This window comes from Pseudophryne corroboree, chromosome 5 (genome assembly GCF_028390025.1).
Source record: "Pseudophryne corroboree isolate aPseCor3 chromosome 5, aPseCor3.hap2, whole genome shotgun sequence".
Classification (NCBI taxonomy): Eukaryota; Metazoa; Chordata; class Amphibia; order Anura; family Myobatrachidae; genus Pseudophryne; species Pseudophryne corroboree.
In genome coordinates this window covers 636,546,207-636,618,295 of record NC_086448.1, presented here as the reverse complement: position 1 = coordinate 636,618,295, position 72,089 = coordinate 636,546,207, and the positions used below count along the sequence as shown (strand labels likewise).

Below are 72,089 nucleotides of genomic sequence, written 5' to 3'. Positions count from 1 at the left end.
ACCACCAAGAAACGCCCCTTTCCTGTCAATCACTCACCGATCAGCAGTGCGACTGAAAAGCGCCGCATGAACAACAGCAAAACTGGTAAGTTTTTAGTTAAATAACTAAGCGCATGCGCGCTGCGTACCATGCGCATGCGCATTTAGCAACAAATCGCAGCATAGCGAAAATCGGCAACGAGCGAACAACTCGGAATGACCACCCAAATACATATAACTTGTAGCAAATAATGGTTACTTCTTATATCCTTTACCACCTGAAAGATATGTGTCTTTCTGCTCCGAGGGACCTCAGAGTGCTGATTTTGGACACAGAAAAATGGAAAAGATCAATAGTGCAGAGATCCTGTTAGCATTTCACAATTTTTAATAAATATAAAATGCACTCACAAGGTTAAAATATATACAAGCATATAAAACAACATGGCTGCTCAATCTATTACTGTGGCACAGGTTTCTCCTTCTGTATGCTGAGATGATATACCAGCAGGGTAAGAGAGATTCCGGAAGTCAATCTTACCAACAGGGGGATACCAAGGATGGATGCAATCACAGTGCCTGGTAGATACAGTCCCCAGCACATTTCGGATGTGGATCCTTTTACAAAAGCAGGCATGGCTGGTTTAAAACATAATGTCCTTATATACCCCTACAAACCCAGAACGCCGCCTCCTCATCATTAGATTAAGGGTGCACAGGTGTTTCTGTGCACGTCCTCATGATCCGGAACTGAGGTAACCATCGCTTATGCGTTCCACGTTCACAGACTGGATCCAGTATGGCCACCACTACTTCCGGTCTTACGTTTGCGTTCCACTACGGGGACAGGGGGTGTAATTCAGACCTGATCGTAGCAGCAAATTTGTTAGCAGTTGGGCAAAACCATGTGCACTGCAGATGTGGCAGATATAACATTTGCAGAGATTTGGATGGGTTATTCTGGGTTATTCTGTTTCTGTGCAGGGTAAATACTGGCTGCTTTATTTTTACACTGCAATTTAGATTTCAGTTTGAACACACCCCACCCAAATCTAACATTCTCTCAGAGCCGGCCCTAACCAATATGATGCCCTAGGCAAGATTTTGGCTGGTGCCCCCTAGCACCACCGCTGGTTCCGCCTCTGACCTTGCACCTCTTTCCCAGCACCATCACCCCTCACCCATAGCAGTTCTTATTTTGGTGTCTGTATCCCTTATATTTTAAATAGGAACAGTTTGCACATTTGGCACACAGCCCAAAAAGGGGTGTGTTTTTGCTGGGAAGGGGCATGGCCACACAATAGTAACCCCAATTCCAATTACGCCACACAGCACTGCAACTTTATTCACATTTGATCATGCGATAGTGTCCATAATTTATATTACATCCCACAGTAGTATCACTTTACCTTATAAACGTTACTCCTCACAGTAGAGCCCCTTTTTTACATTACATCATTGAATTGCTCCTTATTCACATTACACCACACCCTATCGCTCTTTATTCAATTAGAAGACACAGTCGTGCCCTTTCTATACGCAACGCCACATAGTAGAGCACCTTATACACATAATGCCACACATGAGTAATGCATTTATACACATAATTCCACACATGTAATGCCCCTTACACATGAGACACATTATTAATGTCCTTGTAAAAATAATGCGCCTTACACATTATGACAACCTTTATTAATGCCCTTATACACATAATGTCCCTTACACATATGCCACACATTATTAATGCCTTTATACACATAATGACACACATAGTGCCCCCTACACATATGCTGCACATTATTAGTGCCTCTATACACATAATGGCACACAATATACAGTAGACCCTGTTACACATATGCCGCACATTATTAATGCTCTTATACACATAATGACACACATAGTGCCCCTTACACATGTTGCACATTATTAATGCATTTTTACATGACACACATAATGCTCCTTACACATATTCCGAACACTATAGCACAACCAACCCACTCACATGCACACAGCACTCACACTGCCACTAACATTGTGACCTCTGCCTCTGCTTGGATACAGATGTGTCCTCATAAATCTTGCCTCAATGCGAACGTCGGGCACTTTTTTTTAATGAAAATGCATCTTATTTGCATTGCTATGTGGCTAGGATGCACATGCAGCTTCTGCTGATTAAAATAATATGCAGCATGCCTATATACTGTGTGAGACTGCGGCTGTATCTGCATATGAAATGCTACATACAGGATATAGGCATGCCGCATATCATTTTAATCAGCAGAAGCTACTGATGCCCCTAGGCATATCAAATGCCCTAGGCAATTGCCTAGTTTGCCTATGCCTATGGCCGGCTCTGCATTCTCTGCACGTGTTATATCTGCCCCCACCCCTGCAGTGCACATGGTTTTGCCCAACTGCTAACAAACTTGCTGCTACGATCAACTCTGAATTAGGCCCAGGATGTAGTGTTAGCGATTCAAATTAGTTCCAAACAAGCCGCGGACCCGGAAGTTCCACATACAGTAGTACAATGTTATTTCTCCGGAATACAGAGAGTGGTTTTCTCAGGTTATATTTTTGCATTGGTGGAGTAAAAAAGAAGATAAAGCAATATCAAATTCTTAATCAGACCAAAACACATTTTTTTATGTATACAAGAACATACACTGAATAAAAACATTATACAAAAAATACAAAAATAAATTAGTTTAAAAACCATTTAGTTCGAAGTCACTATTAAGTCCATTAGGGACCAAGCTATTTAATGTAAAGATCCAGCACATTTCAGTTCTCGCTAGCTTACTTTTAATATTCTTCTGTTTCCTCATATGGGGGATCTGCTCTAAACCCTAGAAGTCTTTTATTTCATGTTCTTTACAATTGTGGCACTGTTTAAAATGAGATAAGAGTGCATGGGTATCTAATCCCTTTCGGATATTACATATATATGTTTGGAAATATGTACTTTTAACATTCTTGTCTTCTTACCGACATACAACAATTGTATACAATTTGCATACAACAAACTAAACTGCATAGATTTCATTTTTCGATGTACAAGTAATAAATTGGTTAATTTTATACCGTGTACTATTTATTACAATCTCCCTATATTTGGTGCTATTCATTTTAACAATTCTGCAAACAAGACATGTACCGCATCTGTGGAAACTTCTAATGCGGTTGCTACTACTTTTATCTATTTATTTTGGTGCTAAACCCCAGTGTACAGTACTATACTATTATTTTACTGTAACTCTGCTGGTCAGACCGCAGTGTATAATTAATCCTACACATATTGATTTTGCGACACTGTTGGTGAAATTAAACCGCAGTGTTAGATTACTATTTCTGACTCATACAAGTATTGTGTGACACTGTGGCTGAAAGTGGTACCACAGTAATATATATTTTATTTCATACTCATACACATATTGTGTGACACTGTTGGTGGTTAATTTTTTGTATAAATGTTGTTGTGTGCTGTACCCCACTTGGTTCATTTTATTATCATTATTATTATTATGGGTTAAATTAAATAATGTAAAAACAGACAATAGGCCCAAAAAAATACACTGTTCCACTATTTCTTTTATACAATAAGTGTAACCAGGGGCATAGCCCTATAGCAACTTTTTGAAGGGACTCTGGTCCCAATGCTTTTAGAAAAACAACTATCCATAGCAGTTAATATTTTGCCCCATAATAGTGCCCTAGTTTATTTATGAACCATAGTAGTTACTTAGTTAATGTTATGCCCCATAGTAGTGCCCTAGTTTATTTTATGAACCACAGTAGCGCTCTAGTTCATGTTATGTCACATTGCAGGGCTGCCTGTACATATTATGTAGCACAAGATGTTCCTAATTATTTCTCCCACCACTAGACAACACACTTTGAAAACGTATTATATTGTACCATTTTCCAGAAAAAGAAACATATTTGACAACAAGGGTATCCAATTAGCTGCGGCAAGACGGATTTTATCCCTGACGGCCTTATCGGGGATTATGATAGGGCACACAAAGCATAATCCGTGATAAGTGCCCCATAGACCCGCGATAAGTGCCGCGAAAATACATGGGTCTGCAGCTTTTAGCGGGACCCATGTATTTTCACACAGCTGCAAAGCTTCATGGGTAGACTTATACTCACATTGCTTATGTGTGATTTCAGAGCGATGTCAACATTTCAATTCACATGCATTCCGGACCTTTAGATTGCCCGTGTTTACTACAAGTAAGCATGATGACCATATATAAGGGCAGGATCTACAAATTGGATACAGTTGCCATCCACAGAAGTAATGCCTAATTTAGCCCGATATTCTTGTGTTTATTACTATGAAAACTTTTTGCCTACCAGCAAATGCTTGGTTATCCAGGAAGCCTTCTTACATGATACATTAGATCTAGTATAAATGTAGCCACTAGCAAACATATAAGGCTGGGGCCACACATAGCGGCCAAGCAGGTCCCGTTCTGCGGGACCCGCTTAGCCGCAAGGAGACTGCACATGTAGGCGCACACACATGTGCAGCAGTCCTGCCACCGCTGGATCCAACCGCAACATGCTGCGGTTGGACCGGACGGCAGGATGACAGGATTTCAGTGTGAACACATACATTTCATGCGCATGCGCAGAACTGACCCGTTCGCACCGCTGCGAAAAACAGCAGCGTGCAAACAGGTGGGAATGACCCCCCATGTGCACTGCAGGGGGGACAGATATAACATTTGCAGAGATAGTTAGATTTGGGTGGGCTATATTGTTTCTGTGCAGGATAAATACTGGCTGCTTTATTTTTACACTGCAAATTAGATTTCAGTTTGAACACACCCCACCCAATCTAACTCTCTCTGCACATGTTATATCAGCCCCCCCTGCAGTGCACATGGGCCCACATTCCGAGTTGATCGCACCAAGCAACTTTTTGCTGCTGGTGCAATCAACTAATCTCCGCCTATGGGGGAGTGTATTTTATATGTTAGCAGGGAAAGGGATACTATTGCACTAGCATATTATAAAAAAGTTCCAAATTAGAACAAAGGAAACCCCTAGTTATATTCTATATCAGATATTTGAATTATATAAGGGGTGCTGCCACTGAATATATTGTTGCCAATATATAGTTATGCACAAAAAGAAACAGAGAAGGATTGGACTTGAAGTGGCGCACTTAAGCATTAAATTGATACATAAATTATAACTTTTATTAGAGTATATTTGTTAAAAAGACCTGTAGCTGTGAAATATTAAAACCAAAAACATATAAATTGACAAAACAAAGTGTGATATGTGTGAATAAAAACATACACTGTGCTAACTGTGTAGTGCTACACATATATAATATATTATAGGTACTATGACCCTTGAATCAAATTATATGTGTTGTTAGGCTGAGTGCCCAATGGCGCTTTGAAGTCACTGATCAGTTGTACTAGATAGGCTTACTGAGGGCTTACTGAGGGTACTGTAAAGTGCAATATTCCAATAGAAAGCTCCCCCTCGGTTTGGGCGCTGTGACCCCTCACTTATGTGCAATCATATGCTTGTACAGCTATGAGTCAGTGTTTATCCTCACTAGTGATCTCAATGTAATTAGCTGTTCTCAATCAATTTACAGCAGGTAATATCTGAAGTCAGTATCACTTTAAGTGAATAATCTGTTTGGGTGCTATGACCCCTCACTTATATGCATTCATATGCTTATACAGCTATGAATCCGTGTTTAAATTGATTAATGAACAGCCAATTACATTGAGATCAGTAGTGAGGAGAAACACGGATTCATAGCTGTATAAGCATATGAATGCATATAAGTGAGGGGTCATAGCGCCCAAACAGATTATTCACTTAAAGTGTGATAATGTCGATATTATCTTAAACCATAAAGCTATACCTCTAGATACACTTTTACCTGAATACACGCGCTACGCACTTTGTACGCTATTTGCGTACAGAGTCCCGTACGTTGTACGTACTTGGCGTACACACGCTACGCTGAGTGTACAGAGTACGCACAGCGCGCGCACACACAATTGATAACCTTTAAACCTTATTAGTAATACAATGTAATAATATGGTTACACATTGAACCTTTATGCAGCAAAGCACTGCAATGATGTCACACCTTAAACCTTATGCAGCAATGCAGTGTGATGCTATTACACTTTAAACCTTATGCAGCAATGCGGTGTGATGCTATTACACTTTAAACCTTATCAATACTTATAAACCTTATACCGTTAAATACGCTTTAAACCCTAGCAGGGAAATGAGGACACAACACCGATATGTAGTTGAACCACAGGGTTCTAAGGCCACAGTGGATTATTTCAAAAGGTAAAACAGTACAAATTATACACTACAGGCTAACAAGATAAATCTACAACAGAATAATGGCTACAGTCAATGTACATACGTGAGAATGTTCGCTTGCGCAACCCGGCCGGTCCTCCGCTTGTCAGGTAGAAAGCGTTCAGAGTCTTCTGTGACCAAGCCTGCTGCAAGCTTTATTCACTTCATCCAAAACATAACACAATGGATACTGTAATCTCTTTTTTCATTGGACACAGGGATGGTCATTTACATTACAGGAGAGGTCATAGGTTGATTTGAAAAGGTGGGCTATGTCTTTCTCAACTGCTCTTGTGGGTGGTCTCCTCTGGATTCCCCCTGCATACATAATATACAGTAAATACAGTTTAAACCTATATTCTGCTTCTGCATCTAACTATCCTCAGGAACATGCGATCTTCCTCAAACCAACACCAGAATGTTTCCCTTAAAATACCCTATAGCTGGATACCAAACACCACCTTGTAACCTTGTTCTGTCCCCTCCTATCCTGTAAAGGTGAATCCCTTTGTTCTGTTACCATTTTAAACAGCTATTTCTTTCTGATGTGGTGCAGGGGGCTATGTGTACAATGTGCACTATTTGGGTTAAATATGTAATGTTCTGATAACCCTCTATGCGCTCACAAACTCCGCCGTAAAAACCCATACCACGTGCATGATCGCAGGAGCGATCCTACGCAAATTGCGGATATGTGCACGCACGGCGGAATAAGTGCACACGCAGCGGGCATGTGTATGGGGTTAGTACATGGTGTATGCATTACAATATTTTTCGACTTTGACAGTCCACCCTTTGGCAGTCAACAATAACTGCCACCATCTAAACATTAAACAGAAAAATATACAATACATATCTACAAATGATTGGATGGTAGGAGGAGAGGTGTAGGTGGGAAATGTATGACCTAGTGAGATAGTGAAAGCATGTATGTATGAATCCATGTCTGAGGGGCATGTATCATCGTGCCGTATATGTTTTAGATAAGCTTCGAGGTATTGCGAAGTATACATTAAATCCTTCTTATCCCGTATTAAGGGTCTGTAAGTGGGGCAACAAACACTACCGAGCTCTTTTCGGCTTCTTGTTCCAACAAATGTGGTGCACATTTAGATGATGATACATGGAGGGGGAACATATGTGAATGCTAATATATGTGGATATCACCTGTCGACTATGTGTGTCACTACCTGAAGGTTGTAGAGATGAAGATAAGACACATATGTACAATACATTCACATAACATTTGCGTAATCATTCTTGGGTGTTGATCGAAGTCTCTTCCGGATGGGTGTATTTTTGCTGAGGGAGAAACACAGGAAAAACGGGTAAAAGAAACGGGCCGTGGAATTCATTTGCAATCCTTATCACAACATCGTTTCTATAGATGGGTCATAAATTAAATCTGCTGCTGTACCAATGCTCCTGCTCCTTAAACTCATCACTTTTGTACTGCGCTTGCGCCGGGTTGAAATTCGAACACACCTAAATATCAAGCCAATAATTATGACGACTCCCAGGATACAAAGGAGAAACTTTCCTACACTCATAATGACATTTTGAGCCCATTCTCCTAAACCTGAGAACCAATTGCGTGGGTTCAACCATGAGACCCAGCCGGTCAGTTCATTACTCACAGCAGTCAGGGTAAGGTTGTGTCTCCTTCGGAACTCCCACTTCAACTGCAAGATATCGTCCATCTTTTGATCAATGATCTCAGTTGGGTCGTCCGTGCTGTTTGTAATATACGTGCAGCACTTCACACCATATTGAGTAGCCAATGTGACACAGTACCCCCCTCCGTCACTGCTGTGATATAATTGAGGACCATCCTGTGCTGGATCAGTTCCGTTTTGTAAGCTTGCAGCTCCCTTCCTGTATACCTGAAGGTGTCGTCATACATCTCAGTGATATTATCTATCAGGTTCGCTAGCGCATGGATGTACCTATAATTTATAATTCCTCTGGCAGTACGGGTGATGTCTAATGCAAGAAGGAATTGAATCCCGGTGGATTCGTGGATCAAATCAGAGGCTACGTGCTCTGTCCTATCTATGAGGTGTCTCTTAACGATGTGTTCATAATGAGTATGAGTATAAGGAGCTTGAGTACTGCGGTGAACGTCTTTCATCTTATCATGGGTTATGGTCATAACCTCTGGCAACACTCTTCCAATGTAACACAATCCCTCTGAGTTTGGGGCAAGCCACTTATACGCCATTCTCCCACATATGAAACAAGCATCATCAGGGAGAACATATGGGACAGAATATGACATTACCATATTGCAAACCTTCCAAGTGAAAAATCCTATCTCTAACTCTCTCATCTGTTCAGTACACGTATCAGGCTGTATGATATGCGCACAGTACCCTGGTGATACTTCTCCAACCCGCATGGTCTTACTTCCTTGAGTATACCTATACCGAAAATACCTTCCACTGTTGGCTATTTGGCGTATAAGTTCAGAGTCTACGGGTATCCTATCAGCTCTGTGTGAAAATGCCGTGGTTTGGTTATTCCATGTCACTTCCCAATTTCCCGGCTTTCGGGAATTGGAAATGTTGAAATATACTAAGGATCTATCTACATGGTACTGGTGGAGCTTCAAACTAGGGGGCATAGAAATATTAAATTTCTTGTCCACCGGTCTCCCACCCCGTAATTCGAGTACCTCATCTATTGCTAAAGGGTACGGTACTAATCCTGACTTGCTCTGACCTTGAGGTACTTGTGAGCACACCCAGCATTCTGTCTGGTTTAAGACCTTACCCACTAGTGAGTGGTAATCACTCAATGGATGACGGTCCATGTTGATATTAAGGCTGGACTGACAACTCTGGATGCACCCATCCTCAACTATGTTTTCACAATTCCTACAAATGCAATCTTCCTCAGCCAATAACCCTTCACAGTGCCTCCTAGCTTCTAGACTACCAGATCGTTTTCTGATACTCGCCTTTGCTCGATGGATGTGTTGCTCTTGGAATTCTACAAATCCGTCCTTGCCATCAAAACCCATTCCAGATCCTTTCTCGACCTCTCTGGTACTCTCACCGAAACAGACTGTTCTCGTCAACAACAGGATTAACAGGAAAACCCGGAATAAAGTCTCTTGGGGTAAGTCCATCTTGTTAAGGGGAGAGAAAGGGAACAAGAAGGGGGAGGAAAGGAAGGTAATGGGAGATGGAGAAAATAATAAAAAAGGAAAAAGAAAACTAGTGCGACAACCGCCTCTGATCTTGTTGTTCTCCGCGCTCAGGTGCCGTGACAGCAGTCCTGCCTCTCAGCCTTCCCGGAACAGACACTCCAGTGATACGATGTTCTCTCCGAGTCAGCGACCTTTCTATAGGGAACATAAATCTTGCATTACAATGTGTTTAACTGTTGTGTATTATCAGTTGTGTGAAGTAAACCATCCGTGGAAAGTGAAAAAGAGAGAGAGAATAATAAAAAGAAAATTTGTCAGATTTACGTTCACCATCAGGCTGTCACATCATCATGTCTATCGGTATCTATGCACAGTCTCCCTTCACCAGTATTTCCACTCTCCACCCTTTGTGCATGGCCAGGCACAGTGATGCTGGTGAGATATACTGGGTTTGGGCAGACCTCTGAAAAGACCGAGTAGACATGTGACGTTTGAGCTGTAATTCTGTCGGTGAACGTCAGAGATGAAGAGGAAACTTTGAAGGCAACTCAGAGTTTAGTAACAAAGAAGATTTTACAAAGTTTGACATCTGGATTGGGCACTACGGGGAATGATTCCCTAATTGGTCTGTTCCCCTAAAAAAAAATTCTATGTGTGTTATATCTCTACTGGGACTATCCCAGCCCTCAATCCAGTGTCTTGTCCATTCTAAGTTCATAGGGAACCCGGTATCTTTGAGATAATTTCCTCTACCTGTGATGGACATGCTTCTAAAACAGTGAAATGCAATATTAGTCTTCGTGGGTATTTTAACATATTTTGTGCTTCCTGGGTGGGAGCACTCTATATGTATACCATCTCTAACAAAACTCCTGTTAAAGTACTTAGAGGTCACTTCTGCTAGAGAGAGAGAAGTTTAGAATCCTCCTCCTAATCTCCGTAAATTCTGTCAAAAGGGTAAAGTTGCATTTATTCTGTTCTTCCCATTAACCGAATCTGTGTTTTTCTATACTGCTCGTGATTCCTTACTATATGTCCCTTGATCCTGTCTATGTGTTTAATACCGTGGCTTGTTTATTCTGTCTAGGGGTCTATATTGGCTATGTGCTCTACTACTCCTACAATTTCTAGCAAAATGTCCTTTATTTTTACAAATGTAACATATCTTCGGTCTTTTGTTACTACTAGGGTTTTGGCTGATGAGACTTTGGTGTAAGAGCCTGCATACTTTCAATCCTCAGTCTCTCCTCTTGCAGTTTTCTACGCCTAGCAATATTCCTATGGTGTTCAATTGCGCACTCTCTAAGGCAAGCTACTGTGACCCCTCTCCAACCAGGCAAAGAGGTTTGTACTTTGTCCCTCACTGTCTGATCGAGTCCGTCCATTAGCACAGACACAGCTACCTTTCTGTAATTTTCATCGTTCCCTGCATCTAATACCCCCATGTATCTATCCATTTCCTGTAGTGCTCGGTGAAAATATTCAGATGTCATTTCATTTTTCCTCTGTTTTATGGAGAGAATTCTTCTCCACTCAGTGGGAAAACACAACTCTAGTTGTTTGTTAATTTGTTCTATATTTTCCTGATTGTTTCTGTCAGTCATAGGACTGTCCATCTCTAATCTACAATCAGTGATGAATTTTTGGGTGTCAATATTAGGGGGTAGACATGCTTTCAAAAATGTCCGCCAATGTTGATTGTTGGTTCATACACATTACCCAGATCTCTGATAAATTTCTGACATCTGGCTAAATGCTTCCGAGGGTCGGGGAATTCTGAAATGATTGATTGCAGCTCATCTCTGGGCCACGGGCTATACATTGCATTGTTCCTGGTGAGGACTACTTCCTGTCTATCGGTTTTCCCATTGGGAGTTACTATTCCCAAGACAGGGTGTAATCCTACCATTCTGTTCCTAATCTGTTTACTGTGTGGTTTGGTGGTTCTGTGCAATGAACTGTCTCATACTTACCGGTAGCTGTGACCTCACCCGTTCTTTCATTGGGGAATATTGTTACTGCACTACCTGGTTGAACAAGTCCCACCTGAGTTTCCTGCAAAGTGACTGCTTGGAGGAGAGCTGCGATTTGGCTGACTCCTTCATCTTCCTGTGACCTAAAACCTTGGAGAGACTTCAAAACAGGATACATTTTGCAAAAGTTAGGGTTAATACATTGCTCTTTCATATTACTATCATTTACGGATGTATCATTGACTGTAGCCTTCTGTTCCCCTTCGACCTGTGTTGACAATGGTGTGTTTGTGTTCTCATTCCCGCTAGGTTTGGAACCGGTTGCATATGTTAATTTCTCTTGCATATCGCCCTCTTGCTGCCATAAATTTAAACAGTTTGTGTGTCTGACCCTTTTCTTTTGGGATTTTATCAGACATATCCTAAACCTTAAATTCTGCAACACCTCTGGTTCAAAACTGCCTACCTTAGGGAATGGTTTCCTATCTTCCGCAGTCATACGTTCCCATTCATTGCATAAAACCTTGCGTTTGATCCATACTTCTCACACATTATGTACCTCGCTGACCCTCTGGGCAGCGGAACATCAACCTGAACCCTGGTTGAACATCCCTTACTTGAGCAACTGGCCCCCATATTTTGCAGGTATTCCTACAAAAAAAACAAAATACTCAATATAAGGCAACGGTGAAAGTTCAGCGAGTGCTTTCACCCACTCACGCCCACGTTGGCCAATACACCTAAACACTGTCGTCAGCGCCGGTACGTACCCAACCTAGGGCCCCTGTGTAACCTCTATTTACTGGAAGTATATGGGAGTGACTTACCCTTCCCAGTAAATATTGGTTGTTGGAGATTTCCTGAGTGACCAGCGAAACTCCCTTAAAACAAAAAAACATTTTTTACACAAATCACGCTTCGTATGCTACACCCAGAGCTAATGATCCCGCAATTTTACGCAAAGCTCGTAAAAAGGGGATCACGTTGCGCTAAGTATTGCACTCACAAACGTGCGGTACAATCGCACAGCGTATAAGTAACTGTTACTTATCCGCCGTGCGACCAATGGAATCGTTTTTCAGGCTGCGAAACCTCAGCCGGAGCGTATCAATCAAATGGCCTATATGGGTTTCTTCGCAAACCACCTGGGCTGCGCTCTCTAATCAAAAACCTCGCTGACCTTTGGTCTGCGGTATCTACTACTTTGCTCCTTTGTACTTTAATCAATGTTAACGTGAGCAAGCCAGTCTCACGCCACCAAGTGTCCACTCACCTGGTGTGGTCTCCTACGGGATCCCGAATTCCCTGGGTCCACAAAACCTTTATTGTTTGCACACTCACGTTCGTTCACTCAAATACACTTTGGTTTTTCTGTACAGAAAATTAACTTTCATTCAGATAAAACAGCCTTAGTGCCAGAGGTAATACAGTAAAAAAGGTTTTTAAACTAAATATTGGAAACTGAGCAATTTGTGCTATTATTGCGTGGCTACCGTTTCGCGCCTAAACTAAACAATGCTTATTGTGTAATTTGTACTTAACGGCCGTATCCTTACGCACGTTGCGTAAGCACGCGATCGTGCGTACGTCTTTACGTTGCGTACGCAGTCCCGTCCTTTGTCCGAGACACGTGTACAAAAGACCGTACGTCTGCAATAGTACAAATCCCACACTTCTATCAATGTGAGCAATGTTAACTATAATCGCTCACTTAACACAGCACACAGTTCCTTCTGTATAAACCTTTACAACTAGGCCAGGCTGCATGTGCGTCTTACACTTATTTCTTAAATATTAACTCTATATTTAAACTAAATAGCAACAAATTTTTCAGTACAGGTCAAAATGAATCTAATAATCATCAATAATTCAAGTGGTATGATTCAGATTGGATAGCTATCTTGCAGAACATACACTGATATAAATATACACATAATTATAATATTATATATATGTACCATTCACTGGTCTCCTGAGACTCATTTACCCATTAAGTGCTTCTAATTTGCATATGAATGCTATGTGCAATTGGCTGCCTGTAAAGGTGTTTTTTTCACTGCTAGGAAAAAGCAGTTACACAGGTTAATTTGCATTTCAATGGCTATCTTATAGCAAGCAGAGTTAACTGAATCTTAGAGAGAAAAAAAACGTTTTTCTTTTTTTTCTGTGTGTACTTCTTACATCAAATACATCAAATAATAAGAATTTACTCACCGGTAATTCTATTTCTCGTAATCTGTAGTGGATGCTGGGTACTCCGTAAGGACCATGGGGAATAGACGGGCTCCGCAGGAGACTGGGCACTCTTAAAAGAAAGATTAGGTACTATATCTGGTGTGCACTGGCTCCTCCCTCTATGCCCCTCCTCCAGACCTCAGTTAGGGAAACTGTGCCCGGAAGAGCTGACATTACTAGGAAAGAATTTAGAATCCAGGGTAAGACTCATACCAGCCACACCAATCACACTGTACAACTTGTGATAACTATACCCAGTTAACAGTATGAACAACAACTGAGCCTCAGTCAACAGATGGCTCATAACAATAACCCTTTAGTTAAGCAATAACTATATACATGTATTGCAGAGAGTCCGCACTTTGGGACGGGCTCCCAGCATCCACTACGGACTATGAGAAATAGAATTACCGGTGAGTAAATGCAGCACCGAATGAGCAAACTCAAGGTCCTCCTCAGCCAGGGTATCAAACATGTAGAATTTTGCAAAAGTGTTTGAACCCGACCAAGTAGCAGCTCGGCAAAGTTGTAAAGCCGAGACCCCTCGGGCAGCCGCCCAAGAAGAGCCCACCGTCCTCGTGGAATGGGCTTTTACTGATTTAGGATGCGGCAGTCCAGCCGCAGAATGCGCAAGCTGAATCGTGCTACAGATCCAGCGAGCAATAGTCTGCTTTGAAGCAGGAGCACCCAGTTTGTTGGGTGCATGCAGGATAAATAGCGAGTCAGTTTTTCTGACTCTAGCCGTCCTGGAAACGTAGATTTTCAGGGCCCGGACTACGTCCAGCAACTTGGAATCCTCCAAGTCCCGAGTAGCCGCAGGCACCACAATAGGTTGGTTCAAATGAAACGCTGACACCACCTTTGGGAGAAATTGTGGACGAGTCCTCAATTCTGCCCTGTCCATATGGAAAATCAGATATGGGCTTTTACATGACAAAGCCGCCAATTCTGACACACGCCTAGCTGAGGCCAAGGCCAACAGCATGACTACCTTCCATGTGAGATACTTCAACTCCACGGTCTTAAGTGGCTCAAACCAATGTGATTTCAGGAAATTCAACACAACGTTGAGATCCCAAGGTGCCACTGGAGGCACAAAAGGGGGCTGAATATGCAGCACTCCCTTAACAAACGTCTGAACTTCAGGCAGTGAAGCCAGTTCTTTTTGAAAGAAAATAGACAGGGCCGAAATCTGGACTTTAATGGATCCCAATTTTAGGCCCATAGTCACTCCTGACTGACTGACTAGGAAGTGCAGAAATCGACCCAGCTGGAATTCCTCTGTTGGGGCCTTCCTGGCCTCACACCAAGCAACATATTTTCGCCATATGCGGTGATAATGTTTTGCTGTCACATCCTTCCGAGCTTTTATCAGCATAGGAATCACTTCATCTGGAATGCCCTTTTCCGTTAGGATCCGGCGTTCAACCGCCATGCTGTCAAACGCAGCCGCTGTAAGTCTTGGAACAGACAGGGCCCCTGCTGCAGCAGGTCGTGTCGGAGCGGCAGAGGCCATGGGTCCTCTGAGATCACTCCTTGTAGTTCTGGGTATCAAGTTCTTCTTGGCCAATCCGGAACGATGAGTATAGTTCTTACTCCTCTCTTTCTTATTATCCTCAGTACCTTGGGTATGAGAGGAAGAGGAGGGAACACATAAACCGACTGGTACACCCACGGTGTCACCAGGGCATCCACAGCTATCGCCTGAGGGTCCCTTGACCTGGCGCAATATCTTTTTAGCTTTTTGTTGAGGCGGGACGCCATCATGTCTACCTGTGGCCGTTCCCAACGATTTACAATCAGCGTGAAGACTTCTGGATGAAGTCCCCACTCTCCCGGGTGGAGGTCGTGCCTGCTGAGGAGGTCTGCTTCCCAGTTGTCCACACTGCTGACAGTGCTAGCACGTGATTCTCTGCCCATCGAAGAATCCTTGTGGCTTCTGTCATTGCCATCCTGCTTCTTGTGCCGCCCTGGCGGTTTACATGGGCGACCATCGTGATGTTGTCTGACTGAATCAGCACCGGTTGGTTTTGAAGCAGGGGTTCTGCTTGACTCAGGGCGTTGTAAATGGCCCTTAGTTCCAGAATATTTATGTGAAGGGAAGTCTCCTGACTTGACCACTGTCCTTGGAAGTTCCTTCCCTGAGTGACTGCCCCCCAACCTCGGAGGCTTGCATCCGTGGTCACCAGGACCCAGTCCTGTATGCCGAATCTGCGGCCCTCGAGAAGATAAGCACTCTGCAGCCACCACAGCAGAGACACCCTGGCCCTCGGGGACAGGGTGATCAGCCGATGCATCTGAAGATGCAATCCGGACCACTTGTCTAACAGATCCCACTGAAAGATCCTTGCATGGAACCTGCCGAAGGGAATTGCTTCGTAAGAAGCTACCATCTTTCCCAGGACTCGCGTGCAGTGATGCACCGACACCTGTTTTGGTTTCAGGAGGTCCCTGACCAGAGATGACAATTCCTGGGCCTTCTCCACCGGGAGAAACACCTTCTTCTGTTCTGTGTCCAGAATCATGCCCAAGAACAGCAGACGTGTCGCAGGAATCAGCTGCGACTTTGGGATATTCAGAATCCAGCCGTGCTGTTGCAGCACTTCCCGAGATAGTGTTACGTTGACTAACAACTGCTCCTTGGACCTCGCCTTTATAAGGAGATCGTCCAAGTACGGGATAATTATAACTCCCTTCTTCCGAAGGAGTATCATCATTTCGGCCATTACCTTGGTAAATACCCTCGGTGCCGTGGACAGACCAAACGGCAACGTCTGGAATTGGTAATGACAGTCCTGTACCACAAACCTGAGGTACTCCTGGTGAGGTGGGTAAATGGGGACATGCAGATAAGCGTCCTTGATGTCCAGCGACACCATAAAATCCCCCTCTTCCAGGCTTGCAATAACCGCCCTGAGCGATTCCATTTTATACTTGAACTTCCTTACATAAGTGTTCAAGGATTTTAAATTTAGAATGGGTCTCACCGAACCGTCTGGTTTCGGTACCACAAACATTGTGGAATAGTAACCCCGTCCCTGTTGAAGGAGGGGAACCTTGATTATCACCTGCTGAAGGTACAGCTTGTGAATAGCCACCAGTACTACCTCCCTTTCCCTGGGAGCCGCTGGCAAGGCTGATTTGAGGTAACGGCGAGGGGGAGTCGCCTTGAACTCCAGCTTGTATCCCTGAGATACCACTTGTAGAACCCAGAGATCCACCTGTGAGCGAACTCACTGGTCGCTGAAGTTCCGGAGACGCGCCCCCACCGCACCTGGCTCCACCTGTGGAGCCCCAGCGTCATGCGGTGGACTTAGTGGAAGCAGGGGAGGATTTTTGTTCCTGGGAACTGGCTGTCTGGTGCAGCTTTTTTCCTCTACCCCTGCCTCTGGGCAGAAAGGATGCACCTCTGACCTGCTTGCCTTTCTGAGGCCGAAAGGACTGTACTTGATAATACAGTGCTTTCTTAGGCTGTGAGGGAACCTGAGGTAAAAAAGTCGACTTCCCAGCTGTTGCTGTGGATACGAGGTCCGAGAGACCGTCCCCAAACAATTCCTCACCCTTATAAGGCAAAACCTCCATGTGCCTTTTAGAATCAGCATCACCTGTCCACTGCCGAGTCCATAATACTCTCCTGGCAGAAATGGACATTGCATTAATTCTAGATGCCAGCCGGCAAATGTCCCTCTGTGCATCCCTCATATACAAGACGACGTCCTTTATATGCTCTATGGTTAGCAAAATAGCATCCCTGTCGAGGGTATCAATGTTGTCTGACAGGGTATCAGACCATGCTGCTGCAGCACTACACATCCATGCTGAAGCAATAGCAGGTCTCAGTATAGTACCTGAGTGTGTATATACAGACTTCAGGATAGCCTCCTGCTTTCTATCTGCAGGCTCCTTTAGGGCGGCCGTATCCTGAGACAGCAGTGTCACCCTTTTAGATAATCGTGTGAGCGCCTTGTCCACCCTAGGGGATGTCTCCCAGCGTAACCTATCCGTTGGTAGGAAAGGGTACGCCATCAGTAACCTCTTAGAAATCACTAGTTTCTTATCCGGGGAACACCACGCTTCTTCACACAATTCATTTAATTCATCAGATGGGGGAAAAGTCACTGGCTGCTTTTTCTCCCCAAACAAAATACCCTTTTTAGTGGTAACCGGGTTAATGTCAGAAATGTGCAACACATTTTTCATTGCCGTAATCATGCATCGGATGGCCCTTGTGGACTGTACATTTGTCTCATCCTCGTCTACACTGGAGTCAGACTCCGTGTCGACATCTGTGTCTGCCATCTGAGCTAGCGGGCGTTTTTGAGCCCCTGATGGCCTCTGAGATGCCTGGGCAGGCGCGGGCTGAGATGCCGGCTGTCCCAAGGCTGTTACGTCATCGAACCTTTTATGTAAAGAGTTGACACTATCGGTTAATACCTTCCACATATCCATCCACTCCGGTGTCGGCCCCGTAGGGGGCGACATCACACTTATCGGCTCCTGCTCCGCCTCCACGTAGCCCTCCTCATCAAACATGTCGACACAGCCGTACCGACACACTGCACACACACAGGGAATGCTCTGACTGAGGACAGGACCCCACAAAGTCCTTTGGGGAGACAGAGAGAGAGTATGCCAGCACACACCACAGCGCTATATAACACAGGGATTTTCACTATACTGAGTGATTTTTCCCAATAGCTGCTTATTAACACAAATTGCGCCTAAATTTATGTGCCCCCCCTCTCTTTTTTACCCTTGTTGTACTGGATACTGCAGGGGAGAGCCTGGGGAGCGTCCTTCCAGCGGAGCTGTGAAGAGAAAATGGCGCTGGCTGTGCTGAGGATGATAGCCCCGCCCCCTCAGCGGCGGGCTTCTCCCGCGTTTTATAATGTTAATGGCGGGGTTTTTTGCACATATACAGTGTTATACACTGTATTATGTGCTATTTGTGCAAAAAAGGTAAACTAATTGCTGCCCAGGGCGCCCCCAGCGCCCTGCACCCAACAGTGACCGGAGTGTGTGGTGTGCTATGGGAGCAATGGCGCACAGCTGCAGTGCTGTGCGCTACCTTAATGAAGACAGGAGTCTTCAGCCGCTGTTTTTCATCTTTATCTTCCGTCTTCTGGCTCTGCAAGGGGGACGGCGGCGCGGCTCCGGGAACGGACGATCGAGGTCGGGCCCTGTGTTCGATCCCTCTGGAGCTAATGGTGTCCAGTAGCCTTAGAAGCACAAGCTAGCTGCAAGCAGGTAGGTTTGCTTCTCTCCCCTCAGTCCCTCGTAGCAGTGAGTCTGTTGCCAGCAGATCTCACTGAAAATAAAAAACCTAACAAATACTTTCTTTTCTAGTGAGCTCAGGAGAGCCCACTAGGTGCATCCAGCTCTGGCCGGGCACAGATTCTAACTGAGGTCTGGAGGAGGGGCATAGAGGGAGGAGCCAGTGCACACCAGATATAGTACCTAATCTTTCTTTTAAGAGTGCCCAGTCTCCTGCGGAGCCCATCTATTCCCCATGGTCCTTACGGAGTACCCAGCATCCACTAGGACGTCAGAGAAATTCATCTTACTATTAACTTTTCACTAGGCCCCGCTGAAACTATTTGTAATTGACTATGGCATGGGTTAAATAAATGCATTGGTAACTCATAAATGGTGATTTCTTTTTGACCAAGGATGGCTGATTATTCCGGTCAGTGAAAATCAGCCATTTAGAAAAAATGACCTTCCCAACATGGCCACTGCTCCTCCCCCTTCCACATCCATAAGGGTTACACAAAATGGTGGACAAGCCATGTGGTTAGTCCAAAATGGAGGACAGACAATGCGGCTTCCTTTGTCACAAAGAAATCACACACCATGCAAGCCCCTGAAGTTATTTTAGGTCTGAGTTAAAAAAAAAACCACTATATCAAGGCTTTTGCAGCAACTTTTAAATGTACTTTTACCCTACTTAACAGATAAGCAATCCAATCTGAATCAAACACAATATGACTCATTTGAACCTTGTTTTGCACCAATATGATCAGATATGCAGAGTACAGGTGTATGCTTGTATTGTGTACGCATTTGGTGCCAAACAGAAATTCACAAACTTTAAAAATAGCTTTGTATATTTACCTTAAAGATCCCACCAGCATCCCTACAAACCATGCAGAGCAGATGTCATCTAATCAGCACTAAATTTAGGGTTTTCAGTGTATCCACCAACCAGGAGAAGGCTTACGTGGGATACCTTTTCGCCCTTTGCTGATAGATAAAGTCTGCTGTACCCTGCTAGGCTGTGGGTATGAGGAAAAACAGGACGATGCCCCCAATTGATAATGTCGATATTATCTTAAACCATAAAGCTATACCTCTAGATACACTTTTACCTGAATACACGCGCTACGCACTTTGTACGCTATTTGTACACACGCCGCGCTGAGTGTTCAGAGTACGCACAGAGCGCATACACACAATTGATAACCTTTAAACCTTATTAGTAATACAATGTAATAATATGGTTACACTTTAAACCTTTATGCAGCAAAGCACTGCAATGATGTTAAACCTTAAACCTTATGCAGCAATGCAGTGTGATGCTATTACACTTTAAACCTTATACAGCAATGCGGTGTGATGCTATTACACTTTAAACCTTATCAATACTTATAAACCTTATACCGTTAAATACGCTTTAAACCCTAGCAGGGAAATGAGGACGCAACACCGATATGTAGTTGAACCACAGGGTTCTAAGGCCACAATGGATTATTTCAAAAGGTAAAACAGTACAAATTATACACTACAGGCTAACAAGATAAATCTACAACAGAATAATGGCTACAGTCAATGTACATACGTGAGAATGTTCCCTTGCGCAACCCGGCCGGTCCTCCGCTTGTCAGGTAGAAAGCGTTCAGAGTCTTCTGTGACCAAGCCTGCTGCAAGCTCTCTTTATTCACTTCATCCAAAACATAACACAATGGATACTGTAATCTCTTTGTTCATTGGACACAGGGATGGTCATTTACATTACAGGAGAGGTCATAGGTTGATTTGAAAAGGTGGGCTATGTCTTTCTCAACTGCTCTTGTGGGTGGTCTCCTCTGGATTCCCCCCGCATACATAATATACAGTAAATACAGTTTAAACTTATATTCTGCTTCTGCATCTAACTATCCTCAGGAACATGCAATCTTCCTCAAACCAACACCAGAATGTTTCCCTTAAAATACCCTAAAGCTGGATACCAAACACCACCTTGTAACCTTGTTCTGTCCCCTCCTATCCTGTAAAGGTGAATCCCTTTGTTCTGTTACCATTTTAAACAGCTATTTCTTTCTGATGTGGTGCAGGGGGCTATGTGTACAATGTGCACTATTTGGGTTAAATATGTAATGTTCTGATAACCCTCTATGCGCTCACAAACTCCGCCGTAACTACCCATACCACGCGCATGATCGCAGGAGCGATCCTACGCAAAATTGCGGATATGTGCACGCACGGCGGAATAAGTGCACGCGCAGCGGGCGTGTGTATGGGGTTAGTACATGGTGTATGCATTACAATATGTTTCGACTTTGACAAGTGATACTGACTTCAGATATTACCTGCTGTAAATTGATTGAGAACAGCTAATTACATTGAGATCACTAGTGAGGATAAACACTGACTCATAGCTGTACAAGCATATGATTGCACATAAGTGAGGGGTCACAGCGCCCAAACCGAGGGGGAGCTTTCTATTGGAATATTGCACTTTACAGTACCCTCAGTAAGCCTATCTAGTACAACTGATCAGTGACTTCAAAGCGCCATTGGGCCTAACAACACATATAATTTGATTCAAGGGTCATAGTACCTATAATATATTATATATGTGTAGCACTACACAGTTAGCACAGTGTATGTTTTTATTCACACATATCACACTTTGTTTTGTCAATTTATATGTTTTTGGTTTTAATATTTTACAGGTACAGGTCTTTTTAACAAATATACTCTAATAAAAGTTATAATTTATGTATCAATTTAATGCTTAAGTGCGTCACTTCAAGTCCAATCCTTCTCTGTTTCTTTTTGGGAGTGTATTTTAGCATAGTGTGCTGCGATTGCTTGTGTAGCCCTGCTATGCTAAAAAAGTTTCCTGCAAAACAAGACCAGCTCTGGACATACTTACCCTGTGCGACGGATCCAGCGATGATGGGCTCGGCTTTGACGTCAGACATCCGCCCTCCATTCGCCTGGACACGCCTGCGTTTTTCTTACCACTCCCCGAAAACGGTCTCCAACGGTCAGTTGACGCCCCGGAACGCCTTCCTGCAGTCAATCTTCTTGCGATCGCCGCTGCGACTGCTTTTTCTACTGTCAGCGTCGTTGCGGGCAACAACGCATGTGCGCATTACGGCACCCGCGCATGCACCGTAGTGACCCGGTTGCAGCTGTGCGAACGAAAGCACGCTGCGATCGGGTCGGAATGACCCCATGGTTTTGCCCAACTGCTAACAAATGTGCTGCTGCGATCAACTCTGAATTAGGCCCTATGTAGTCAGAGTCTACTGTGCATGCCCTACTGCCTGAGGAAATGGCCATTTTCCCAGCAATTTCCGTACTGCGCATGCGCAGAACATAGTCTAACCCTATCTTGTTTCCTGATGTTTTTCAATATTTTTATGTTGACAATTATATAGTTCATTTGTGACCTGCAATGTAACTATGCTATACTGTACCGTCAATTTAATGGCCAGATGTACTAAACCTTAAAAAGTGATAAAATGCATGGTGATAAAGTACCAGCCAACCAGCTCCCTACTGTCATTTTTCAAACCCAGCCTGGAACATGACAGTTAGGAGCTGATTGGCTGGTACTTTATCACTGTGCAATTTATCGCTTTTCAAGACATAACACATCTCCCTCTAAGGGGCCCATTTATTAACGATCACATATTGAATGCAGGTTTTTTTTTTTTTTTTCATTTTTTTAACATTTTCATACTAACCGATCCACGTGGACTACAACTGGGAACGGTAACCTTGCCCGAAGCAGTACAGGGGCTCTGTTAGGAGCCTGTCCCTGCGATGTGCTCTGCGGGTGGCCGGGGGTACTGCATATGCGCGGTCACACGTGTCCACGATGCACTGAGGCTTTCCAGCAGAGGGTTCCTGGAGAACCCAGATGGAACTTCTTCCTGCGATCTGTAACCTATAGGCTACAATGGACTACCGCAATCAAAAGATTGTGGTAGCTGTGGGCAACAATATCAGGAAGGGATGTAGTTAAGTGACCGTCATATTACCGATGGCTAAATCCCGCACCCCTCTAAATTCCGACAGTCGGCATGACGACTAGCAGGAACTATTCCCACTCGCCACGACACCCACAGAGTGGAAATAGAACCTGTGGTGAGCGCAAGGGGCTTGTTGTCCCCCCCCCCCCCCCTCCGCTGGCATTCCGCTGATGGGATCCTGCAGTTGGTATGCTCAACGCAGGGATCCCAGCGGCAGTAACGCATCCCCAACCCATCGGGAATGCTTCACATTCCCGATATTGGCAGCGTCGCATCCCACATAGAAATCTATGGCGGCTGCGGGCGGAAATGGAGGGATCTCCAATACCTGCTGCGGTCCTTCCTTCTTACATGCAGGTGATACTTAATATTTGCGGCTAACCCAGCCGCAAATATTACTTGATAAATGGACCCCTAAGTCTGTCAACTGCTTGTTTTATGGGAATATTGTACATTTAATTTCATCTTCAGATATTGATTACAATCCTTTTTTTGTACCACAAACTTTTATGTCTACAGAGATTTCTGTTTCTATGCTGTTTGTACAATTGTTATTTTTTAATAAAATTTAATAAAAATACATTTTTTTTAAATGAATAACCTCTTCAGACAATTTTATCAAATTTTAGAACCACCCACATTATAGTGCATATGTAGCTTTACACCCTGAGGTCATGAGTTTAATTCCTAATCAATGCCCTACCTGTGGAGTTTGTATATTCTTGTCATGTTTCTCCCACACTCCAAAAACATACTGGTAGGATAATTGAATTTTAACAGAAAATGCCAGTACTCTTATTTCAGGTTGGTTGTGTCTGTAGTGTAACCAAGTGAGGACATAGGAAATAACACAGCCTTCATTGATCTATGGGTAATTTAACATCTATTAATATTACCAATCACTGTTCACTCACTTTGTTATAAGAAATAAATAACATAGATAAAATAGATATGTGGTTTCTTGTGTGCTTTAAATTTGCAATAAATAAAACATTATGCCTTTATAGCTTTAAATCGTTATTGCATTATTTTCCGTACAAGTCTTCTCTTGTTCTTCTATTCACCTTTAAAATGTAATTTTCAACTTCAAAAATATTTGTATGATATTGTTTTTTGTCACTAGAGAGTGCTATTGCTCTATTTATTTATGTGATATATTTGTAAAAAAAATATACTTACTGTACTTTGGTTTTAGCAATAACTAAATTACAGTGCATATGAGTAGCATGGGAAGCATAGCTGTATTCTCTTCTTCTTCTACTTCTTCCTCATCATCTTCTTATTATTTTTATTTATTTATTTATTTATTTTTTTACTGTCTAGAAACAGTCCTGGATGAATGACAGAGCGAGGGAGAGGGGAATAGAGATGATGAAAGCATAGGCTGGAGAGTTAAGCAGAGTGCTGGTAGGTTTGAGAGAAAAGATAAATCAGGTTTGAGACAAGTCTTATTGGACATGGAAGCACATTTCAGAGGTTGAAGGCAGCATAGGAAGAGTCCTAAAGACCAGAGAGGACATTTCTGGGAGGAGGAGAGGAAGCGGCCATTGGCAGAGCAAAGTTGGCAGAAGGCAATGTGAGTGGAGATGAGGTTCAAAATGGGAAGGGGGGAGTGGGATTTGTTGGTGAGAGAGGAGTTTTTAACTTGATTCCCTGGGGGACAGGGAGCCAGTATAGGGACTTGCAGTAGGAACTGCAAAGGTAGACCAACTAGAGGGGAATATGAAGCCAAAGCAAATATAAGGATAGACTGAAGCTGGATTAGGCAAAAGTTTGGGAGGCCAGAGAGGAGTAGATTACAATAAACTAGCAAGAGATGATGAAGATGTGAATGGGTGAGGAAAATCCTTATCCTTGAGATACAGTATCACAGCGGTGGAAGGCAGCAAGCTTGGGGGAGCAATTGATAGCAATGATGCTGATGGTTTTGTTTTGATACTAGGTAGACAATACAATGGAATCTAATACAATGAGATGAAGAATCTTCATTTGTGATACTTTATTTTAATTAAATGATCACATAGTTCATCTATTTAAAAAATGGTGTTATAGAAAACTAGATTTGCTAAACAACATTTTTAACACATTATTATCATTTAAGAGTTTCCATTTAGTTTTATATTTAAGAGCTTACTGCACATATTTAATAACAGTAAGATACAGTATGTTTGTTTCCACATCAGGGACGACTAATGTAATGGTGAATAATGTAAATCTCTTAGATGCGTAAGAACTATAATAATGTTCCTTTTTAATTGTAATTGTATTTTCACTAATAATTTATTTTATTTACGGGTAAAAGTGATTGCGTATTATAGGAAATCAGATGTATTATTTATTCAGATGATACTGTATTTACTGGATTTATTTGTCTTTGAATTGATATGATTCATTCATATTTTCAGAGCATTTTTTCTTGGATTATTCAATTGTTTTCGGAAACATTACCTTCTGTACATCACTAACTGATATATTTAATACTCCATATATTTTCAATAATTTAAAATTATTTATATCAATCTTGAACTCTTAATTCTTAATTGTGACAGTATCTATTTTTGAAATGATATTATATATTTATATTTTAATTTTTTTTGTAGGGCTTTAAACATTAGTTGCTGCTTTGACTATTAGGGGCATATTCAATTGTGGACAGAATTTAGAAAAAATTTCATTTTTTCCGCAGCTGCAAGGTTTTTCCTATTCAATTGCCAGGTAAAAAATTAGCTGCATTAATTTCAATTGAAATGAACACTTTTTTTTCTTGAAGCTTAATTATAATTGGTCCAATTATTGCATGTCACTATTGTTATTTAAAAAAAAGAATGGCCTCAGATTACCCCAAAACAAGCATAAAAGTTATGCAGCCCAAGTTTTTCAAACTATATACTGTAATTAAATAAAACATAATTGCCATTTAGTATATTGTACTTAGCCTAAAACTACAACAAAAACAGTTTTTTTTCCTTTTTTTTTTTTGCATTTTTCATTAAAAAAAATTTATTACACAAAATTAGTTTGCTTTTTATATATTTTTTACTTTAAAAATAATGCACAATTCAGACTTTGGATGCAATTTTAAAGAACAACATTTCTCTGACGTCCTAGTGGATGCTGGGAACTCCGTAAGGACCATGGGGAATAGACGGGCTCCGCAGGAGACTGGGCACTCTAAAGAAAAGATTAGGTACTATCTGGTGTGCACTGGCTCCTCCCTCTATGCCCCATCCTCCAGACCTCAGTTAGAATCTGTGCCCGGCCAGAGCTGGGTGCTCCTAGTGGGCTCTCCTGAGCTTACTAGTAAAGAAAGTATTTATTAGGTTTTTTATTTTCAGTGGGCTTCTGCTGGCAACAGACTCACTGCTACGTGGGACTAAGGGGAGAGAAGCAAACCTACCTGCTTGCAGCTAGCTTGTGCTTCTTAGGCTACTGGACACCATTAGCTCCAGAGGGTTCGAACACAGGCACCTGTCCTCGATCGTCCGTTCCCGGAGCCGCGCCGCCGTCCCCCTCGCAGAGCCAGAAGAACAGAAGCTTGAAGACGACGAAATCGGCGGCTGAAGACTCCTGTCTTCATTAAGGTAGCGCAGAGCACCGCAGCTGTGCGCCATTGCTCCCAGCACACTTACACACTCCGGGCACTGTAGGGTGCAGGGCACTGGGGGGGGGGGGGGGGCGCCCTGGGCTGCAATTGAAGTACCTTTTGGCATAAAAATACATATATACAGTCTGGCACTGTATATATGTAAAAACCCCCGCCATTTTTTCACACAGAAAGCGGGACAGAAGCCCGCCACTGAGGGGGCGGGGCCTTCTTCCTCAGCACACCAGCGCCATTTTCTCTTCACAGCTCCCCAGGCTCTCCCCTGCAGTATCCAGGTACAAGACGGGTTAAAAAGAGAGGGGGGGCACATAAATTTAGGCGCAAATACGACATATAAAGCAGCTATTGGGTAAATCACTTATTATCAGTGAGAATCCCTGTGTTATATAGCGCTGTGGTGTGTGCTGGCATACTCTCTCTCTGTCTCCCCAAAGGACTTTGTGGGGTCCTGTCCTCAGTCTGAGCATTCCCTGTGTGTGTGCGGTGTGTCGGTACGGCTGTGTCGACATGTTTGATGAGGAAGGTTACGTGGAGGCGGAGCAAGGGCAGATAAGTGTGGTGTCGCCCCCGTCGGGGCCGACACCTGATTGGATGGATATGTGGAAGGTCTTAAATGACAATGTAAACTCCTTACATAAAAGGTTTGATGACGCTGCAGCCTTGGGACAGCCGGGGTCTCAGCCCGCGCCTGCCAGGCGACTCAGAAACCGTCAGGGGCTCATAAACGCCCTCTATCTCAGATGGTTGACACAGATGTCGACACGGAGTCCGACTCCAGTGTCGACGATGATGAGGCACATTTACAGTCTAAAATGACCAAGGCCATCCGATACATGATAATTGCAATGAAAGATGTATTACACATTTCTGAGATTAACCCTGTTAATACCAAGAGGGTTTATATGTTTGGGGAGAAAAAGCAGCCAGTGACCTTTTCCCCCATCTGATGAATTAAATGAATTGTGTGAAGAAGCGTGGAGTTCCCCTGATAAGAAATTAGTGATTTCTAAGAGGTTACTGATGGTGTACCCTTTCCCGCCAACGGACAGGTTACGTTGGGAAACATCCCCTTGGGTGGACAAGGCGCTGACATGCTTATCTAAAAAGGTGGCCCTGCCGTCTCAGGATACGGCCGCTCTAAAGGAGCCTGCGGATAGAAAGCAGGAAGCTATCCTGAAGTCAGTGTATACACACTCTGGTACTCTACTGAGACCTGCTATTGCTTCAGCCTGGATGTGTAGTGCTGTAGCAGCGTGGACAGATACTCTGTTAGACGACATAGATTCCCTCGACAGAGATACTGTTTTGCTAACCCTGGGCCATATCAAAGACGTCGTCTTATATATGCGGGATGCTCAGAGGGACATTTGCCTGCTGGGCTCTAGAATTAATGCTATGTCCATTTCTGCCAGGAGGGTCTTATGGACTCGGCAATGGACAGGAGATGCTGATTCTAAAAAACACATGGAGGTTTTGCCTTATAAGGGTGAGGAATTGTTTGGGGGCGGTCTGTCGGACCTCGTGTCTACAGCGACAGCTGGAAAGTCGACTTTCTTGCCTCAGGTTTCCTCACAGCCTAAGAAAGCACCGTATTATCAAATGCAGTCCTTTCGTTCCCAAAAAGGCAAGAGGGTCAGGGGCGCATCCTTTCTTGCCAGAGGCAGGGGTAGAGGTAAGAAGCTGCACCATGCAGCCAGTTCCCAGGAACAAAAGTCCTCCCCTGCTTCCACTAAGTCCACCGCATGACGTTGGGGCTCCACAGGCGGAGCCAGGTGCGGTGGGGGCGCGTCTCCGAAACTTCAGCAACCAGTGGGTTCGCTCACAGGTGGATCTCTGGGCTATACAAATTGTATCTCAGGGATACAAGCTGGAATTCGAAGCGACTCCCCCCCCCGCCGTTACCTCAAATCAGCCTTGCCAGCTTCCCCCATGGAAAGGGAGGTAGTATTGGCGGCAATTCACAAGCTGTACCTCCAGCAAGTGATTGTCAGGGTCCCCCTTCTTCAACAGGGAAGGGGTTACTATTCCACAATGTTTGTGGTACCGAAACCGGACGGTTCGGTGAGACCCATTCTGAATTTAAAATCCTTGAACACTTATATAAAGAAATTCAAGTTCAAAATGGAATCGCTCAGAGCGGTTATTGCAAGCCTGGAAGAGGGGGATTTTATGGTGTCGCTGGACATCAAAGATGCTTACTTGCATGTCCCCATTTACCCACCTCACCAGGAGTACCTCAGGTTTGTGGTACAGGACTGTCATTACCAGTTCCAGACGTTGCCGTTTGGCCTGTCCACGGCACCGAGAATATTTACCAAGGTAATGGCCGAAATGATGATACTCCTTCGGCAGAAGGGAGTTATAATTATCCCGTACTTGGACGATCTCCTCATAAAGGCGAGGTCCAGGGAGCAGTTGTTGATCAGCGTAGCACTCTCTCAGGAAGTGTTGCAACAGCACGGCTGGATTCTGAATGTTCCAAAGTCGCAGCTGATTCCAACGACGCGTCTGCTTTTCCTGGGCATGATTCTGGACACAGAACAGAAGAAGGTGTTTCTCCCGGTGGAGAAGGCCCAGGAATTAGCATCTCTGGTCAGGGACCTCCTGAAACCAAAACAGGTATCGGTGCATCACTGCACACGAGTCCTGGGAAAGATGGTGGCTTCATACGAAGCCATTCCCTTCACAGGTTCCATGCAAGGATCTTTCAGTGGGATCTGTTGGACAAGTGGTCCGGATCGCATCTTCAGATGCATCGGCTGATCACCCTGTCCCCAAGGGCCAGGGTGTCTCTTCTGTGGTGGCTGCAGAGTGCTCACTTTCTCGAGGGCCGCAGGTTCGGCATACAGGACTGGGTCCTGGTGACCACGGATGCAAGCCTCCGAGGGTGGGGGGCAGTCACTCAGGGAAGAAACTTCCAAGGGCTGTGGTCAAGTCTGGAGACTTCTCTACACATAAATATACTGGAACTAAGGGCCATTTACAACGCCCTGAGTCAAGCAGAGCCCCTGCTTCGAAACCGGCCAGTACTGATTCAGTCAGATAACATCACGGCGGTCGCCCATGTAAACCGACAGGGCGGCACAAGAAGCAGGATGGCAATGGCGGAAGCCACAAAGATTCTTCGGTGGGCGGAGAATCACGTGCAAGCACTGTCAGCAGTGTTCATTCCGGGAGTGCACAACTGGGAAGCAGACTTCCTCAGCAGACACGACCTCCACCCGGGAGAGTGGGGACTTATCTGATCTTCCATATGGACAGGGCAGAATTGAGGCCTCGTCCCCAATTTCTCCCAAAGGTGGTATCATCGTTTCATTTGAACCAACCTATTGTGGTGCCTGCGGCTACTCAGGTCTTGGAGGACTCCAAGTTACTGGACGTAGTCAGGGCTTTGAAAATATATGTTTCCAGAACGGCTGGAGTCAGGAAGACTGACTCGCTGTTTATCCTGTATGCACCCAACAAGCTGGGTGCTCCTGCTTCAAAGCAGACTATTGCACGCTGGATCTGTAGCACGATTCAGCTTGCTCATTCTGCGGCTGGATTGCCGCATCCAAAATCAGTAAAAGCCCATTCCACAAGGAAGGTGGGCTCTTCTTGGGCGGCTGCCGAGGGGTCTCGGCTTTACAGCTTTTCCGAGCGGCTACTTGGTCGGGTTCAAACACATTTGCAAAGTTCTACAAGTTTGATACCCTGGCTGAGGAGGACCTTGTGTTTGCTCATTCGGTGCTGCAGAGTCATCTGCACTCTCCCGCCCGTTTGGGAGCATTGGTATAATCCCCATGGTCCTTACGGAGTTCCCAGCATCCACTAGGATGTCAGAGAAAATAAGAATTTACTCACCGGTAATTCTATTTCTCGTAGTCCGTAGTGGATGCTGGGCGCCCGTCCCAAGTGCGGACTTTCTGCAATACGTGTATATAGTTATTGCTTAAATAAGGGTTATTGTTATGAGCCATCCATTGAGTGAGGCTCAGTTGTTGTTCATACTGTTAACTGGGTAAGGTTATCACAAGTTGTACGGTGAGATTGGTGTGGCTGGTATGAGTCTTACCCTGGATTCAAATTTCCTTTCCTTGTAATGTCAGCTCGTCCGGGTACAGTTTCCCTAACTGAGGTCTGGAGGAGGGGCATAGAGGGAGGAGCCAGTGCACACCAGATAGTACCTAATCTTTTCTTTAGAGTGCCCAGTCTCCTGCGGAGCCCGTCTATTCCCCATGGTCCTTACGGAGTTCCCAGCATCCACTACGGACTATGAGAAATAGAATTACCGGTGAGTAAATTCATATTTTGTTCTTTGGGACATTAATAAATATTATTATTGTTAACCAAAATGAGAAAAAAATAGAGTACAGACTGATGAATTTTGCTGTAAAAATGACTGCAACCATTTTTTTCAATCAGACACATCAGGTATTGTGAGTGCACATACACGTAGTAATGAAACAATGGCAGTGATGTTCGCACTCATTTTACTGTGAAAAAATCTTGCAGCCAATTAAATATGCCCTTTAGTCTTTATACCAGTTGTTTTAAAATGTGCTCAAATTTTTTAATATTCCTGTTCTGCAGAACTCATGGACATTTTATTTAGACAATGACCCCTATGTTTTCCTTTCTAATATGTGGGAGTAATTAATTTTTTTTCGGTATATAACATTTATCTCGTAGTCTCTCAATAAAGACATGACAAAGTACAGTACATTATAGCTAATTACAGCATTTTAAATTTATTATTTTTTATGTGTGTGCATAATATATAACTTTTTTTGTCTTTTCACTGCACTCAAGGAAACATTATTTATTAACAATACACAATATAACAAAAAGGAAACATATTATTTAAAACATATTATTTATTAACAATATACAATATAACAAAAAAAATAACACAGTATAATAAAATCACTACTACGTTGTCAACAAAAATAACTGCTAGGCACTAGGGGGTTTATTTATAAAATGTAGAGTTGATTTTGATTATTTTTCGAAAATTAAAAGGATAAACATGGCTAGCAAAATCATTGACCTTTTAAATTACAGACATAAAACATGATTAGAAGTTCTGGGTTTTAAAACCCAACGCTTCATAAATACTGTAAACCCCAAGACTCAATACAGTTTCTTATCGTGAAGTCCCAGTTTAGGTTTGAAACTTGACGGTATTTTTTCAGGAATATTTGAATTAATTTTTATATCATTAGGTTACAGGTGACTTAATGCTAAATATGCATAATTTACAGAAAAGAAGATTATCTAAAGACACAGTCAAAATGTAAATGAAAAGTACAAGCAGACCTCCTAGTGTACAAAGTTGTCACTTATTTTTAATTCTAAATGAATAACACTATAAACTCTTACATGGACACATGTAAAATGATTGAGAAAGCTCTTCTAAAGCTTCTATGACACAATGGATACAATACAGGGTTGATGGCTGAATTTAAATATAACATCCAGATTGTAATGTCATACCAATAAGTAGGAATACAGTAACCCTGACAAGCAGTTCGAATACATATTAGGAAAGTATATGGAGCCCAACAAATGGTAAATATACAAATTAGAATTGCAAGAGATTTGGCTACTTTCTTGTCCCTGGAGAGATTAATGACACTTATATTGTAAGTACTGTATGCACTGTTCATCTGGGAAGAGGATGTCACCATATGATTCGAAAAACATTGTCTAAGAGATTTCTTAACTCTATTTCTAGCATGTGCCATATCCTTTTGCCCATCTAACTGTTCAGAAGACAGAACTTGGTTAGTTGCTATTATGAATGGTCTGATGTTATTTCCTCCGTACAGGTCAGAGACAGGTTGTCTTTTCTTTCTGCTGCGTTTATTGATATTCAAGTAGATGCTCAGGTTAAAGTATGAAATACTCATCAATGGAATCAAAAAATCGAAGAATGAAGTACCCAAATGAAAATACCAGCAGTCAAAAAAGGCAGGAACACAATCACTCTCTGCCATGTTTTTACTATCAAACACACTTTCCCAAAAGAGGATTGCTGGGCTATACAGTAGAAAAGACAATACCCAGACGGCAGCCATCCTGAGAAATGTCTGTCTGTGATTTCTTTGTAGAGACCGATAGAGTACCTGCACCAAAATAAAAAATAATAGACTTTACTTTGAAGAAATAACTATACAGTATATATCTACTGTATATACAGATGCCAGAATCCATACACTGCTCAGAATGCCAGCGCAGGTATCCCGATAGGATCACAATCTCGGCACCGGGATCCCAACTGCCGGGACCCTCAAAGAGTGTTTACCGGGCCGCCGGAGAGGTAAGCCACAGGTGGGGGGTTTAGGTTTTAAATGCGTGGGTAGGGTTAGGCTGCCGTGAGGGGGGGTTAGGTTTAGGCTGAGCGGAGGCAGGGTTAGGTTTAGGCACCTCCAGGGACTGTTTGGTTTGGGTTAGGCTGCAGGGGGGAGAGAGTTATGGTTAGGCTGCAGGAAGGGGAGTTAGGCTTAGACACCACCAGAGAGGGTTAGGGTTAGGCTGCAGGAGGGGGAGACTTAGGTTTAGGCTGTGGAAAGGGAGGCTTAGGGGGGCATTGGGGAAAAGTAAGTATTCTTACCTTGCCCCTGTCGGGATTCTCACTGTCAGGATGCTGCTGTCGGTATTCTGACCACCGGCATATTAAACCCAATCCATAAATATATATTTCAGCCGAGAATTCAACCTATCCTGGTACCAACAAGAATTCCTAGTCTTATAAAATAATAGGCAAACCAGAAAAAAAAGACAAACACCATCCACCTTTACACTATGAATAGCCAAACTGAAATGATCAAAGCCAACAATCCTTGGGACTCCCCATTACTGCATACTAAACACAATTTATTCCACAGGGTAGATACCTTTGCTTGGCTGTCAGTAAGGGGGAGCTCCAGCAAACATGGTTATTTTACTTCCATAATTTATATTGTGCAAGTGGATTTTTTTTTTATGGTGACCTTTTAGGTTTGTTTTCTGCTCTGTTTGGATGACCAAAATGACAGAAGATTTTATTTTATACTTAATAAAGTTATGAACAAAGGTTTTGGCTGTATATTTTATTCAACTTTATTTCAAAACTATATGTGTATTTTTCTTTATTTTACTCTTGTGTTATGATTGGTATAGGTCACAAGGCAGTTGTGGGCAAAATAAGGCTAGTCTAGTAATATTTCTTAAGTAATAGTCAAATAATTTGACAACCTATCCATTAAACTGGGGTGCCAAAGTTGGCACTTCAGTGCTTCTAATCTTGTTATTAGCAAAGGGTTCAGCAATGGTCCCAGAGATGGTACAATGGACCCTATTTAAATAGCAAAACTGCAACTCCTATCACTCGCATGCTGCCCAGCACAGTGCAAGGCCGCCCAGCATTCTAATGGCTGCCAGCAATGTGATCGCAGATCAATGGTGATCACATTGCTGATTAAGGGAAGCCCTCTGTCTTTACAGCCAGGCTGCTAAGGCAGTTGGGCCGCCACCATTTTCTGTGTTGTAGCAGCCGTGTGTGATATTATGTGGCAGCCCCAAACCCACACCCGTTTTTTCCGTCACTTCCCGCAATGCCGCTTTGCGACCCCCACAATTCCGTGTCACCGCCCCATGAACGCAAGCAGAGGCATTTGCACCAATGCGATGCGATCGCATTTGCCGGCACGTGCACGTGCAGAATGGGACCTGCGCATGTGCACTGAGCCTAAAATCAGCACAATGTGATCACATGGCTAATGCAATGCAAGCTGAATATCCTCTTATGGTGTTTTATGCTGTGGTATAGACTCCTAGCCCTGCATTAATCATATGGCATATTTCACTATAGCCGAGGGAATTTTTGTTGTTGATTATTATGTTATGATGGAAATAGTGTATCACTGTGTAAATTCAAAGTGCATGCCACTGAAAGATAAAATTATCAATAAGACACAGAGATATCCAACCTGCAATTGCTACTGTGTGTCTATATATATATATATATATATATAATTTTATATATATATATATATTATATATAAAAAGATCCACAGTATGCAGACATCATACAAAATTTCACAGTAATATATTCAAACGTTTTTGGGGTGGTAGCCCCGTCATCAGGACAAACACTACCTACAGCAAATAATAGAAATGGCTTACCCATACATATACCTCCCCACCGTGTCCCCAGCTCCTGCTCTCCGGCCTGCTTCCGGACATGCCATTGCCCGTGTCCTCACCTGCTGCACTTCCTGGTTCGCGGCCGTCATATATATATATATATATATGGGATGAGGAAGCCGCTGAGTTTATCTGAAGGTGGAGAAAGGCGTAAGGGGTATGTTCCTAACCGCCCTACCGACTGACCACCGCATGCTGTGCAAAACGGAGGCCTGATGGTAAATACTCCAGATAAGGCTACCGCAAAAAGGTGAAGCACCAGGAGCCAGGAGATGCCGCAGCTAATCCCCTACGTGTGAGTGGAAGATATTGGAGACAATTCTCCATATGTTTGTCTTCTTTTTTTCCTGGCCAGGAATAAGGATATTCTCTCCCCTTTCTGTTTGTATTGCCTTCCTAACAAAGAACTGATAAGAGTGGCTAAGAACGCCACAGAGTTGAAAATTAACTAAGGGTGTGTACACACGGTGAGATCCTTGCTATGCCCGATTTTCACTTTGCGATTTCCCCTGAATTCCCTGGAGCCCAGCACCACCGATTTTGACTAACTTTTCTTGAGATATGGACTATGTGTGCTTACGATTTTGGCTTATGTGAGATTTTGGCTTATGTGAGATATAATTGACATGTGAGATGAACTAGATAGTACACCGATCTAGCAAGGATTGGCTTGCCTGCACAGTCTATCTTTTCTTGCAATCCCGACCTGACAGGACCGCGTATCGGGATCGAATCGGGATCGCAAGTGGCATAACACCTTGTGATCTGCACTAACTTTTCTTGCGATTTTGACTATATAGTCAAAATTGAAAGAAAAAATCTCACCGTGTATACACACCATAAGACATATTGTATAAACAATACAGATTGCAATATTAACTGAGTACCCTGCAATCTGAATATTCAAGTTGATATATGAATTACCATATCAACTAGGTATATGGACTTTTTATCTTTTTAAAATATTGATTGTGATTTCTTTATTTGTATTTATGTGTGATTATGCGTTCAGCATCCCATCTGTCAGGATGCTGGCATTCATATGACCGGTGCCGTAACCCCAACATCACTCAACAGACCGGTGCTGGTTCACTAATAGCCGAAAACCCGAAGGTCAGCAATGTATCAGGGTTCAGGGTTAGGGCCCGGGGGGGGGGGAGTTAGGGTTAGGCACTAAGGGGGTTGATTGGCCCTAGCCAGTTAGCCCTGGCCGCCACCCCCCCAAGGGTTAGGGTGGGGGACGGGAGGAGGTAGAAATACTTACCCCCTCCGATGTCAGGATCTTCAGTCTCACAATACTGGGATTTAGTATGTATTCCAGTATAACATGTTCAGGTATATAGAGATGTGTTAAGAATTATCCATGATGTCCTAATACAGTATAATAAATGTTCACTTAATTACAATAAGAGACCAGTTCGACTGCATAATAAAAGTACTTTCAAAACCGGCTCCTACCCCAAAGGTGGTCCTGTGCGAGTTTTGGACAGAAAATAATGTATAGATTGGGGGTCTTAGGGTGCTCCAGGAACAGTCCAATGAATTCCGTAGCATCTGATTCAACAATAAGAGGTTTATAGGGATCCTTCTATCAGGGACGTCCGGTGAGGTAAATGGCTTAGGAGGCAATGGCTAGTACCGGAGCCAAATATACACACAATACATGAGCCAAAGGGTACATCTGGGCATTAAACACAGGTGCAGCAGTCTAAACTCCTGGAAATTTGGTGAGTTTTGATCAGAGATGTGTGGAAAAGATAAGCTCACCTGCCATAGACTTTTTGCTCCTGAGTTTTGACTATAAAAATGATTAGAATAATACAAAGAAGATATTTCTAACATATTCTTTGTATTTTTCATATAATTTATACAGTCAAAACTAGAGATGAGCGGGTTCGGTTTCTCTGAATCCGAACCCGCACGAACTTCATGTTTTTTTTCACGGGTCCGAGCGACTCGGATCTTCCCGCCTTGCTCGGTTAACCCGAGCGCGCCCGAACGTCATCATGACGCTGTCGGATTCTCGCGAGGCTCGGATTCTATCGCGAGACTCGGATTCTATATAAGGAGCCGCGCGTCGCCGCCATTTTCACACGTGCATTGAGATTGATAGGGAGAGGACGTGGCTGGCGTCCTCTCCATTTAGATTAGAAGAGAGAGAGAGAGAGAGATTGACCTGATTTACTGGAGATTAGGAGTACTGTAGAACTGTGTAGAGAGTGCAGAGTTTACTAGTGACTGACCACAGTGACCACCAGACAGTGCAGTTTTATTTAATATATCCGTTCTCTGCCTGAAAAAAACGATACACAGTGACTCAGTCACATACCATATCTGTGTGCACTGCTCAGCCCAGTGTGCTGCATCATCTATGTATATATCTGACTGTGCTCAGCTCACACATCTTATAATTGTGGGGGAGACTGGGGAGCACTGCAGTGCCAGTTATAGGTTATAGCAGGAGCCAGGAGTACATATTATTATTAAAATTAAACAGTGCACACTTTTGCTGCAGGAGTGCCACTGCCAGTGTGACTGACCAGTGACCTGACCACACTGACCACCAGTATAGTTAGTAGTATAGTATACTATATTGTGAGTTCCTGAAAAAGTTAAACACTCGTATCTGACTGTGCTCAGCTCACACATCTTATAATTGTGGGGGAGACTGGGGAGCACTGCAGTGCCAGTTATAGGTTATAGCAGGAGCCAGGAGTACATATTATTATTAAAATTAAACAGTGCACACTTTTGCTGCAGGAGTGCCACTGCCAGTGTGACTGACCAGTGACCTGACCACACTGACCACCAGTATAGTTAGTAGTATAGTATACTATATTGTGATTGCCTGAAAAAGTTAAACACTCGTCGGGTGACTTCACTACTACATCTCTTTATCAATCAGTCTATATTAGCAGCAGACACAGTACAGTATGGTAGTCCACGGCTGTAGCTACCTCTGTGTCGGCACTGGGCAGTCCGTCCATAATTGTATACCACCTACCCGTGGTTTTTTTTTCTTTCTTCTTTATACATACATACTACTACTACTACATCTCTTTATCAACCAGTCTATATTAGCAGCAGACACAGTACAGGACGGTAGTCCACGGCTGTAGCTACCTCTGTGTCGGCACTGGGCAGTCCGTCCATAATTGTATACCACCTACCCGTGGTTTTTTTTTCTTTCTTCTTTATACATACATACTACTACTACTACATCTCTTTATCAACCAGTCTATATTAGCAGCAGACACAGTACAGTACGGTAGTCCACGGCTGTAGCTACCTCTGTGTCGGCACTGGGCAGTCCGTCCATAATTGTATACCACCTACCCGTGGTTTTTTTTTCTTTCTTCTTTATACATACATACTACTACTACTACATCTCTTTATCAACCAGTCTATATTAGCAGCAGACACAGTACAGTACGGTAGTCCACGGCTGTAGCTACCTCTGTGTCGGCACTGGGCAGTCCGTCCATAATTGTATACCACCTACCCGTGGTTTTTTTTTCTTTCTTCTTTATACATACATACTACTACTACTACATCTCTTTATCAACCAGTCTATATTAGCAGCAGACACAGTACAGTACGGTAGTCCACGGCTGTAGCTACCTCTGTGTCGGCACTGGGCAGTCCGTCCATAATTGTATACCACCTACCCGTGGTTTTTTTTTCTTTCTTCTTTATACATACATACTACTACTACTACATCTCTTTATCAACCAGTCTATATTAGCAGCAGACACAGTACAGTACGGTAGTCCACGGCTGTAGCTACCTCTGTGTCGGCACTGGGCAGTCCGTCCATAATTGTATACCACCTACCCGTGGTTTTTTTTTCTTTCTTCTTTATACATACATACTACTACTACTACATCTCTTTATCAACCAGTCTATATTAGCAGCAGACACAGTACAGTACGGTAGTCCACGGCTGTAGCTACCTCTGTGTCGGCACTCAGCAGTCCATCCATAATTGTATACTAGTATCCATCCATCTCCATTGTTTACCTGAGGTGCCTTTTAGTTGTGCCTATTAAAATATGGAGAACAAAAATGTTGAGGTTCCAAAATTAGGGAAAGATCAAGATCCACTTCCACCTCGTGCTGAAGCTGCTGCCACTAGTCATGGCCGAGACGATGAAATGCCAGCAACGTCGTCTGCCAAGGCCGATGCCCAATGTCATAGTACAGAGCATGTCAAATCCAAAACACCAAATATCAGTAAAAAAAGGACTCCAAAACCTAAAATAAAATTGTCGGAGGAGAAGCGTAAACTTGCCAATATGCCATTTACCACACGGAGTGGCAAGGAACGGCTGAGGCCCTGGCCTATGTTCATGGCTAGTGGTTCAGCTTCACATGAGGATGGAGGCACTCAGCCTCTCGCTAGAAAAATGAAAAGACTCAAGCTGGCAAAAGCAGTAGCACCGCAAAGAACTGTGCGTTCTTCGAAATCCCAAATCCACAAGGAGAGTCCAATTGTGTCGGTTGCGATGCCTGACCTTCCCAACACTGGACGTGAAGAGCATGCGCCTTCCACCATTTGCACGCCCCCTGCAAGTGCTGGAAGGAGCACCCGCAGTCCAGTTCCTGATAGTCAGATTGAAGATGTCAGTGTTGAAGTACACCAGGATGAGGAGGATATGGGTGTTGCTGGCGCTGGGGAGGAAATTGACCAGGAGGATTCTGATGGTGAGGTGGTTTGTTTAAGTCAGGCACCCGGGGAGACACCTGTTGTCCGTGGGAGGAATAGGGCCGTTGACATGCCTGGTGAAAATACCAAAAAAATCAGCTCTTCGGTGTGGAAGTATTTCACCAGAAATGCGGACAACAGGTGTCAAGCCGTGTGTTCCCTTTGTCAAGCTGTAATAAGTAGGGGTAAGGACGTTAACCACCTCGGAACATCCTCCCTTATACGTCACCTGCAGCGCATTCATAATAAGTCAGTGACAAGTTCAAAAACTTGGGCCGACAGCGGAAGCAGTCCACTGACCAGTAAATCCCTTGCTCTTGTAACCAAGCTCACGCAAACCACCCCACCAACTCCCTCAGTGTCAATTTCCTCCTTCCCCAGGAATGCCAATAGTCCTGCAGGCCATGTCACTGGCAATTCTGACGAGTCCTCTCCTGCCTGGGATTCCTCCGATGCATCCTTGCGTGTAACGCCTACTGCTGCTGGCGCTGCTGTTGTTGCTGCTGGGAGTTGATGGTCATCCCAGAGGGGAAGTCGTAAGCCCACTTGTACTACTTCCAGTAAGCAATTGACTGTCCAACAGTCCTTTGCGAGGAAGATGAAATATCACAGCAGTCATCCTGTTGCAAAGCGGATAACTGAGTCCTTGACAACTATGTTGGTGTTAGACGTGCGTCCGGTATCCGCCGTTAGTTCACAGGGAACTAGACAATTTATTGAGGCAGTGTGCCCCCGTTACCAAATACCATCTAGGTTCCACTTCTGTAGGCAGGCGATACCGAGAATGTACACGGACGTCAGAAAAAGACTCACCAGTGTCCTAAAAAATGCAGTTGTACCCAATGTCCACTTAACCACGGACATGTGGACAAGTGGAGCAGGGCAGGGTCGGGACTATATGACTGTGACAGCCCACTGGGTAGATGTATGGACTCCCGCCGCAAGAACAGCAGCGGCGGCACCAGTAGCAGCATCTCGCAAACGCCAACTCTTTCCTAGGCAGGCTACGCTTTGTATCACCGCTTTCCAGAATACGCACACAGCTGAAAACCTCTTACGGCAACTGAGGAAGATCATCGCGGAATGGCTTACCCCAATTGGACTCTCCTGTGGATTTGTGGCATCGGACAACGCCAGCAATATTGTGTGTGCATTAAATATGGGCAAATTCCAGCACGTCCCATGTTTTGCACATACCTTGAATTTGGTGGTGCAGAATTTTTTAAAAAACGACAGGGGCGTGCAAGAGATGCTGTCGGTGGCCAGAAGAATTGCGGGACACTTTCGGCGTACAGGCACCACGTACAGAAGACTGGAGCACCACCAAAAACTACTGAACCTGCCCTGCCATCATCTGAAGCAAGAAGTGGTAACGAGGTGGAATTCAACCCTCTATATGCTTCAGAGGTTGGAGGAGCAGCAAAAGGCCATTCAAGCCTATACAATTGAGCACGATATAGGAGGTGGAATGCACCTGTCTCAAGTGCAGTGGAGAATGATTTCAACGTTGTGCAAGGTTCTGATGCCCTTTGAACTTGCCACACGTGAAGTCAGTTCAGACACTGCCAGCCTGAGTCAGGTCATTCCCCTCATCAGGCTTTTGCAGAAGAAGCTGGAGACATTGAAGGAGGAGCTAACACGGAGCGATTCCGCTAGGCATGTGGGACTTGTGGATGGAGCCCTTAATTCGCTTAACAAGGATTCACGGGTGGTCAATCTGTTGAAATCAGAGCACTACATTTTGGCCACCGTGCTCGATCCTAGATTTAAAACCTACCTTGGATCTCTCTTTCCGGCAGACACAAGTCTGCTGGGGTTGAAAGACCTGCTGGTGAGAAAATTGTCAAGTCAAGCGGAACGCGACCTGTCAACATCTCCTCCTTCACATTCTCCCGCAACTGGGGGTGCGAGGAAAAGGCTCAGAATTCCGAGCCCACCCGCTGGCGGTGATGCAGGGCAGTCTGGAGCGACTGCTGATGCTGACATCTGGTCCGGACTGAAGGACCTGACAACGATTACGGACATGTCGTCTACTGTCACTGCATATGATTCTCTCAACATTGAAAGAATGGTGGAGGATTATATGAGTGACCGCATCCAAGTAGGCACGTCACACAGTCCGTACTTATACTGGCAGGAAAAAGAGGCAATTTGGAGGCCCTTGCACAAACTGGCTTTATTCTACCTAAGTTGCCCTCCCACAAGTGTGTACTCCGAAAGAGTGTTTAGTGCCGCCGCTCACCTTGTCAGCAATCGGCGTACGAGGTTACATCCAGAAAATGTGGAGAAGATGATGTTCATTAAAATGAATTATAATCAATTCCTCCGCGGAGACATTGACCAGCAGCAATTGCCTCCACAAAGTACACAGGGAGCTGAGATGGTGGATTCCAGTGGGGACGAATTGATAATCTGTGAGGAGGGGGATGTACACGGTGATATATCGGAGGATGATGATGAGGTGGACATCTTGCCTCTGTAGAGCCAGTTTGTGCAAGGAGAGATTAATTGCTTCTTTTTTGGGGGGGGTCCAAACCAACCCGTCATATCAGTCACAGTCGTGTGGCAGACCCTGTCACTGAAATGATGGGTTGGTTAAAGTGTGCATGTCCTGTTTTGTTTATACAACATAAGGGTGGGTGGGAGGGCCCAAGGACAATTCCATCTTGCACCTTTTTTTTTCTTTTTTTTTTCTTTGCGTCATGTGCTGTTTGGGGAGGGTTTTTTGGAAGGGACATCCTGCGTGACACTGCAGTGCCACTCCTAAATGGGCCCGGTGTTTGTGTCGGCCACTAGGGTCGCTTATCTTACTCACACAGTCAGCTACCTCATTGCGCCTCTTTTTTTCTTTGCGTCATGTGCTGTTTGGGGAGTGTTTTTTGGAAGGGCCATCCTGCGTGACACTGCAGTGCCACTCCTAGATGGGCCCGGTGTTTGTGTCGGCCACTAGGGTCGCTTATCTTACTCACACAGCTACCTCATTGCGCCTCTTTTTTTCTTTGCGTCATGTGCTGTTTGGGGAGTGTTTTTTGGAAGGGCCATCCTGCGTGACACTGCAGTGCCACTCCTAGATGGGCCCGGTGTTTGTGTCGGCCACTAGGGTCGCTAATCTTACTCACACAGCTACCTCATTGCGCCTCTTTTTTTCTTTGCGTCATGTGCTGTTTGGGGAGGGTTTTTTGGAAGGGACATCCTGCGTGACACTGCAGTGCCACTCCTAAATGGGCCCGGTGTTTGTGTCGGCCACTAGGGTCGCTAATCTTACTCACACAGCTACCTCATTGCGCCTCTTTTTTTCTTTGCGTCATGTGCTGTTTGGGGAGGGTTTTTTGGAAGGGCCATCCTGCGTGACACTGCAGTGCCACTCCTAGATGGGCCCGGTGTTTGTGTCGGCCACTAGGGTCGCTAATCTTACTCACACAGCTACCTCATTGCGCCTCTTTTTTTCTTTGCGTCATGTGCTGTTTGGGGAGGGTTTTTTGGAAGGGACATCCTGCGTGACACTGCAGTGCCACTCCTAGATGGGCCAGGTGTTTGTGTCGGCCACTAGGGTCGCTTAGCTTAGTCATCCAGCGACCTCGGTGCAAATTTTAGGACTAAAAATAATATTGTGAGGTGTGAGGTATTCAGAATAGACTGAAAATGAGTGGAAATTATGGTTTTTGAGGTTAATAATAATATGGGATCAAAATGACCCCCAAATTCTATGATTTAAGCTGTTTTTTAGGGTTTTTTGAAAAAAACACCCGAATCCAAAACACACCCGAATCCGACAAAAAAAATTCGGTGAGGTTTTGCCAAAACGCGGTCGAACCCAAAACACGGCCGCGGAACCGAACCCAAAACCAAAACACAAAACCCGAAAAATTTCAGGCGCTCATCTCTAGTCAAAACTCTGGTTCGAACGTTAGTATGACAGGAAACAGTCTGCCTCACTTGCCTCACCCCACCGCACGTCACTGCCTTCTATAACATTTTTAACACTGAATCCATGAATGGAGGTTTGTGAATGGAATCTTCTCTTCTCCGACAGGGTCCACAGGTTATCCACGGGATAACATTGGGATATGATGAAGCGACAGCAGATTTGCACCAATCGGTCAAAGTTTTTCGGCCTCCCAGCATGCAATTGGCCCGTCCTTTTATCCCCGCCTCCTGGCTCAGACAAATCAGCTTTTTGTTTGGTGCGGCAGAATCCGGACCATGGTCAATGGGCTGCTGGTTTTTAGCAGCCATAAACTTTCTTATTTTATTTTTATAGTCTTTTTTTTTTTGAGTGATCTTTCCAAACAGCATCTTATACGTACCTTAGAAAGAGTCGCTCCAACAACTCTCCGCCGGGCTGCGACAACGTTTACCCACAAGTACAGTGCTGTGTCGGATATACTAGCAGGTTCAGCAGACGTTACCAGGCTGTGGCCGGAGCACGGGGAGAAGGTAAGGTATTGGTTCCACTTGGAGGGGGATTACGGACACAGCCACACTGCTTTTGTGGGGAGACTACCAAATAGTCGCTGACGCGGCTGTCACCTCGGGTGCACCAGCACTAGCCCTTGAGGATCATAGGCTCCAGGAGTAGTACGAGCCGCGATCCTTAGGGTTGATCTCAGCAGTGTGGAGTCAGATGCTCTCCTGGTCGCCCCTTCCCCCGGTTCATGACCAGTTTCTTCTGAGTCTCCCGCCATGAACTGTTTTCCCACGTCCATCTGAGACGCTGTGTACTAAGGGACTCAATCGCAGCATAGGCGGTTGTGTGTCTGGTGTGTCAGTGTTCACTTGGGCGTCTGTGTTCACTATAGGTTCACGGAGCGGCGGTGTACACTAATAGCGTGTGGATCCACTCAGCATTAGCAGACGTATAGATTGATCCTGGAAGTGGGGTAAGTCTCCCTGTATCCCACTCTACTAAGTATGGGTTATACAGCACTAAGGGGGACATGTACTAAGCAGTGATAGTTTGTGAGAAATCTCCCATGGCAACCAATCAGCTGCTCCGTACAATTGTATAGTATGCAAATTAGATATGTTAAGTCAATGCTGTTTGGTTGCCGTTGGCAACTTCCCCACTGGCTCACTTCTCTACTTTTATCACTGCTTAGTACATGTCCCCCTAAGTGTCTATCTACCTTTTGAGTATGAATAGAGGATAAGTGCATAAAGCATATGAGTCTGATAATATTACTGTGGTTTCTTTCGCTATGCGTCTGAATACGGATAAAACTTTTATAAAGTAATGCAGTAATATGTTTCTCCTACATACTTGAAATGTATCTGTAGTTGATTGTGTGCTCATATTGCTTATTATACTAATGTATAATGTGACTGACCTCTAGTGTGATTGCTGACTTTACTATAATTCTGTCAGTTTTTTCTATCTATTCCAGTCCTCAATGCTGGTGTATAGCAGGGTAGGGTCGGACTGTATATCACTTTAATGAGTCTTAAAGTGATTACAGTCACAAATTGTGTAGTACACTGTGTAAGTGTTGATTATTTATCATGTCTAAGGGCGGCAAAGGTGAGGAAGATACACTCACAGCAACACCAACACTCATATCATGTTTGTTTTGCAAAGCTGGGTTAACCTCTCAGGATCTGGTTCAGGATAGTTTGTGTGAAAATTGTTTTAGCTTTCACCAAGGTCTCTTGAATAGTACAAGGCAGATACAGGTGCAAGTTGATTCCCCTTGGGCTATGTTTGCACAAACATTATCTAGTATACAGTAGCTGAGTTGATAATTCCAGCTTCTGTACCAGGAATAGGTTATACGATTAACCCTTACATGCAGCTTCCCACCTGCAGTTTATCACTTCCAGCAGCAGCCTCTCAAAAGAAATAGGCTTAAAAGCCAGTGGTAAGTCAATCTATATCTTCACAGTCTACACATCCAAATTCTTATCTGGTTAATTGTGTGTGTGCAGATACATCCCTATTCCCAGTCTACACATGTTCCAGATGAGGATTCATCAAAGGACGAAGGCTCTTTAAGCTCTGGTTCTGCATATGAATAGGAGGAGGTAGGCCTCAGCTCAGTGGACATAGATGAATTAATTAAGGAAATGAAAGCCATTCTATCCTTAGAAGAATCAGCAGAGCCTGTGTTAAAATCCAAGGCATCTGTGTTTAAACGTCCCAAAACAGTTAAGACTGAGTTTCCTGGGTCAGATCAGCTGTCAGATATAATGGAACAGGCTTAGGTTACGCCTAGTAAAAAGTTTAGAATTCCTAGGAAATTTAATCCCAATCAGCTTCAAAAGTAGCCGCTCGCAGAGCAGTTTGGCTACACACATGGAAAGCTGATTCAGAATCTAAAGAGGTATTGGAGTCTTTGCCTTTCTCTGGAGATATTCTTTTTGGTAAATAATTGACAGATATTTTGGAGTCAGAAGCAGACTCCAAGAAAATAAAGTTTCCTTTCATATACAAAATCAAACCTAAAGTTCCAGCTTTCCGCCCCTTTTGGTCTCAAGGAAAAGCAAAAGGGAAAAGTGATGGCAAACAGCCCCAATACAACAAGTCTGGTAAAACTAAAAAGCATTGGGCCACCAAAGGACCGGTTGGTAAAACAGAAAATAAGCCATCAGCCTGATGGTGCGGGCCTCCACGTGGGGGATCCTAGGGTGGGGGGCCGACTTCAGTTTGCTCAGATCTGGCAGCAGTCTACAACAGATGCCTGGGTGCAGGAAACGGTATCTCTCGGTTATGCATTTGCCTTCAAGAAACATCCTGCTCAAAGGTTTTTTTGTACCAGCCCTTCTTGGGTAGAGACAAAGGCTAGGGCTTTGCAAGAGGCAGTTCAGAAATTGCTTCAGTCAGGGGTAATCATTCCAGTTCCTCCTGCACAACGAGGACAGGGTTTTTACTGCAACCTGTTTCTAGTTCAGAAGCCAAATGGGTCATTCTGACCCATACTCAATCTCAAATTGCTGAACAAGTACATTTGGATACCTTGGTTTCATATGGAGACTTTACGTTCCATCATTTTGGCCATGGAGCAAGGGGATTATATTGTATATCTGGATATCCAGGATGCTTACCTATATGTTCCTATATCACTGTCCCATCAGTGCTATCTCAGGTTCACTATCCTCCAACAGCATTTTCAGTTCCAGGCCCTACCTTATGGGTTAGCCACAGCTGCCAGAGTATTTACCAAAATTATGGTGGTACTGGCAGTTTATCTCCGCCAGCAGGGGATAAGAATTTTCCACACCTCGATGATATTTTAATCCTGGCACAGTCTCAGGAATTGCTCCTGTGTCATCTGCAACAGACAATAATGTGTCTGCAAAAGCACAGGTTGCTCATAAATTGGGCGAAATCATCTCTGGTTCCGTCACAGGGGATGACTCACTTGGGGGCTGTAGTGGATTCAAGCCTTCAAAGAGTATTTTAAACTCTGAACAAGATATCCAAAGTTCAGTCAAGGATTCAGGAGCTGCTACACAGTCAAAGGGCATCCATTCACGCAGCAATGTGTGTGATGGGATTGATGGTGTCAACATTCAACATGGTAGAGTATGCTCAGTTCCACTCAAAGCCTCTGCAGTATCTGATCCTTGCCGAATGGAATGGGTTTCATCAGATGATAAAAACACAGACTATGGTCCTTACAGTGGAAGCAAGGAGGCCATTAGCCTGGTGCTACAGACATCCCATCTGGTCAAAGGGAGACCCTTTTGGATATCAGACTGGGAAATTCTGACAACAGATGCCAGTCTCCAGGGCTGGGGAGCAGTGTCAGGAAGGTTTTGTTTCCAGGGGCAATGGACCAAGGCAGAAGATTGCCTGCCAATAAATATATTGGAACTTTGGGCCATATATATGGCACTGATTCAGGCAAAGGACATCCTTCAGGGAATACCAGTTCACATCCACTCGGACAATGCAACGGCAGTAGCGTACCTCAACCATCAGGGAGGAACTCACAGCCAAAAAGCTATGAAGGAGATAAGTCACACACTAAAGTGGGCAGAACTTCATCATCCAGCCTTCTCCGCAGTGTTCGTTCCGGGAGTCCTAATCTGGGAAGCGGATTTTCTCAGTCAAGACGCCATTCAGGCAAGCAAATTGGCTCTACACCCGGAGGTCTTCCAGACTCTAGTCGACAAGTGGGGGTTGCCAGAGATAGATTTCATTGCGTCCTGTCAGAACAACAAAGTTCTCGCATATGGGTCAAGAACAGAGGATCCCGGAGCGATCTTTGTGGATTCTCTGTCGGTGAGATGGGACTTTCATCTGGCCTATGTGTATCCTCCAATCACCTTATTACCCAGGGTGGTGAGAAAGATAAAGCAAGGAAAGGGTGCCGTGATACTAATAGCATTGGCTTGGCCCAGAAGACATTGGTACACAGATCTGCAGAGAATGTCTATGGATGCTCCATTCCTGCTCCCTCAACGTCCAGATCTACTGACACAGGGTCCTTGTTATCACAGACATCTGGATCTACTGTCTTTGATGGTGTGGCTCTTGAGACCTCTATCCTGAAGTCAAGAGGATTCTCACAACAGGTAATACAAACATTGCTCAGAGCAAGGAAACCTTCCTCAGTTGAATTTATCACCGAATATGGCAAACCTATATTCATTGGTGCAGTGAACGGAAAATGGACCCTAGGCCCTTTGAATTTCTAGGGTCTTAGCATTCCTTCAGGCAGGAATGGATAAAGGTTTGAAGGTAGCTTCCTTGAGAGTGCAAGTGTCAGCATTGACTGTATGGTTTCAAACGAAAATTGCCAACTTACAGGATGTGCATACTTTTTTCCAGGGAATGCTGCGCATTCAACCTCCTTTTGTTCCTCCTACAGTGCCTTGGGACTTAAGTTTAGTCCTGAAGGCCCTTCAAGTTGCCCCATTTGAACCACTTAATAAAGTGGATCTTAAATGGTTGACAGCTAAAGTTCTCTTTCTACTGGCCATGGCATCAGCTAGAAGAGTATCAGATTTAGGGGCATTGTTATGTCGTCCTCCATTTATGATCTTTTTTCCAGATAGAGCAGTTCTCAGAACTAAATCTGGGTATCTACCCATGGTGGTTTCTAAATTTCACCTTAACGAAGAAATTGTAGCCACGGCTTTCCAGGAACTGGGCCTTTCTGTGGGAGCTGCAACGCTGGACGTGGTCCGTGCCTTAAGGATCTACGTGGATCGTACCAGTGCCATCAGCAAGACAGATTCTCTCTTCATTCTCTACGGATTTCACAAGAGAGGATGGCCTGCTGATAAGCAGACACTAGCAAGGTGGCTTTGGATGACTATTTCAGAAGCATATTCTCACACTGATCTCCCTGTTCTGGCTAATGTCTCTGCTCACTCTACTCGTAAGATAGGTCCATCGTGGGCAGCACAACGTGGTGCTTCAGCAGAACAGATATGTAAGGCAGCCACATGGTCTTCCATTATCACATTCATTAGACATTATGCCATGGATACCTTTGCCTCTCAGGACGCTGAATTTGGGCGAAGGATTCTCCTGTCCAGTCAGGAGCGTCCCCACCACTAAATTGCTTTGGGAAATCCCAGTGTTATCCTGTGGATAACCTGTGGACCCTGCCGAAGAAATATACATAATAAGATAATGGTATTTCTCCTAAGTCCACAGGATCCACAGGGATCCCACCCTGATGCACCTGATTAGAGGATCCTTTTACTCACTAACCTCTTCCTTCTTGTACGGAAGGGTGTGCATGTGTGTTCTTCTCACCTGATTAGGGCTATCTATGATGATTCTGCCTTAAGCTTTGGGAAAACAACTGATTTGTCTGAGCCAGGAGGGATCCGTTGCATGCTGGGAGGCCGAAAGGCTTTGACCGATTGGTGCAAATCCACTGTCGCTTCATCATATCCCAATGTTATCCTGTGGATCCTTTGGATTTAGGAGAAATACCATTATCAATGGTAAATTCTTACCATTACGTTTATATTTCTACAACGAGACCCTCTTACCATAGTTCACCCAAGAACACAAACAACAGCTTTTGTATATTTTGCTTATAAATGTTTTCATAAAATCAGTAAAACAGCCTTACATAAGCAAAGTCTTCTTTTTGGATTACATGTCATTAGACTTGTTGTCTTCCCTCATCAGGGGTATGAGCTCTTGGACACCAAGTCAAAACCCACTCCAGGTCACATTAGCATTATCTACCAAACGCAATTCATTTTATGCGATTTTCTCAGGGGTGTTTATGGTTTCACACCAACTAATTATCAGATTTTTGAACTGGTCCAGCATATAATTCTTTTTTCAGGATTTAGTGACAGCTGCCAACTAATCCCAAATACTCCAATTAGTTTGCAGGTAAAAACTGGTCCAGCATAGATTTCTCCCTCTAGACTCAGATAAGACCTGTAGGTATGTGTGCTTGGTTCCCCTGTCAGGCAGTAACCCTCACTTATATTGTATTATATTTGTTGCTCAGTACAATAAGACCCAAGTCCATTATCCCCAAAATCATGGCCAACTAAATATCCATCATGAGTTTATAAGACTATTGTGGACTTGATTCTGTTTAATATTTAAGTCAGTCAATATTTATTAGCATACAAGTGTGTCATTTGAAGGTAAGGAGGGGCGACTGGGACTAAGGTTTGGATATTTAGGGTTTAATGTTCAGGGATTAAGTAAAGGCAAGTGTGTATTGGGACATTTTAAATTGTCTGGATGACAATTTCTACAGTGGAATAAAATATGGAAAATGCCAACAGTAACAACTGTAAAAGAGTTCATCCAGGTAAACCCACATAGAAAAAATAAATGTGTTCACATACTAAGGGGGAGACAGTGGTGAAGTTGCCCATAGCAATCAATCAACTTATGTCATTTTATAAACCGTCCTAGATAAATGAGCCATGCAATAATAAGTCCCTGCACATACAGTGGTGTAAGTTCGCCCCAGTTGCCCGCAGGCAAGATAAGTATTGGTGCCCCCCCCATCCCCACCACCACCCATATATATTGTAAAGAAATATTTGTGTGTATATATATATATATATATATATATATATATACACACACACACACACACATACTATATATGTGTATATGGAGTATTCTGAAAAAAATGCATTTATATTTACTGTATATTTCATTGTCATTTATTTTAAATTACACATTTCTTAGTAGTCATACACAAGATTAGAACACAGAAGGCAGACATCTTACTGATCAAGCCATTTGCTCCTGCGTAGCAAGGCTGCATATTCTAATTATATGAAGCTACTGTACTTAGAATTGTCAATTCATAACTGTTGCACCTAGGCAGATCTATGTAATGTGCAGCGACACATTACATAGATCTGCTCAGTCACTCACAATGCTGAATATTTGAATACCCAGGATTAGAACCCATGACCTACTACACTGAAAACAGGCACCTTCCTGATTGAGCTATATGCTCATGCATAGGAAGCGTTAGAATTCTAACTATATGAAGTTATGTGCAATTGTCTGAGAAATTATAAAATATAAAATGTAGTTAAAATTCTCATGCCTCCTATACTGGAGCAAATAGGTCCATCAGTAAGGTGTTTGCTTCCAGTGTAATAAGTCATGGGCTCTAATCCTGGGAATGACACTTTTAAAATGTGCATCTATATTAAAGACGGTGTGACTTGTAAGGTGCAGGGACTAGTGTGGGGGTCAGCCACAGAAGAGATAGCGGTGGCTATCAATTAACTTGATTGAATGGTAGCGCTGAACACGGAACGGAAGGAGAGGTGCCTGCCTACAGAGTAGGGGCCTGGCGGCAGCCGACCCCGTTGCCTCTCACAGTTACACCTCTTTGCACATAGCATTGTTACCTCCACTAAGCATACCTAGGTGGACCTCTCCGGTATCAAGAATTAGGGGGAAACTAAAATGCTCTGAAGCTCTACAACAGCCCTGGCCAACCTGTGGCTCTACAGCTGTTGTGAAACCACAAGTTCCAGCATGCTCTGCCACAATTTCACTACTAGTGAATGCTAAAGCTGTGGCAGGGCATGCTGGGATGTGTAGTTTCAAAACAGCTGGAGAGCCACAGGTTTGCCAGGCCTGCTCTACAATGTTACAGCGCAGTGTTAATCTCCAAGCCTGGCAGGAGCAGAGGGAGTGAGGGGCAGATTTATTAAGCTCGGTGAAGTGATATATTGGAAGGTGATAAAGTATCAGCCAGTCAGCTCCTAATTGTCATTTTTCAAACCCAGCCTGTGACATAGTAGTTAAGATCTGATTGGCTGGTCCTTTATCACCTTCCACTTTATCACTTCACCGAGCTTAATAAATCTGCCCCTCAGAGCCCTACTTTCCTCCAAACTACAGAACTAAGGGGGTCATTCCGAGTTGTTCGCTCGCTAGCTGCTTTTAGCAGCATTGCACATGCTAAGCCGCCGCCCTCTGGGAGTGTATCTTAGCTTAGCAGAAGTGCGAACGAAAGATTAGCAGAATTGCGAATAGAAATTTCTTAGCAGTTTCTGAGTAGCTCCAGACTTATTCAGCCATTGCGACCAGCTCAGTCCTTTTCGTTCCTGGTTTGACGTCACAAACACACCCAGCGTTTGCCCAACCACTCCCCCGTTTCTCCAGCCACTCCTGCGTTTTGCAACTCGAACGCCTGCGTTTTTCCACACACTCCCATAAAACGGCCAGTTTCCGCCCAGAAACACCCACTTCCTGTCAATCACACTACGATCAGCACAGCGATGAAAAGCTTCATTATGCCGTGAGTAAAATACCTAACTTTTGTGTAAAATAACTAAGCGCATGCGCTCTGCGAACTTTGTGCATGCACAGTAAGTGACTAATCGCAGTATAGCGAAAATCGGCAACGAGTGAACAACTCGGAATGACCCCCCAAAGGTAGAAGTTTCCATGGGTGTGGTGGACCCTATGTCATCCATGGAACTACCAACGATCCTCCCCTTGCTCCATTCATATTTTTGTTAAAGGTTTTGAAATTTAAGTCAAAAGTAAAAAGGCATAAAGTACATCATGCTTTACTTACAGCTTCTGTTACAGCAAGAAATCTGTCATAGCTGATCAGGACAATATTGAAGGCTGAAGCTGTAGACATCGTATAATCAGCAATTAACCACATCTTGCATACATATCTGCCAAGAATCCACTTTCCCATCAGTGAATAGAGTACATACATGGGACTGGTAAATGCACCTGGAAAAAATGCAATATAAACTATAGAAATGTGGCAAGGTTTATTTATCAATCGTCAGTTTTGAAATGTGATTTAAAGCAATGAATTTAAAAAGCAGTTCATGGCGTGTATTACCTTAAAAATAATTGTTGTTTCTCTTATGTCCTAGAGGGCTGGCTCCTCCCTCTATGCCCCTCCTACCTGACTCAGTTTCAAAAAATGTGCTCGGAGGAGCCGGTCACGCTTATGGAAGCTCCTGAAGAATTTTCTGCATTTATTTTTCTGTTTGTTATTTTCAGGCAGGTCTTGTTGGCACCAGCCTGCCTGCTTCGTGGGACTTGGGGAGGGGGGGAGTGATGGGGGGCCCAACCTTTTGAAGGGTTAAGGGTCCTGTTCCCCGCTGATAGGACACTAGCTCCTGAGGGAAATTTTCGCAAGCCCCACCACGACGAGCGTACATTCCCACAGTACACGGCCACCCCTAGCAAAGGCAGAAAAAAGAAGAGTGGTGAGTACTAAGCCGGCATCCCGGTTAGCGGGTCACCGCCCATTATGGTGGCATGAGGGTACGGAGATGCACGGCTTCTCACCGGGGCGGATTGCGTCTCCAGACTCAGTACACAACTGCGTCTCAGTACACTGTACACAGTACCCACACTGGCAAACAAAGCCTTAAAACGGTTCTGTCTCTATTTTAAGCACAAATGACCTCAGCCAGTATAAAAAAAAGTGGGAAGACCGTGCGCCATTGAAGGGGCAGGGCTTCACTATGAGAGAATCCAGCAGCTCACCAGCACCATTTTACCTCTGCAGTGGACACAGACGCTGACTGACAGGGAAGCGCAACTCCTCCGGTGTGACTTCAGATGACCTCAGCAGTACCAGGGGTTCATAGCAGGGGGGGGGAGTGATTATTAGTGTAGTAGGTCCCCAATCTGGGTACTTAGTCTGCGACCCGGCTAAGATTGGTATTAGCAATAAGGGCACGGTGTGCTGGCTCCAAATACCTCTGTGTCTCCCTGGAAGGGCTCTTTGTGGGTTAATTGTGCTTTTAACCTTGTGCGTGCGTGTGTGTGTGTGTGTGTGTGTGTGTGTGTGTGTGTGTGTGTGTGTGTGTGTGTGCTGTCACATTTACAATATGTCAGGCAAAGGGTGTGTTTGTGTGTTTCATGTACGGCAGAGTGTTCCTCTTCCCCAGGGAGCTCACTATTATGTACTCCATGTAGTGCACCTTCTCAGGCTAGTGGGGCTGAACCAGCATGCCTGGATTCCCTCAAAGGAATGATTTCCAATATTTATAATAAATTGTCCCGCAATGAGAAAGAGACGCAATACTTAAGACAGTCTGTGGATGAGATTATGAACAGAGACTCAGTCCCCAAACAAGCGTCTCAGTCCCTTGCCATTTGTCCACAAAAGAGAACTCTAGCCCATATCCTGCAGTCTGACTCTGACGCTGAGGGGTCAGACATGGAGGAGGGGAGGTGGATTCAGAAGGGGAGGACGCTGCTCTGTCACAGGGAATAGAGGCTCTTATAGAAGCTATCAGAGACGTTCTGCAAATTCCTGATAAAGTGGCAGAGGAGTGTGAGGAATCTTATTTTAATGTAAAAAAGAAATCCTCAGTCACTTTTCCTGTGTCAAAGGAATTGAATACCCTGTTTGAAGAATCATGGGTTAATCCTGATAAGAAATTTCAGATCCCTAAAAGGTTAATCTCATCTTTTCCTTTTCCTCCTGAGGATAGGAACAAATGGGAAAATCCACCGATAGTGGATGCATCAGTATCCAGGCTGTCACGGAAAATTTTGTTGCCTGTTTCTGGTGCAGCCTCCCTGAAAGACACGGCTGATCGCAAGATTGAGACTACACTCAAATCCTTGTACATGGCTGCTGGGGTGGCCCAGAGACCCACTATAGCATGTGCGTGGATTACTAAAGCCATTGCTAGATGGACAGGTAACCTTTATTGAGGGGTTGGATTCCTTATCTAGGGGGGAGATTGTTTTACTCCTGCAACATATACAGGACTCTGCGAACTTTATGGTGGAAGCCATAAAAGAAGTGGGTTTAAGCTGCTTAATGCACGCACCACGGCTATGGCAGTGTCAGCATGCAGGGACTTATGGTTACGCCAGTGGACTGCGGATGCGGACTCCAGGTAAGTCGTGGAAGGCCTACCCTTCACAGGAGAGGCCTTATTTGGAGACAAACTAGACAAGTGGATCTCCAACGCTACTGAGGGTAAATCTACATATCTTCCTTCTGCAGCTCATCCAACTAGGAAGACCTACTCTACAGTCCTTTCGGACTGCCAAGTTTAAGGGCAAATCCAGTGGATCCTCTACAGCCACCAAAAGTGCTAGAGGTAAACCACGCAAACCAGCAACTGCCGGTTCTCAGGAAAAGAGCTCCAGCTCTGCTTCCGCAAAGCCTTCAGCATGATGGTGGACCGTGATGCCTAGAAAACTGGCAGGTGGGATCCCGAATAAAAAAATTTCAGTCACATCTGGACATCATGCCAGGATCCCTGGGTCATAGATCTTATTTCCCAGGGTACAGACTGGGGTTTCAGGAACTCCCACCTCACAGATTCTTCAAATCAGGCTTAGCGGTTTCACAGGAGGCAAGTATAACCTTTCAGGATGCCATTCAAAAACTGGTACAAATGCAGGTCATTGTTCCAGTTCCACCTCATCTCCAAAACAAGGGGCATTATTCCAACTTGTTTGTAGTGCTGAAACCGGACGGTTTGGTAAGGCCAATTCTGAATCTAAAATCATTGAACCCATGCTTACGAGTGTTCAAGTTCAAGATGGAGTCTCTGAGAGCGGTGATCTCAGGTCTGGAGGAGGGGGAATTACTAGTGTCTCTGGGCTTATCTACGGTTTGCACTGCAGGACTGTCACTACCAGTTCCAGGCCATACCTTTTGGTCTCTCCACGGCACCGAGGGTGTCCACCAAGGTGATGGCAGAGATGATGTTCCTCCTTCGTAAGCAGGGAGTGAACATAATTCTGTACCTGGATGATCTTCAGATAAAGGCTCCATCCAGGGAGAGGTTGTTGAACAGCATTGGCCTCACAACCCAACTACTCCTGGATCACAGCTGGATTCTGAATTTTCCAAAATCTCACTTAGAGCCAACTCGGATGCTCTCATTTCTGGGAATGATTCTGGACACGTAGTCACAGAAAGTTTTTCTTCCATTGGAAAAGGCATTGGTAATCCAGTCGATGGTTTGGGATGTCCTGAAACCAACCCGGATATCGGTGCACCTATGCATCCGCCTTCTGGGTAAAATGGTGGCCTCTTACGAGGCTCTTCAGTACAGAAGGTTCAGATCGCTCTGTTGGACAAATGGTCCTGATCACATCTTCACATGCACCAGAGGATCCGTCTGTCGCCAAAGACCAGGATCTCCCTTCTGTAGTGGCTACAGACATCTCACCTGATCGAGAGCAGACGGTTTTGGAACTCAGGGCTATACACAACGCCCTTCTGCAGGCCTCATATCTTCTTCAAGATAGGAACATTCAGGTCCAGTTGGACAATGTGACAGCAGTGACTTACATAAACCGACAGGGCGGAACTAAAAGCAAAGCAGCAATGTCAGAGGTGTCAAGAATTCTCCTCTGGGCAGAAAAACACGCTGCGGCGTTGTCTACAATCTTCATTCAGGGAGTAGACAACTGGGAAGCAAACTTCCTCAGCAGACACGACCTCCACCCGTGGGAGTGGGGCCTTCACCCGGAGGTGTTCTGCTGCTTGACAAGTCGATGGGGATATCCACCGATCGACATGATGGCCTCTCATCTCAACAAGAAGCTCAAGTGGTTTTGTTCCAGATCAAGAGACCCACAAGCAGTGGCAGTGGACGCTCTGACGACTCCATGGGTATATCAGATGGTGTACGTGTTTCCTACACTTCCTCTGATCCCAAGAATTCTGAAAAGAATAAAAAGGGTAAAGGTTCAAGCAATTCTCATTGTTCCGGACTGGCCAAGAAGGGCCTGAGATGCTCCTCGAAGATCCGTTGCCTCTACTTCTTTGCGAGGATCTTCTGCAACAGGGCCCGTTCGTCTATCAAGACTTACCACGGCTACTTTTGAAGGCATGGAAGTTAAACAGCTGATTCTTGCCGGTAGAGGCATCCCTGATAAAGTCATCCCAACTATGATTCAAGCCAGGAAGGGAGTATTGTCTAAAAATTACCACCGTATTTGGAAGAAATACGTCTCTTGGTGTGAGGTGGGATTTCATCTGGGACGTTTCTTGATTTTTCTCAGGCGGGTGTGGATGTGGGCCTACGTCTGGGCTTCATAAATGTCCAGATTTTAGCCTTGTCCATTTCTTTCAGAAACTATTGGCTTCTTTTTCTGAGCTCCAGACGGTCTTGAAAGGAGTTCTGCACATCCAACCTCCCTTTGTGCCTCCTATGGCACCTTGGGATTTCAATCTGGTGCTGCAGTTCCTCCAATCGGACTGGTTTGAACCGTTACAGGAGGTAGAGGTTAAGTATCTTATATGGAAGACAGTCACACTGTTGACCTTGGCTTCAGCGACACGTGTGTCAGAGCTAGGGGCATTGTCTCACAGGAGCCCCTACTTAATTTTCCATGAGGACAGAGATGAACTCAGAGCAATTCCTTCCTAAGGTTGTGTCCGCGTTTCACATCAACCAGCCTATCGTGGTTGCGGCTGTTACGGACACGTCTGCTACTCCAAAGTCTTTGGATGTTGTGAGGGCTTTGAAGGTGTATGTACAGAGGACAGTGCGTCACAAGAAATCTAATCGCTGTTCATTCTATATGATCCCAATAAGATTGGGTGTCCTGCTTCAAAGCAATCCATTGCACGCTGGATCAGGCTCACTATTCAGCATGCTTATTCCACGGCAGACTTGCCGGTTCAGAAATCTGTTAAGGCCCACTTGATTAGGTCGGTGGGTTCTTCTTGGGCGGCTGCCCGGGGTGTCTCAGACTTACAGCTCTGCCGAGCAGCTACTTGGTCAGGTTCGAACACATTTGCAAAGCTTTACAAGTTCGATATTTTGGACTCTGAGGACCTTCAGTTTGGTCAATCAGTTCTGCAGGAACCTCGGCACTCTCCCACCCAGTTTGGGAGCGTTGGTACTTCCCCGTGGTACTAAATGGAACCCCAGTATCCTCTAGGACGTAAGAGAAAATAGGATTTTAATTACCTACCGGTAAATCCTTTTCTCGTAGTCCGTAGAGGATACTGGGCGCATGCCCGGTGCTTCATTCTTCCTGCAATGTTACGTCTTTAAGTATTGTTGGTTGGTTCAGCTGTTGCTGTTCCAGTTTCAAGTTTGGTTAGCTTGGCTTTCCTCTTGTTGTGTGTGCTGGTTCGGAATCTCACCACTATCTTTATCTATCCTTCTCTCAAAGTGTGTCTGTCTCCTCGGGCACAGTTTCCCAGACCGAGTCTGGTAGGAGGGGCATAGAGGGAGGAGCCAGCACACTATTAAATTCTTAAAGTGCCCATGGCTCCTAGTGGTCCCGTCTATACCCCATGGTACTAAATGGAACCCAAGTATCCTCTACGGACTACGAGAAAAGGATTTACCGGTAGGTAATTAAAATCCTATTTTTAACCTCTGCAGCATTAGCACAGAAAAATCGCCAACTGATAAATAATCTCCAGCATGTTTTAGATAGATGTCATTATTTTATCTCCAATACTAGAAGGTGAAAAGTGAGATATTCAGAAACTAATATACTGTGCACAGACAGAACTGATTTTTTTTTTTTTTAGGGCAACAAATGATTTCTTACTTCTAAAGTCATATTATCCTCTCTACTGAGGATGCACAAATGTCCAGGAAAATGGTCGCTGTTACATTTTCTTGGTGATCTCTGCTGCTCTGCAGCACTGGCCAATGCAGAACTCTGGTGAGCAGAGGCGTTTCTAGAGAGCAAGGGACCCGTTTGCAGACTCCGTGTGTGGGCCCCCTCCTCTCCTGTAGCTGTCACCACCGTTGTTAGCGCTCTCAGCACTGAGACTCTGACACAGTGCCAGAGTTTTCAGCGCATGCGCAGTACTCAGAAAAAATGGCCGCCGCACCATTTTTTTTTAGTCCTGCGCATGCGCTGTAGACTCTGGCACTGTGCCAGAGTCTCTAGTGCTCAATGCACTAGCATCGGCGGTGACGGCTACGGGAGAGGAGGGAGCCCACACACAGTCACCAATGGATGCTGGAAAGGTGAGTATAGCAGAAATGGGTGCAGAGTGTTTGGTGTGGGCCCCTTCTGGACACAGGGGCCCGTGTGCACCGCACACACTGCACCCCAGTAGCATCTCTAGAGAGTAGGGGACCCATGTGCAAACTCAGTGTGTGGGTCTGCTCCTCTCTCGTAGCCGTCACGCCACTGCTAGCGCTCTGAGCGCTGTACACTCTGGCACAGTGCCAGAGTCTACAGCGCATGCGCAGGGCTCTGAAAAATGGCCACTGCGCCATTTTTTCAGAGTCCTGCGCATGCGCTGTAGACTCTGGCACTGTGCCAGAGTCTTTAGTGGTCAGTGCGCTACGGGAGAGGAGGGGGCCCTCACATGGTCAGCAATGGACTCCGGAAAGGTATTGTAACAGGAGTCTTGCTAGAATGCACTCCGCTACAAAAATTCCACCAACGACCGACTCCAGGCTTGTGCAAAAACAACAAATACCTTTTATTCAGGTAGCTCAAAAACAAAGATATACATAAAACAAAGATCACTGTCTTTTTAGTATAAACTACCAGGGAGGTTAGGCCCTGCCTCACTCCCTCTTACTAAATAAGGAACCCTTCAGGTCCCGGCATCCTGACACTAGTGCCCCAGTCATCCGGATCCCACTGTCCCTAGCAGGCCTATAACCTGGACACTAACTGCCTTCAGGAGCCCTGACTCATGGGAGAGACTCTGCTTTAAACCCAGCACCCAGGTGCTGGCTGATGAAGCAGCTTCTTGGGCTGGTCTGGGCCAAATGGATGGGAACCTGGTCCATCCACACTTCCCACCTATCCCCAGGACCCTGTGCGTAGCTTACAGGTGGCAAAGTACCTCTCCTGCCACATACCCTTTCCCTCAGCTTTTTGTGGCTCAGAAAAGTGGCATGTGACATTGGCAAGGTTTCACCTTCGCCAATAATTTTGGCCTGACAAATCTTTGGGACATAACTTGGGCCCATACACCTGGGTCCCAAGTTCCTATCCCAAGTACACATTTGAGGCCCTTTTAACTGGCCTTGGGATCTATTTCCATTAAAGGTTGGTGGCACCGACTCCACTGTGCCACCTTCCTTTTCCCTCCACTTTGGCATAGTGGCCGAAGTGGTCATTTTAATGGACAACTTCCTGTTGCCCACTAAACTTTCCCTTCTCTTCACCTTTCCACCTCTGGGGATGTTTTCCTTATCGGGCTCGGATTTACTGGCTACTGAGTAAGTCGCTTCATTCTTGTTTGGGTGTTTGTGACACCTGACCTTAACCAACTCTGGACTGGGGAAGGTTTTTAAGTTCACTCTGGGCCTAGTAGTCACCACGGCCCTCACTGGTCTTGACCTATATGGACAATTCCACCTTTTATGGCCCAGCTCTTGGCACCGGTAACACCTAGTCTCTGCCCTGACTTTAATTGTTGTTCTGAGGTCATGGTCCAACTTTGCCCCCACCCTTTCCCTCAGAGTGAGGTACTGGTCCTGAGTCTCAGAAAGTCCTTTAATTTGTTAAACTTTTAGTGCTTCCTTCAGTCTTTCCAGCTTTGTTAACATTTCCTTCATTAACGTGACTGCTTCGTCCTCAAATCTCCCATCTTTGACCCTAGTCACCGACTCCTGCCATTCTATGACTGGCACATAACCCATTTTGAGTCTCTTGTCCAGGTCTCTTATGCGACTCCGTAGTTTAGGAATCTCCTTCACTGTTTCTTTTAACTGGCTGTTACTTAGGTCCAGCTTTTGGAACACTCCCCTTAAATTTTCCAGCTCTCGTGTCTCATATAGAGAACTCTCCCTGGGTAGAGCAACCTCAGAAATGGGACTCTGCACCGATTCCTCTCAGACAGGTTCTTGCTCCTTACTTAGTGTGTCCTTTATGAACTGTCCCAGTTCAGCAATTGGATCTTGAGCTTCTCGTGGTGGATCATGCCGGGGTGCAACAATCCCAAGATCAAAATCTTGTACCTTATTCTCCTCATACATGAGGGGAACCCCTTCAGAAGCAGGTTCCTGGATGACTTCAGAAGTGGACTCCTGTATTGCAGCTAGCTTAGTCATGACTAGCTCACGTAGGTGAGACACCTCAAAAGGTACAGTCTTTTTCTGTGATTCGTCAGAGAAAGTCTCACATGTGTACTGGATGTCCAGAACCGGGGGCTGCTGAACATACATCGTGTCAACAGGAGAAGGATCCTAGGTTTCCAAGCCCTCAACAGTAGCAATCTCCAGCTCAGATAAGACTTCCTGTTCTAGGATAGGCTCTTTAATAGTCATCAAATTGCCATCTATCCAGGTAGATTCCTGGGGTTCATCATTCTGCCACAGATCCAGCAGATTAGAGGATTCTTGTTCTGGAGGTGGATGATCACTTGACATCAACTTCAACCTCTCCCAGCTCCATTACCTGTAAACTGAGGAGCAGCTGGGAATCCCACATCCTTATCTTGTGTCTCCATAAACACATCTTCTGTGAGCTCCTGTGGCTGCCATGCTCCATCTTGAACAGGTTCCACTGAACTCAGGGCTTTGTTCCACTCTTCACCCAAGCTACTATGACGTTCTTTTTCCGGAGAATGAGGTAGTCCTGCTTCGGAGGAACTTCTTGCTGTCGTCCTAGGGGTTAACAACAAAACACTGCCATCTGATGTGGCTCTCTCTTGCTGCTTGAAAAATTCCCATGGATTTTCTGTGCACTGCGCAATAATGGCTGCAGCTTCCTCCATGCTCTGGAATGGCAATGCCAACTGAATGGATATTAGTGCCTGTTAATGCTCTACCTCTGAGGAAGGGCCCTCATTTCCACTTTCCAGGCAGATGGCCTTACTAGTGGCATAGCAGGGAGCCTTCTGGACCTTAGGCACTGGCAGTTCTGGCTCAACTTTCCTGTTCCTTCTGGCTGGAACAGGGAATCCATTATAGCCGGATTACAATACAGTATGGTACCATTCTTTCACAGCCTGCACCACCATTGGCATCATTTCCCCCAAAGATGGCATCTCCATTTCGGCTGATAATGTCTCTGACCCAACATTCAGCATAACGTCTTCAGCAACTGGTGTAGCTACGCCTGTCTCTGAACTGAAACTAGGCATAGCCAATGGTTTTAGCTGAGAAACCTCCTCCTGAGGCTCCGCCCAGTCGTGCGACAGAGCCTTATTGGCCATCACCAGACTTCCATCTCGTATCTGGTCACAGGAGCTTTTCTCTAATAGTCCATGGCTATGTACTACAAAGTTTTCAGATCTGGGTTTAGCTTTTGCCAAGGTTTTCTGCAACTCTGACACCTGGCCTGAGAGCTTGGCAATCTCTTCTCTACTCCTTCCCAATTTGGTCAGAGAGTCAGACAAAAGAGATTCTGACTCCTCTAGCTTTTGCGTTAAGGTGTTCACCTGCTCTTGAAGAAAATCAAATTTTTCCTTAAGCTCTTCTAGCTCCTGGTCCTTTAATTGGACATTCCTTTCAAGGTCACTTATCATGTGACACCAAAAAAAAAGGTTCCATGTTAAAATCTTCCCCAAGATCTGGATTACTCCCCAATAAGCTCTCCACTTCACGCTCCAACTGTGGGGCTTTAATAGGGTCACAGAAGTTCCTGACATGAGGTGTTAGAGCCGTCATCCCTTTTGTTTTTTTAGCATGAATTCTCTTTTTGTTACCCATTTGAAGAGACACTTCAGAATATGCTGTATATCTGAAAATCTCTATTTATCCTGTCACCTTTTAAATCTGTAAGTGAAAGGTAAAATAAGAATTCCTTTTTCTTGCTAGAATGCACTCTGCTACAAAAATTCCACCAACGACCGACTCCAGGCTTGTGCAAAAACAACAAATACCTTTTATTCAGGTAGCTCAAAAACAAAGATATACATAAAACAAAGATCACAGTCTTTAGTAAAAACTACTAGGGAGGTTAGGCCCTGCCTCACTCCCTCTTACTAAATAAGGAACCCTTCAGGTCCCGGCATCCTGACACTAGTGCCCCAGTCTTCCGGATCCCACTGTCCCTAGCAGGCCTATCACCTGGACACTAACTGCCTTCAGGAGCCCTGACTCATGGGAGAGACTCTGCTTTAAACCCAGCACCCAGGTGCTGGCTGATGAAGCAGCTTCTTGGGCTAAGAAGCCTATAAGACCTGGTCTGGACCAAATGGATGGGAACCTGGTCCATCCATACTTCCCACCTACCCCCAGGACCCTGTGTGTAGCTTACAGGTGGCAAAGTACCTCTCCTGCCACAGTATGTATAGGAGAAATGGGTGCAGTGTGTGCGGTGTGGGCCCCCCAAGACTCAGGGGCCTGTGTGCACTGCACACACTGCACCCATTATAGAAACGCCAATGCTGCGCCCATTATAGATACGCCAGTGCTGGTGAGGTAAGCATAATTATTTGGGTGCTGGGTGTGTGGTGTGAGCTTCCTGGACCAGTGGCGTTACAACGGGGGTGCAGCCCTAAACCCGGGTGTCATTTAACGAGTGGAGACACCAAAATTGTTAGCTCCTCTTCAGTGACAGGAGCCAGGTGCTGCACTGTGACATTACGTGCAGCACCTGGGACACCCAGAGCGACAAAACGGAGGTTCGGGCCACGAGGCCACGCCCTTACCTGTGAGGTCATTCCTACTACACGCGAGGTTACGACCATTTTGGCAGTCACGTGGCTTTGCCACGCGCACTTCATTACCCTCCACTCCGGGTGTCACCAGTGACAGTGACGCCTCTATCCTGGACTCGGGGGCCCATGTGTACTGTACACCCTGCAGAAAATGGACACAGCAGATGTGGGCAAAATCAGTCAAGTTGGAGACATAATTCATACATAACACAAGTGGGACAGACATATGGCATGGTGGAAAATAATCAGAGATATATAAGTGCAGCACATTTCTTTACTTACTATATAATTACTTCTTACCTGAATTTGTGCCATATACTGTGCAGTCCTATGACCACTATATGCAGTCCCATACCCACCTCATACACTTGCATATAGAGACATCCTGGGAAATTTGATGATACTGACTCAGGCCCATTGCTTTAAGAAATGCATTTTGTAATTCTGGCAGCTGGCAGGTTTTATGATTTTTATATAAATGATGAATACTGCAAGCGTAAGAGATCGAGAATTGTTTTGTGCATAGAGGTCAGTCCTGACCAGGAGTCAGATAAGATGCCATATTTGTGTATCACCATTTGCCACTACAGTATGTCTGAGTGACTGGACAATGAGACAGGCACGGAAGCTGCATCCCCACTATATATATATAGTCGTAGATGAATTGAAGCAGCACTCAGGATGGAACAAAACAATCCGGTGCCAGCAGTGCTTAAAGTGGTCCTAAATAGGTGGTGGAACTCCCCTCCTCCCCCACGCTTGTGAAATGGAGTGCGCACACTACAGGTGCACTGCTAAAAGGGGACGTGATCGCAAAACAAATGGGGCTTGTCTCAAAACAAAAGGGGCATGGTCACCCAATAGTATCCCCAATTGAAATTACACCGCACAGTAGCACAATCCTATTTAAATAACACCACATAGTAGTGTCCCTTATTCTTGTTATGACACACATTAGTGTCCCTTATATACAAAGCCCACAGTAGTAGCACCCCAAATACACATAATGCCCACAGCAGTAATGCCCTTTTTATAATGCCCTCACTAGTAGTGCCCCTTATGCGATGTCCACTGTAGTGGTAGTGCCCATAGAATTGGTGCCCCTTACACAGTGCCCCCAGTAGTAGTGTCCCTTATGTCCCCAGGAGTGATGCACCTTATTAAGTGCCCACCATTGCAATGCCCTCATTAGTAGTGCCCCCAGTAGTAATGTCTCCTGTGGTAATGCCCCCGTAGTTATACCCCCTTAGTTATGTCCCCCCCATAGATTTGCCCGCAGTAGTTATGCCCCAGTCAGAAGTGCCCCAGTAGATGTGCCCCTTGTAGTTATGCCCCAGTAGATGTGCCCCCATTAGTTATGCCCCCAGTAGATGTTCCTCTGTAGTTATGCCCCAGTAGATGTGCCCCCTGTAGTTATGCCCCAGTAGATGTGCCCCCATTAGTTATGCCCCAGTAGATGTGCCCCCTTTAGTAATGCCCCCAGCAGATGTGCCCCCATTAGTTATGCCCCAAGTAGATATGCCCCTGTAGTTATGCCCCAGTAGATGTGCCTCCATTAGTTATGCCCCAGTATATGTGCCCCCTGTAGATGTGCCCCAGCAGATGTGCCCCCTGTAGTTATGCCCCAGTAGATGTGCCCTCATTAGTTATGCCCCCAATTGATGTGCCCCCATTAGTTATGAACCCAGCAGATGTACCTGCAATAGTTATGCCCCCTGCGGATGTGCCCCCATTAGTTATGCCCCCCAGAAGATGTGCCCCCATTAGCTATGCCCCCAGCAGATGTGCCCCCATTAGTTATGCCCCCAGCGGATGTGGCCCATAGTAGCGCCGCTAAAACATACACACACACACACACACACAAAAAACCACTATACTCACCAGCCGCTCTTCTGTTTCCTGACAACGCTGCCATCCGTCTGGCCGCCCGCTCATCGCACACTGCCTGAGCTGGAAGCCGGAGCTCAGGAGTGAGCTTCGGCCTCCGGTAGCCACTGAGGGAAAGGAGCCTGGCGCCCACTGGTAACACAGTCTCAGCTGCCCGACATCTCCCTCCTGGGTTAGGTGAGCTGGAGAGGAGGCGGAACTGGTTCCGTCTCCAAATGGAACTGATGGAACACAATTCCACCCTGTTCCGGCTCACTTTAACCTCTGGCTACCAGGTTCAAGTGTAATAAAAAATGCACTTACCAGCTCCAGCACGACAGCAAAGGGACAGCACTCCCATATGTACATATCATTAAAACCATAAAATTTATTGCAGCAACATGTGTTCATCATGCATATGCCCTCCATGTCTGATGGCTGTGTCAATCACCACCCGAGTTTTTCTTCAGGAGTGTCAGCAGTCTCCACAGCCATACTGTATGTCATATATAGCAAAAATATGCACAGGGCCCTGACTTAGTGTATATATAGAATTTTGTCATTTGTGCAAAAAAGTACTCAAATTAAGATTCAACATTTCAACCCATATACACATACTTTTCACGATCAATGGTAGTATTAACTAACGCCACCCAGATATCAAAGCCCAGCCTGGTTGGAGCGACCAGGTACTGTATATGCTATGAAGACCTTAGCAACCATGCAGGTATTAATAACATATATTTTAAGCCTCATTCCTGTGTATTGTGATCATTCTGCGTAAGGACCAATTGTTTTATAAGTATGACCTCTGTTTAGAGATCTATGATGCGTGTTATATCAGTGTGTAGTGATTAGTGTGTATCTGGTGTGTGATAATACAGCATTTACTAACTTCAATAAGTTTGGATTATTTTAGCGTAATAACGGTAAAACAGGAATTTTTTTGTCTTTAAAAATTGAACATCTGGCAATGTAAGTGAAATAGAAAAACATTGCCAGCCCCTGCTTTAGGATATTGAGTTAGTAACTAGAGTCATGTACATGGCTCAATACATGGGCTTATCCTGCAGAACGGCTTAGCCTTCCTGTCAAATTTTGTTGCCCACAACATGGGTGGCCACATCTAATGTGATCCAGTGAAATTCACTGTGACCTATCCATGCAATCAGTAGATAACCAGAAGAAGACATGCCTATAGAACCCAACTTCTGATTGCATTACTGTATCTCTCATTTTTAGGACTTAAAATTATGAGGAATCTGCAGTTTCTACATAATTTTCTAAAAATAAAAAAACACTTGGTAAATAGGCCCCCTTAAAGAAATGTGCTATGGATATGAAGGGACTTACCTATGAAAAAATCACAGATGGACAAATTGAGTAAAAAGAAATTGCTCTGAGTTCTAAGACTCTTATCCACAATAAAAGCCATCATAACCAGGAGATTACCGAGAACTGTGAGAGCAAAGAGTAAGGATGTAAGTAGCATTATCATGATTTCTACAGATGCTGAAAATTGCTTATTCAAGTCAGCAGTCTCATTAAGAGTTAACATATCCCCTCTAGCCTCATTATAAGATTTTAGATAAGTCATTGTAAGCTTTGAGCAGAATCTTTACATACATACATATTCTATAATAAGAGCCATGTTGGAAAAACAAAATCTGGGTGGCCAGTGATATGACCCCAGCATTTCAGGGATGGTACTGGAATTCAATATCATATAAAGATCTCTAGTTTACAGGACTTATGTCCAATGCAGTAATCACAGTAATAATGTGAACTGTCTTTAGATGCTTTTATATCAGCTTCCAGTGAACAGCTCTAATCATATTTTGCTCTAAATGCACAAGGGAAATCACAAGACCGCACTTATAATGTCATTTTACCTCATTTAATTTAAATTGGGAATGATGGTGGCATATTACAGTTGTTTTCCCAATGGATTGATAATTTACTTTTATCCTAGCAACAATGTGGTAATTTTATAATATAAAAATAGAAAGTACTGTAAGAAAGATTACTGTCAAATTCCTCTCACAAGATATCAAATTGATTTTTGCTTTCTTAAACTTATTTTTAACTTATATTTTATATTGTACAACAAATTGAATTATTTATAAAAACACTAGTTACCAGACCATCAAAATGATGGAACATCATAAGAGTAATATCAGCGCTAGTGACTGTTTGCAGCCGAATGGAGTAACACTTGAATTGTTCCATTGGGCACCATATAGTGGCTGCCAGCATGCAAAACACTTGAATTCCCCACATAGAAAACAGCGTTAGTCTTTTATTAAATAGGATTAAAATAAAACACCTTGTGTGAGCACTATCTGGTGGTCATCATCAACATCTAGCGTATTGCTAAAGAGTGTTTTGACGGCCGTGATGTGTCCATCTTTCAATAAAAGGGGCAATTCCACCAGTAATGGAATCACCTTTTTACAGTGATAAACTCTCTACATCTGCCATGATAAAGCTAAATATTTATCTTATATAAAACCCTTTATGAGGTCTAAGAACACTGTACGCTATTTACGTATGGAGTACCGTAAGGGTACGCTCGTTGCGTAACAATCGCTTAGCCGTGGTCGAGACGCTCAAGCGTCACGTTCGCTCACGGCCAAGAGATCACAGGCAGGCACGCTATTGGCTGCTGACTAACGTAATGGTTCACTATAGCGTAACGGACGCTGTATCGGGAGCGGGCTGCTCGAGCGATACAGACGCTCACGAGAATACGCTGTTGGTATCGGGCACACTTATAGGTGAGCGACTACCGTAACGCTACGCTATCAGCGTAGCGGACGCTCGAGACCACGAGGAGATCACGAGCGGCGCAGACGCTCACAATGTTAAACCTTTATATCTAAACCATAAACAATGCAATATGCTGTAAAACCTTAGTGTAGAGATAGGGTGTAGATGCAACACAGTGTAACCTTATTAACTTAAAAGCTGTTTGAGCGTCACCGACGCTCTGAGAATACTTAACACTATAAGAAATACACAGATACCGTGCTTAGGGTCCAACGCCTAATATATATATATTATGAATGTTATACTTGCAAAAGAATTAATACAATACTATTACGTTTAAGAGACTACGAGAGAAAGAGGAGAAGAGAGAGAGAGAGAAATATGGCCCATAACAACAAGAAAGACAATATGATTGCGGAGAAAACTTACGCACAAAGGAAACGATCGCATGCGCCTCTGGACATCCAGCTCCCGATTTTCAGCAATGATAACCGTTGAAGAGTGAGTGCTGGATGTGATCGGCTTGTCTATTTATGCCCCACACACAATACAATTCAATGGTCCCTACAATCTCATTGTTCATTGGACACAGGAATTCCTCCTCGCATTATAACAAAAGGTCATAGGTAGTAATAATAGTAAATGGACATAAACTTCTTATGTCCATAACTTTTCGCACGAGCGATTAATCCGCTTCAAACCAACACCGGAGTATTGCTAATTAGATACTCTTCCGATGGATACTAAACACCACTGTATTACTCCTGTCTGACCCTTCGTATCAAACAAAGGGGGATTTCTCTGTTCATGAACATTCTACATTAACCAAACTTTCAGAATCTATCAAAGGGACCATGATCTACAAAATACATTATATAGTGAAAATATGTAACGATTGAGTCGCACGCTACGAACACATGAACTCTACCGTAAATGCACATACCGCGCGCCCGCGGGTGCCCGCAACAGCGAGTATGCGCACGCACGGGAGAGCGCACGCATGCGCAGCGCAGGCCTGTGTGAGGTGCAAATATGGCAGTGTGCATAGAGATATTTTTCTGACTTTGACAGTCCACCCTTTGGCAGTCAACAATAACTGCCACTTCCTAAAACATTTCAAAACGAGAAAAATATATGTCAGGGGTTAATACATTTACATGGTTGGGTAGGGGAGGAGAGGAGAAGGTAGGAAAAGGGTATGACCTAGTGTGATAGCAGAAGCATGTGTGTATGAATCCGTGCTTGGGGGTCATGTATCATCGTGCCGTACGTGTTTTAAATCAAGCTTCGAGGCATTGCGAAGTATACATTTGAATTCCTTCTTATCCCGCGGTACGGGTCTGTGGATGGGCTGTCAAACTTTACCGAGCTCTTTTCGGCTGTGGTTGTAACAAAATGGGGAGCACATTTTAGTTGATGATACATGAATGGGGGAATATGTGATTGCTGATATCTGTGCCTGTATTCCCTATACTATGTGTGTAATTACCTGAAGGTTGTAGAGATGAAGAAAAGACATAATTACGGTAAATGCAGTGGTATTCTATGTCAGGTAAATGAACATTTGTCGGTTGAAGTCTTGTTCGGTGTCTGTTGAATGCAGTCTTCTTTGTGCTTTTGCCCATAAGGTGCGAGCAAAAGCTTTGTCAATGTCCATAGATTTACAAAAGTGTTGGGCTAGCGTAATTTTAAAATTTCTAGGGAAACTGGGGATCCATGGCAAAGTTCATCAAAAATCTGTGTATCAGGTTGTCAAAACTTCTTCTTTAATCCATCTGTTGTCTGTATATCGGCTCATCAAATTCCTCGTCCAAGTGGGTCTTTTTACCTTGGAGGAAAACGGAAAAAACAGGTGAAAGAAACGGACCGTATAATCGCATTTTCATTACATCATTGTTTCTACCGTCGGGTCGTAAATCAAATCCATGGGAATTACAGTTTCCTCACTCCTTAAACTCATCACCCTGGTACTTCGTTTGCACTTCGTTAAAGCCTGACCGCATCTAAATATCAAGCCAATCGTTATGATAACTCCTAAGATACATAGGAGAAACTTCCCAACCTCCATTATGACTCCTTGAGCCCATTCTCCTAAACCGGAGAACCAATTTCGCGGGTTCAACCATGACACCCAACTAGTCAGCTCATTACTCACAGCAGCAAGGGTGAGATTGTGTCTCCTGCGAAATTCCCACTTCAGTTGGAGAATATCGTCCATCTTTTGGTCTATGACCTCGACCGGGTCCTCGGTACTATTTGTAATATATGTGCAACATTTCACGCCGTACTGCGTTGCCAGTGTGACACAATATCCACCTGTTACTGCTGTGAGATAATTGAGAATCATTCTATGCTGAACTAGTTCTGTTTTATAAGCTTGAAGTTCTCTTCCAGTATACCTAAACGTGTCATCATACATTTCTGTGATATTGTCTAACAAATTTGCGAGCGCAGATATGTATTTATAATTCAACACTCCTCTGGCGGTGCGAGTGATGTCTAACGCGATTAGAAACTGAATCCCGGTGGATTCATGGATCATGTCAGAGGCCGGATGCTCTGTTCTTTCTATCAGGTGCCGTTTAACTACGTGCTCGTAATGGGTGTGAGTATAAGGAGCTTGGGCAACACGGTGTATATCTTTCATTTTGGCATGTGATACAGTCATTACTTCAGGCAATACTTTTCCAATATAACACAATCCTTCAGAGTTTGGGGCAAGCCACTTATACGCCTTCCTCCCGCATATGAAATATGCATCATCGGGGAGAACATATGGGACGGAGTAGGACATAACCATATTACACATCTTCCATGTGAAATCTCCTAACCCTAATTCTCCCATCTGTCTAGTACACGTATCAGCTTGTACGATATGTGCACAGTATCCTGGTGATACCTCTCCAACTCTCGTAATCCTACTTCCTAGGGTATACCTATATCGGAAAGATTTTCCTCTACTGGCTATGTGGCGTATAAGTTCTGTATCTGTTGGCATTCTATCTGCTCTATGTGAAAAGGTCATGGTTTGGTTACTCCATGACACTTCCCAATTTCCCGGCTTTCGGGGATTGGAAATGTTAAAACATATGAGGGATCTATCCACATGATATTGGTGGAGCTTCAAACTAGGAGGACTGGAGATATTAAACCTCCTGTCCACCGGCCTCCCACCACTTAGCTCAAGTACCTCCCCTATCGTTAAAGGAAATGGTACTAGTCCTGATTTGCTATGACCTTGAGGTACTTGAGAGCATACCCAACAATCTGTTTGATTTAACACACTACCCACTAAGGAGTGATAGTCACTCAAGGGATGCCGGTCCATGTGGATATTAAAACTGGATTGGCATTTCTTAAGGCACCCATCCTCAACCACATTGTCACAGAGCCTACAGATACAGTTTTCTTTTCAGCTAACAATGTTTACAAATAACATGGCTGCTAGATCGTTTCCGGTACTCGCCTTTTGCTTGGTGGTTGTATTGCTATTGGAAATTTACACCTCCGTCTCGGTCATCGGAACCTTTCTGGATCCTTTCTCGACCTCACTGGTACTCTCGCCGGAACAGACTGCTCTGGTCAACAGGAAAATCCATATCACAGTCTCTTGGGGCAAGTCCATCTTACAGGAGGAGAAAAGAAGAAATTTGTAATGGGGGTACAAGAAAACAGTTTGAGGGGGAGAGAAACTTGTTACGATAATTAAGTTCTCTAGTCTTGTTGTTCTTCTTGTTCTGCTGTCATCTCAAAGGTGCTGTCTCTCAGTCTTCCAAATGAACATTCCGGTGATGCAATATTCCTTCCAAACCAGCGATCTCTCTGTAAGGAGCAAAAAATCTTGCATTACCATTTGTCTAACTGAGGTGTGACATACCATCTTTAAAACATGAAAACATGAGAAAGAAGAGAGAAAACAAAAAAAAAACAAAAGAGAGAGAGAGAACAATTCATATATGTATATATCACATAAATCAACAGAGAACAACAACAGGGAAAAAAACATTTTTCAAACATAAACGTTTTCTAAAACATTGTCAGATCAT

At 44.4% G+C, this 72,089-nt stretch overlaps 1 protein-coding gene across 1 annotated transcript; it reads right to left on the bottom strand.

Moving 5' to 3' along the window:
• Positions 1-31,486: 31,486 nt before the first annotated feature.
• On the bottom strand, positions 31,487-66,726 carry LOC134929284 (histamine H3 receptor-like). Its single transcript, XM_063924983.1, has 3 exons — positions 66,628-66,726; positions 52,432-52,598; positions 31,487-32,678 (listed from the first exon to the last, which is right to left on the bottom strand). The coding sequence occupies exons 1-3, from the start codon at positions 66,710-66,712 to the stop codon at positions 31,929-31,931; spliced, it is 1,002 nt and encodes a 333-aa protein (XP_063781053.1). The 5' UTR covers positions 66,713-66,726; the 3' UTR covers positions 31,487-31,928.
• Positions 66,727-72,089: the final 5,363 nt, after the last annotated feature.

What these genes read in the sequence shown, in the direction of transcription:
- LOC134929284 (XM_063924983.1), bottom strand. Translation starts at nt 66,712, where the DNA reads ATGATGGCTTTTATTGTGGATAAGAGTCTTAGAACTCAGAGCAATTTC. An exon ending in CATCTGTGATTTTTTCATAG is followed by an intron (nt 52,599 to 66,627) that starts GTAAGTCCCTTC and finishes CATTTTTTCCAG; the next exon opens with GTGCATTTACCAGTCCCATG. An exon ending in TTCTTGCTGTAACAGAAGCT is followed by an intron (nt 32,679 to 52,431) that starts GTAAGTAAAGCA and finishes ATTTTGGTGCAG; the next exon opens with GTACTCTATCGGTCTCTACA.